This window comes from Cornus florida, unplaced genomic scaffold (genome assembly GCF_030987335.1).
Source record: "Cornus florida cultivar Cherokee Brave unplaced genomic scaffold, ASM3098733v1 CherokeeBrave_3.0.0_Hap2_Chr01, whole genome shotgun sequence".
NCBI lineage: Eukaryota > Viridiplantae > Streptophyta > Magnoliopsida > Cornales > Cornaceae > Cornus > Cornus florida.
This window is the reverse complement of record NW_026775571.1, coordinates 15,730,892-15,802,980: the sequence shown is the minus strand read 5'-3', so window position 1 is coordinate 15,802,980 and position 72,089 is coordinate 15,730,892. Positions and strand designations below refer to the sequence as shown.

Here is a 72,089-nt window from a genome sequence, read left to right as displayed (position 1 = left end):
TTCATGTAGATCGTGTTGTCCCCGACAAAACCCTTCAATTTTTGCGGATTCGGACCACTTTTTTTTCGGTGGGCCTTCGAGGTTTTCATCTCAAATTGGGGTAGGGGGTGTTATAATTTAAATTCTTGCTATATTACATGCTTATGATGCTTATATAACTTGATTACATGCTTGGATGTAAAATCTAGAGATTTTATTATTTATTTTTCTTGTGAATGATTTAATTTTCCTGGTTGTCCATAACTTTGTTTAATCATGTGGCATGATAGAATATTAACCCTTGATATGTAGATTGACATATATTAAATCTAGATTATTTGGATAAGAAATGAAGATTTTATTTAATATTTATCTTGAATAAAATATTAAATCATGTGGCCTTATCTATCTTTAAATCAACATGTGATAGCATATTATATTAGGCCCTAGCATGCTCTTCAATATAGATTAAATTGAGAGTAATCGGAGAAATTTTGAAATCTATTAATATTTAATTTATTAGATTAATTAATTTGCTCTAAGTGTACTATTCATCCCGTTAGATTTCCGACTTGAAATTCTTGATATGCATGCAATGTAGTTTCACATATATTAAATCTAGAATATTTGATTAGGTTTTGAAACCTTTCAATTATTATTTTTCTAGTATTAAAGTTTAATGCTCATGGCCATTCATTGCATGGAATTCTCTTGTGTCGTGTTTTTAAATCATGTCATGGTATGTTGTATAACATATTTAAATTTGAGATCATTTGGATGAATTTCAAAACTTAGAGATTTTAATTAAGTGTAATAATTAAAATCCATTCAATAGCTCAATGGTCCTGATTAAGTTTCTAACTTGGAATTCATGCTTTTCGTGACAAATTCCTTCACATGTATCAAATTGAGAATAATCGGATAAGTTTGAAACTTATATTCATTTACTTCCTTTGTATGGAACTTAATTCACATGGTTATGTCTTGCATGAAATGGACTTGTAACTTGACATTAAACTTGACCTTGAAATGATCCTTGACACACCTTGTTCATAGAACATTTGGACTTGCCTTGTAATCATGATAATTTAATCCCTTAGGTTGATTAAATTTTCCTTTCTATGCTTCCATCGTTTTAATCATGACCTCTTGTATCTAGGTTTCATTAATGTACTTAATGAACATGCACACTTGTCTTGGAATGATTTAATTACTCATATGTTGCTTAGAAAGTAATTGAATTATCTATCTTATACTTGTGGTATATTTACTTCAATGAACTTCATGTGCTATATATCTTGGATGTTGTCTATATAATTGCATACTATGATTTCTTGTCATCTCACATGCCATGATAGTTGATGAACTAGGGGCATGACTTGTGTGTTCTAAAATCTTGGTTGTGCATGATATGTGATTAATGCATTTCTTGTATTTTGATACAATCTTGACTTGCATAACTTGTTGATTTTGGGACTTGGGATATCAATCAAGAATTGACATGGCTAGGACTCGGTTCTAGTACGGGGGAATGTCCCTCTACACTATAGTGCGCACTAGGGGAAAGGTACCCATGGGTTAGTAGCCCTAAAGTGATCTCAAGAGTACGGTTTTAATCCGGGCGATATCCGAGTTTCCACATTGGTTGATTTCACTCTTTAAATTTTAAGTTGCTATTCCTTGAAGATTTAAACATGTCGTGTATGTGAAATGCTCCAAACTTGTCTCATCGCATAGATTTTATGATTCATTCGTGATTTACTTCCTTAAATTTCAAGTGTTGTATTCCTTGAAGATTTAAGACTCCTTTCGTGTTGTATGGAAGATTTTATCCTTATTAAATTGCATATATGTTATGCCTTGTTTTTGGTTTTATGTATAATTTCTTACTTTGTTAATTGGAATGCCCCAATCTTGTTTTATTGCATTGATACTATGTATTATCCATGATTCTATGTACTATTCTTGTCTTGTTAATTGGAATATCTAAACCTTGTTAAATTGCATAGATATTATGCCATTTTCTTGACTTCATGTATTAATCCTATCTTGTTAATTGGAATGCTCCAACCATGATAATTGCATTGAAAATGAAATCCTTGTATTGTAGTATCTTTTTTGTCGTATTGTATGGAATCATTCTTAATCTTGCTCAATTGTATTTGATAATGCAATTCATGTTAACCTATGTTCTAGTATTCTTCTTGTCATGATCTTGGATTATCCCAATTATGACTTGTTTTATGTGTGTACATATATCATGATTCTTGTTGCTATTACTCCATGGTAGCTTAAGATGATCCCTGAGTCTAATCTTTGACATAGACATTAGGTGGCATGATCCCTTTTGAATTATATCATGTTAGTCCTAAAAATCTCTAAAGAAATCGAGTCGATACATGCTCATCCCCTACGAATAAACTTGTTAGTCTTGTTTATTCACTCCGAAGTTATTGGGTGTTTTGCAGGTAAAGAAGCTTTGTTGTGGGATACACAACACTTTTAGACATGCTAGAAGTCTTGAAGTATTTTTGATGACATTGAATATGCACATGTTAGCATATCATGTTTGCTTTTGTTTATTTTGACAAAGCTTATATCTTTCGATTCCATGTATGTAATGTGTACCTAAGTACACTCTTTACAATGTATTTGTTATGTATGAGGTGAGGCTAGAGGCCATTGACATGTATATTGAATTCTCTGTATGTTCTAACTTTATGAAATATTATGAAAACATTGAAAAATGCTAAGTCATTGTCTCACCATGGTTGCATCGGGTGTGGGAATTTCATTTTTATTCTTTCATAGTGTCTTATAAATCATGTTTGAAGTGTGGCCAAGGGCCAAACGGTAATTTGAAATCATTTGTTAATTTTGGTTTTCAAATTTCCCTTTTCTTGTTCATTTTTGCCTTTTTACCCGTTGGGGGGTCGAATTTTGCATCGGTGGTATTTTTAAGCCATCGACCATTGTAGCACGTCCTAATAGGTAAGTTACGTTTGCGTGTATGGTTGTTTCCGGGCAAACCTTCTTCTTTGGTGAAATGAGTCTCCTATGGACTCATTTTGAAACTTTGTTGCATAAACTGATCTAGGGGCTTTCTAGACTTTTTAGATCAGTTTTATTTTCTTCTTTCGACTTTGTCGCTTAGAAAATGTGATTTTAGGGGTGGTTTCTTCTTCGTGATTTTTCAGAAAATGTCATCTTGATACCGGAAATCCATTACAAAGTTCAGCTTCCAGTTTTACATTTAGCAACTCTATGACCCTCATGACCAGATTTCATGGAGGGGCATTTTGGGCATTCTACATTGAGTTTTTTTTTTTTTTTTATTTCTCTACAAGTCACGTAGAAAACTCGATTTCGGGAGGGGTTTATTTTTCGTGTTTTTCCAGAAAAATTCATTTGATAGCCCATTTTTGCTCTCACTTGTGGACTGATCCTGAAGAAATTTATTGTAACAGCTTTTTGGGTCCCTCTTGACCTAAGCTGATCTAGGGGCATTTTAGAAATCTTACATCGTGTTTTTCTCCGTTCCTTTTGCTATGCCGGGTAGAAAATGTGATTTTAAGGGGGGTTTGTTCTTCGTGTTTTTCCAGAAAAGCTCGTTTAAGGGTCCGTTTTTAGCCTCAGTTCGGAGAAAAAAATCAAATATTGCTTGCTGTAAAAACACTATTCCTGCCCAGATTTCTTACCCGGAAAATAAGTTGATTTTTTTGAAACTTTGAAGCTTCATATCTTCTTCGTCCCAACTCCAAATCAAGTGATTTTTGAGTCTAAGTTTATTAGTTTTTGCTTGTCTATCCAACGGTATGCATGGTTGCATCCAATTCTATCTGAAAAGACTACTTTACCCCTTGTAAAGTACCCTTGCCGCACTGATTTTAAACTCAAAAGTTGGTTTTTTTGAAACTTTGACGTTTCATATCTTTTTCATTCGGACTCCGAATCAAGTGATTCTTGAGTCTAGATTTATTAATTTTTTTTAGTCTATCTATTAGTATGTTCAGTTGCATCCAGTTTTGTCTAAAAAGACCATTTTACCCCTTGTAAAGTACCCTTGCCGCATTGATTTTAAACCCAAAAGTTTGATTTTATGAAACTTTGGAGTTTCATATCTTCTTCATCCGGACTCCGAATCAAGTGATTCTTGAGTCCATCTTGATTAGTTTTTCGTTGTCCTTCCAGTGGTGTGCTCAGTGGCACCCGAGTCCACAGTTTCTAGAAATGACTATTTTGCCCCTGGGGGCTTATTTGTCATATTTTCGATCTTTGTTTCCGCATCAGTTCTCATTGAGTTCTACGACCTCATGGAAGGTCACTTTGACTTCTTAGAGTCTTATTTTCTATTTTCGCTTCCGCATATCGGATCCGTTATCGGGTCAATCTTCGGTTCATCACAGGACATGTTGGCCTAAAAACCAATGTCGTCACAAGCCCCTCTCATAGAACCTTCCTTTTATGAATTAAACTTTGATTTCCCTAAAATTTTTGCAATAGCAGTAGAATTGCCACCTTCAACCCCTTCTGTACTTATAGTTAGATCAACCTTTCTAGCCTCACACACAGATCCTTCTTCTGTCAAGTTCTCCTGCTGTGATTGAATAGCAGCAGTAATATTACCACAGACATCCCCTTCTACACTAGTAGTTAAACCATCTTTATCATCCCCACTCATAGATGCTTCTTTAATCTGCTGTATGCGAACTGAGTTAGGAATTGTCTCTAACTCTAATGTAGTCTCATCCCTATTTTCTAACTGTAGAACTTCAACTACTTCTTCTTGGATTGCCTCCATTTCCCTATTCTCTGGTAAAACCTCCACCAAGTCTTTTTCTTGTTCTAAAGTCTGCAATAGTTGGAAGGCATTCGTAGTAGGGAGTGGTTCAGCAATAACTTTATGAATCACCGGACCCTTTTGAGTCATTTCTTCAAACACCACAGCTTCATCATTGCTGACTAGTTTTCCTTATTGCTTTACAATCCATTTTTCCACCACTTCTTTAGGATTAGCTTGAATAACCTTTTGTGGACATTTTTCCTTCACATGATCCACTCTTTGACAGAGAGTACAGACCTGAGGCTTCCATTTATATTCTAACTCTAGAACACAGTCAACCCTATGTATATCTACCACCGTTGAATCTGGAAGTTCTTCCTTCACATCGACCTCAACCATTACACGTAGATACCTTCCTTTATCTATGTTTGATTATGTAACATCTATATATATCGGTTTAGCAAAGGAAGAACATATTATTGACACAACTTGTGCTTTCCTACAATGAACTGGTAGATTATATATTCTCTTCCACACCAGGACAGATTCCAAAACCTCTTTTACTAGGTTAACATTCTTACTCCATTCCTTAAGAATAATGGGTCTTCCCTCAAATGTATGTATACCAGATAGCACTTTCATAACATCTGAGGCATCATAAAAATGAACCAAGAAGAAACCATCCTTCAAGTAAACCAAAGTGAAATTCTTAGACCATCGCTTCTCAACAAATGACTTAAAATAGTGATAATACGGTTTCTTTCCCATCACATAACCTACAACAGAGGAAGACCAGAACTTGATTTCATCAGCAACATCGTCTTCAGAGATAGAAATTTTCTTCCCACATACATTACTATGAAACTTTAAGTTCTTGAAGTCGGATGTCGTTCAGTAAAGAAACGACACCAAGAGGTGATAGGGTTTATAGTCCAGTTTGGAAAACCCACCGGCAGAAAAGGGGAGGAGGTCTGGCCCTCCTCCATCCCTGTGATGAACGCCCTTGCCACCTAGGTTGAAAAACCCTAAATCGATTTATTTTTTATTTATTTTTTATTTAGAGAGAATAAGGGCCAAAAAAAATAAGAAGGTTGGGATGGTTGATGAGAAAGAAATTGAGATTCTCCTCCATAATAATTAGAACGTAGTTCTGACTGTGAAGAAATATTGATATTGTCTTCGGGAAATGACAAAAACTCATCGTTTGATGGGTTGAATTAAGTGTTGTAATAAAATGGATGTTGAGGATCTATGGAATCAAAATGAGTTTGAAAATAATAGCTGAGATTGAGAAAATAGAGGAAAAAATAAGTTGAATGATAGATAATAGAGATGGGTTAGATGTGACGAATGATAGTTGGAGTTGGGGTATTTATAGAAGAGAAGTGATTTTAAAATTTTTAATTTAATTTTTTTTTTTTGAATAAAGTTAAAAAAATTTAAATTTTAAAACATTTTTTTAAAAATTATAGCCGTTAAGGCACTGTTTGTGTCAGTTAAATAGTGTCTTTACGGCCAAATACACTATTTGTGGTATACATTTAAAAAAAAAAAAAAATTAACGGGAGTAAAAAGGTTTTTTAATTTATTTTGGGCCAAATAATATATTTTTTTTTGGACAAACATGCCTAAATAATATATTTTTTATTTAATGAATTTTATTTAGCTCAAAATAACTTATTTTAAGGTTTTTTTCTTAAAAAAAAACCATTCTGACCGTTTGAAAAAAAAAAAAAAAAAAAAAGAAAAGTTCACCATTTTTGTCAAGATAAAAACAAAAAGAAAATACAGCCATTGGGCTCGGCCTCGCGATATTCCGCGAGCCTATGGCCTAAGAGGAATCTACTTTTTCACTAATGGACTCACTTTTTGACTCTTCCTGTAGCGTCCCTTATTGTTCCAAATTTTTCGCCCATTTTATCACTAAATCAAACATACCCATAATTTTCGCAGGTTTCTAAAGTATTTTAATACTTTAACTGGTCTTTAGAAGTAGGATTTCCTTGGCAGGAAGGAGAGCCACCATATGTCTTTCGTACAAATGATAATGATTTTTCTGTTCAAGAACAAGTAAAATTAGTCCCATTCTTCAATTTTATTTATTTTATTTTGAACTATGGTGGCGTCGAACATTTTAAACAAGCATAAATTCTACTACAATAGTGTTCTATTTTCTCCGTAAATATCATTTCTACACTGTCATAGTGTTCACTTTATTCCAATTCTTTTTCCATAATCATAAAATCCCAAGCTAAATATCATGGTCAGTGTATATAGTTTAAATTTTGTTTCAATTTTATTCAATAACACCATCACATTCCAATTTTTTTAAACACAAAGCAACCACAAAGAGAAGTGTAAATTCTCAATCTTTCAACACACTTTATCTTTTTCACTTTCAATTTTCATTTATACATTTTTATGGAAAGTTGGAAGTGCTTTAGTGCTCAAGTACTGAAGCGGAGAGCAGTGGTAAATGATGAAAGGTCTGTGGCTTAGAAGAATAGTCAAATTATTCATCTTTTCTTTAAATGTCGCGTTTCTGAAATTGTTTGGATTCTCCTGGAAGCAGCTATGGAATTTTTTGGTTGGTTTGTGGGAAAAGGATGATAACACTGAGGACCTACGGAAAGAAAGGAATGTTAGTTGAAGCACTGAAGTTGATCGTTGGGTGAGTTCATACTAAATTGTGAATTGTTGGTTCCTACAATTATCAAGTTGAGATTATTCTTGAAGATGTTAAAGTTCTTGCTGGAATTCATGATGGACTTGTTCTATATGTAATGTAAACACTTTAAACGACTAGTTTTTGACAGTCCCCCATATATATATATACACACACACACATACATACATATGGTGTTTTTTTTTAATCGAGTAGTTACGCATGTATGTTATTTTCGGTCAAGATTTATGTATGTAAGCTGATAGTGTGATTATTCAACAAAACTTAATTTTTGCACTTGTACATGGGCTGACATATCTCAGCTAACATGTTACATATTCCAATACAGGAAAGAGGGCCCAAGAGACCCAAGATTAAAGCCTTCTGTGAAACCAATCTTCCACACAGGTAACTAACTAACTACCGTCAAGACACAGGTGGGAACATCAATATGGGGCTTCCAATAGAACAAACAGTCAAAAGGAGAAGAACAAATTCCTTGAGGCAAACAATATGCTTTAGTTTTTCTTTTCTTTTATTTTTTTCGTTTCTTTCTTAGTGACCAATGTAACTCAATATACAACAACTTTTATTACTTAAAAAGGGTAACAAAATACAAAAGAAAAACAAAATCATTAATCCTACAAAAAATAAAATAAAAGCGAATATTATGTCCAGTGATGATAGTAATGATCTCAACTTTACAAGGACTCTTTTCTGTCTCTCTCACAGTTTCTCTCTCTCTCTCTCTCTCTAGAAAATCTCCATCCCACATACCATTCAGGAAAGTTCCAACCCAAACTTTGGGGATGTGTGCTATTTTACAATAATTGCCACTCTGATTGTCTCGATTCAAAGTCATAATCAATTTATCTGACATACAATTGAGCTCAAGGACTTAAGGTTGGTTAGATGTTCAATGCCTGTGGGTACCTCTTCCAACGACTTACAGTCCACAAAATGCAACATATCGAGATGAGGCATTGATCCCTTCGCCACTCTCACCCACCTCAATCCATCTAGTTGTGCAAGACTAAATACCTTAAGCTTCGGAAACCCTGTCGCATTGATACACAATTCCTCCCCTTCATATGCCTGACGAAGTGAAATTTGTACCAGATTGGGTAAATCTTGAAGACACTGCAATGGATCATCCCTTAACTTGCTAAGCGAAAGCCGTACTTTCACCAGGTTATGAAGAGAAGTTATCCAGTGCGGTACCGTTTCTAAACGTCCCTTCAAATAGAGCCGTTGAAGAAACCGAGGAGGAGAAGACAAGTGTTGAACATCAACAATCTCGTCCTCATCTACAGCACGTAAAGACAATGAGAGAAGGTTGCTCAGCTTTTGAAGAGAGGAGCACAAACGCATCCCATCTTCCCTCCTCAACTTAGCAATCCCCAATCTTCTCAGTTGGGTGAGTCTCCCTATCTCTCCCACTACAATCCTACCATTGTCATTGTTCACTTCTATAAAACAAAGTTTTTGTAGGGAAGACAAACCTTCTATTCCCGTTATTGCTCTAAAACCATATAAATTGTAAATGGGATAAATTTTAGTATGCCGATACACCAAGAGATGGCGAAGTCTTTGGAGCTTTAGGATCTCAACAGGCAGCTCAGTTACATGAGTATCTTTTAGATCCAAAGTTTCAAGGTTTTCAAGCTTACCTATGGATTTTGGAAGCATTTTAATCTTTGTTTCCCTCAAGCTTAAATACCTTAGATGAAATAGTTTGACAACGTCATCTGGTAGTGTCTCTAAAGAAGAACCTTTCAGGTCCAAAACCTTCAACAACCTCCCCCCGCCATTGAATATAGGTATCAATGACTTGGATATAGGTTCTGCCACCGAGAACATGAGCAATGAACGAAGTTGAAAAAACAATTTGTTTGTTGCAAGTTTCCCAAGGTACAGTGGATTGATAAGCGGCGAACTTTTTCTGGCCACCTTGTGTTTCCTTTGCTAACTATTGCTGCAATGTTTTGTTCTCTTGACTTTGAAGTAATTATTTCATGGAAAAGGTCATGGATACGACACTCTCTAAGCCTTCCAGCATCATCTATCTTTGCCACTTGGACCAAGCTTCTGTTAAGCTCATTGAGGTAACCTTCAGCAACTTCTTCCATTGTCATTCCCTCTCTCACTTCTGCAAATCCTTCGACGGTCCACAGTCGAATCAGGCTGATGCGCTCAATCTTGTGATCCTCGGGGAATATACCCAAGTACAAGAAACATATTTTCAGATAGTAAGGCAAATCGTAATAACTAAGAGAGAGTATTTTTTTCATACTCTCGAGTTTGTCATTGCCTTCTAAGTGAGCACCAAGGCTACGGTGAACTAATTCCCATTCATGCAATAGACTTTTGTCTTTTGTAGCCAAAACACCACTAATTGCCACAATTGCAAGTGGCAAGCCCTCACACTTTTCTAAGATAATTCGTGAGAGTTCCTCTAAATGTGGAGGGCAGTAGTTGTCTGGGAATGTCTTCCTACAGAATAGAGGAATAGAGTCCAAGACTTCCGGGGACAGTGGTTCCATAGTATAGATGTTACCACGGCATTCTACACAAGACATAGAAGCTACACTACCAATACGGGAAGTGAGCAGTATTCAGCTGCCACTATTGTTGTCAGGCAATGCATGTTTTAAAGCATCCCATGCATTTATACTCCAAACATCATCTAGAACAAGCACGTACCTTCGCTGTTGGAGGAAATCTTTGATTTGTGCTTTCAAGTTGTTGTGGTCAGCAGTTTCCAATCTTTGAGGAGGCGGTTGCTTGACTTCATCAAAAACTTGTAGAATCAAGTCTTTGAGAAGCTCCTTGAGCTCAAAGATTTGAGAAACAATGATCCAAGCATGGCATTGAAAATGTTTCTTCACCTCCACATCATCATAAACCTTCTTTACCAGAGTGGTTTTCCCCATGCCCGCCATCCCTACCACCGAAATAACTTTGAGTTTTGGAGTGTCCTCCACAAGCCACCCAATCAGCTGCTTCTTGGGACCATCCATGCCCACAAGCTCAGCTTCTTCCAGTAGAAGTGCATCACCTCGGCTATCATACCATGTGTTGTTGACGACAGTGGAGCTTGATCCATACTCTGAGATACTAAATCTATCGCGATATCTTTGATGTATATTTTCGACTCTGGACTTTATTCTACGTATCTCAGAAGCAATTCGATGGCGAGCTTTCAAGTTCTTAATAGAACAAGAAATCTTACGAAGAAAACCACAAAATCCATCCCCATGATGATGAGCAAGGCGAAGGATGAATTCATCAAGAAGATCTTCAGTATCATAAGCAACTTCCCTCGCTTGCTTAACCCATACTTGAAGCTCTGGGTCAAGCTCTTCCTTTGCATCAGCAACTCTCAGGAAAGCTCTCATCTACTCCAACTCATTTCTGATGAACTCAACTTCTTCCCGAATTCCTCCCAGAAGTTTGGCCTCTTCTTGAAGGAGCGGTGTCAGCTGGTTGATCAGAAAGTTTACTGCACTCTCTGCCATTCTCTCTTCTCTTTCTTTCTCTCAGATGACAATAAAGACAGTGGGTTTAGATGGCTTGTCTGCCCAATCTCTGTATGAATTTCAATAAATAGAAGTCATTCTTGGTTACTTTGGATTCTATTTTATCAGTGAATATAATTACGCTTTGATTTGCTTTGCTTTGAATATAATTATGCTTTGCTTTGGTTCATCACTTCATGTTGTGTTATGTAAAAAGCCAAAGAACCCTATTCTTATTGTCAATCAAAGTGGATCCTCTCTTTTGACAGTGAACCCAATTCTTATTGTCAATCAAAGATTTTAAGAGAAAAGGAAAACAAGAAAGTTAAACTATTTTATTTTTTCTTGAGAAAAGTTATTCTTGTCTTTCAAAAAGTTAAACAGGTAAACCATGTAATTTGTTCAGATTATTTCCTAACATGTTTGAGTTGGAAGCATATGCTTCATGTTTGGATTATTCTCTTTTACTCCAATTTTCTCATGAATTTCAAACGCTTCAATTTCACACAATTCAAAACCTGAACTTATGAATTTTTTAGCTATATTTTCTATTTTAGATTTTTTAGATAATTTGACATTTTATTGACTCCAAGTTTCCTTTTGTTTTTCATTATTTTTTTAAAGCAAAATCTTAATTATAATTATACTTAGTTTAGTCTTTCAAAAGTTTCAACCTCAAAAGACAGCTCTAATTTGATTTAGTAGTATTATCATTTTATGAAACTTGATCCTTTCTTCATTTGATTTTGAACAAACACAAAACAAAAACAGAACAGCAAATCAAATAAAAATAACAAAACAGAACACGGGAACAGATAGATCTATATGAGTCTATAACAAATTATATTGATTCCTTCCTCCTGATGCAGAAAGTGATTGTTGATTGGGAAAATAGGTGGGAAGTTAAAGAGGAATTAAGAAAAAGTGAAAACGAAGCGGGGAACCAAATTAAGGAAATAGGAGCTTGATTAATGGGCCAAAAGCATGTTAATAGATAGCTTATTGAAAGAGTAAAGAAGAAGCATGAGTAAATCCATTATTTGCATCAGCTTCAAGCTTCCTAAAGATAAAGATGGAAACAGTAAAGAAGAGAAAAGTTGAATTTGGAAATAAAAGAATAAGAATACAGCATAATTATCTATGAACCCTACTTGCAGCATCAACTTTTGGGCCCTACACTACACTACAATGGTACAATGAAGTGACAATATAGGAATACAGAAGAAAGGTAAAATGTAAAGAATAGTTTGGCTTGTGTAGGGGTTCTTTGCTGTAACAGAATAGAATATAATAATAATAATAATAATAATAATAATAATAATAATAATAGAGATATTTTCAACACACAAATGCAAGGGACCCTGAGATGGAGATTGAATGAAGGAGAAAGAGTAGACTAGCCAAATTAAGGATATTAATGATGGACATAGGAATATTTGCCTTTCACTTAGACAATACCTCCTGTTCTTTCTTTCATGGCAGTTCAAAGTAGATTTATGTGGTTTGGAAGTATCATCCTCATAAATAGTCTCTTGCGTGGATGAAAGACGAAAGATAATTTCTCTCCTTCAACTTTGAGAATGATTATCTGAATTGATGAGGTTTTGTCATAGGGCTCACACAAAACTCACTTCGTCCAACAGATGATGCCAAGTCTATCCAGAGCATTTCATTTAAGAGACATTCTAACTTTAGGTTCCCTCACTACAACCCCTTGTTATTTGCAGAGCTGAATTCTCCCATCCCATGAGGCTAAGAATAATGTGCAAAGGACTGCACCTATAACTGACATACTTTTGTTCTTTAGAGTTTGTGACTCTGTGTTGATTGGTGTATGGAAAAGCTGTGCTCCAGTAGGTAACAATTGAAATATACAAAATAAAATCGATTTTGAATTATAACACAAAAATTAGACATCTCATTGCATAAAACCCCCTTAAACTACAAAAATTAACATTAAGAAACCACCCTGAAGTATCAAAATTTTTGTGCAAGAGATCTCATTTTGTCCAATTAACGTCATGAAACATATGGTCCAAGAACTGGGACTCAGAGAATATAAAAGAATTTCATGTTACCCTCTGTTCCAGGGTTAACGTGCAGATTTCTTATAGCTCTGGGAGATTTTGTGCAATCAACTTTAAGAACAATTTAGTAATTTTCAAGTCATCTTTAATAGCCACCTAATGTCAGAGAAGTTGTTGGTCTTCGTTTGGAAACATGGGTTACTATTATTCTAGCTAAGAGGGAATGGTCAATTTTTTTGTAATTAAGGGAATTTTGTGCAATTAACCCAAAACCTAAAACAAAAGCAGGTCATATGTAGAGAAATGTAAACCAAATTTGCATACAATGAACAAGACGTTTATACTAGAAAGTCAATTAAGCTAAAACAGAACAGATGATCATACTTGTTAGGCAAGCTCCATTGTCTTTGACATATTTTTGCTTCTCCAAATATGCACAATATATGGAACGCCAAAGACCAGAGTCATGCCTGACCACAGAAACAAGAAAAAGCAATCCCCACACATTACATGATTGAAATGGTCATACTACAGCAATTAGTAGACAATGGGCAATGACAATACCTGACCCAGTTGAGGCAATCCCAAAGATCGAGAATTTCAGTTGGTTCTACAGCTATGTGTCACTGTTTAATTACTCTGTGATGCCATACCATCACTACATTAAAATTAACCTAAACCCTAATGAACGCCTAAGGCCAAGTGTTTTCAAATTATTGCAGCAATTCTATTACTCTCTCTCTCCTCCCCATTAACGATATCTTGTTTTCATCGCATTTCTGAACTGTTAAGTCAAGGGTTTCTCTTATTTTTCACGGCTCATATTCCATGTATGTATGTTTGTTTACGACCCGTTTGGCCACTGTAGCCCCCGTTGCGATTGGGTTATCCTGTCTATCCTGGTGGGGTTCTCTTGAACCCCTTCTCTGGCTCTGATATTAACTGTGATGGGTGGACGCTTGCGCATTTACTCAAAAACTTAATCTATGGATCTGTAATACTACATACCATATCCATTTCACTTTCCATTCAGATCCGATGTTGAACAAGTACTCTTTATAATATATAACTAATATACCTCAATATCATGATTCTAGGTTATCCGTGGTTCACCCAAACCATCTTCTTTTACTACAAATTGTACTTGCAACAATCATCTCCTACCTTGTTTTCCAGTATTTTCCTGATGTTACCCACTCAAGTGACAAGAATTGATCAATGGTTCAATACAAGGTTTTGGACAACAATTGTCGTCTAAAACAGGTTATGATTTGACTATTTGGTGTATAATAAGGATAATGCCCTATTTTCAAGCTATACAAATTAATGCCTGTTTCATATTTAAGAGAACAATTTTTGTTTTAAGATAATTTATACAAAAAAAACTGCTTTTGTGCTCAAGTTTTCGGAAAGTCAATTAAAAAAATGTCTAAGAGAATTATAATATAATTTGAAGACAATTGTGACACAATGCTCACATGATAGTCACGTGAGCACCATGTAACTGCTTAAGTGGTTAGTTGGAAGAACAAAGAGTTGTCTCAAAAAAGAAACATGCAATTGAGGGTACTTGACTTTCCAACTACTTATATTTATATTTCTTGATATTTTGAATCTTTTAAGTTGTGTTTAATTTAAAGTTGTCAACCTTGAATATTATATATCCTTGTAATGTTTTCGTTTTTTTATCATTTTTCATTTTCTGTGATTTTCTATTTTGGCAAGGGTATTTTTGTCTTTCCACATTTTATGTACCGGACACCGTGGAGTGTGCCGGGTGTGTCCGAGAGTTGGTTGGGACATTTCCTTAAGTTTAGGACTCTTGAAAATGCAACAGTGACAATTTTGACATTTTTCTATTTTTTGGGCCAGGCGGTCCCGTGTGATATCCGCTACCGAAATTATTGCATACAAGAATTTTAGTTGGGTCCATTTACATCGATGTATTTTATTTAATGTATTTTATGTGGGTTTTATATAGCTGTATATATATATGTGTGTGGTGGTAATTAAAGAGAAAAGAAAGAAAAGTAAAATTTTAATTAAAAGTGGTGGGACCCACCACTTATATAAATTGTGGCCAAAAGCCTTAGGCCTTCATCAGACCATCATTCTCTCTCCCCCTCACACAGCTTTCCTCTCTTTCCCTTCCATTTTCTTTTTCTTTTTCATTTTGCTTCAAATCTTGATTTATCTCAAATCGTTGAGAAATTTTTGATGCCGTTTACGGCAAATTGAAGAGCTCGAAGAGATTTACGATTTGATCAGAGCCAAGCCCCGTTTGGTGCACCTTGGAATTTTGAATCATAAGGTTTGGATTTAGGAATTTTGGAGTTTTCTACATCAATTTGAGGTAGACTTGTTTAATTGTCAATTTCCTTTGATTTAGTAGCTAGTTTGATGTTTTTTCCCTCCTTTGGCATGTCAATTTGTTTGTTAATTGAATAATGAAATTTCTAGGGCTTTGGTTTATGCTTGAGTTTAACCCAATTGATGGTTTTGATGGAATTAATATTTATTTTGTGTGTGAATTTCTAATGACATGCTAAGAAATGACTATGTGTTGGATTATATATGTTATTCCTAGTACAGTTGTTTGGTGTATATTGAAGCATGCTAAAGTTGTTTAATAAACTTGATATGGCCATAAAATTGTTTATTTCATAATGAAGGAAATATTGCAAATTGAATGATTGAAATTAAAATGCCCTATATGCATAAGGGTATTGATGGGCCCAAGAGAGGTAAGGGTGTAGATGAGGTGCGTAGATGTGTGGGCGTGGGAAAAAGAGGTGTGGTTACACGGTGGTATGGACGGGGTGCGTGAATAACCGAGGGTATGGTGTGAAGTGTGGTTGCATTGATATTTTATGCATTGCATTGTATGTGATGGTAATGACTATTATTTGAAAACTTAAGTGCCATATGTAAAATCCCTCGCATGATCCCACCCCTTTTCCCTATTCATTGTGTGTAAAACATTGTATTATTTACTTTGTTTGAGGAGCTGCCACTTAAGAAACCTCTACTGAGCTGTCGTGCTCACTCCTCTATATTTTTCAGGACTCGAGAAAGAACCGGCGGAGACGGATTACTAAAATTTTAGTTCGGAGATTTAGAGTTCATTTTGCTTGCTTTTGTATTCCAGAAACTTGCTCCTTTGTAAGTGTTACCTTGAAAATGTATTTTCTTCTATAAAGTATGACCGTGTACTGTAATTATAATACTAGATAGTATTTTGATGTAAATTGACCATATAGATATTTCATATAGAATGGGGATGTGATACTATACGTTGAGAAATTATGAATGCTTTTAAATGCATTATGTTGTGTGTTGTTGTCGTAAATTCGAAAATTTGGGTCGTTACAAAATTGGTATCAGATCTTTAGGTTCGAAAACCTAAGGGCGACGGGTAGGGTTGACCCAGGTTAAGTTAAAATTGAGTTTGATGTGATTGCATGCTTATGTTGTTGTTGTTTGTTCAGTTTGTTTAGTTCAAAAGCATGATTAATTGTTATATACTTGTATACGAGTTGATTTTATAATTTCTGAAGTCACAAACGAAATAAAGCATGCTAAATGATAAGGTGTTTATTGTTATTAATTTATTGATTGATTAATTTGAAAGCACCTCTATTTGCTAAATGTTTACGTGTTTATTGCTTGTTGAGTTTATTGATTATCGAATATAAAAAGCATGACCAACTATTTAATGTTAAATGGTTGTGTGCAACTACTTACATGAATAAATTTGTTTAAAGCATGTCTAATTTGCTACATGTTTAATTGTTAATTGTTTACCATTGATGAAAGCATGCTTAGTTGACTACGTGTTTAATTGTTAAGTTTTTAGATTATTAAAAGCATGTTATACAAGTTCTTATTACAAGTAGTTGAGCATGATAGATATGATTCTGTTTTGGAAAGTAGTTGCATGTTAGGGTTTACATAGTGGTTGTTCATCCACTAGGGAGTGGATGTAGGTATAGTTTGTTGGTTTTATTATTGACGGGTTTGAGTGTTTGGGATAGTGTAGTGTGTTGGGTTATGAAGGGTTCCAACCCACGTATATGGGGAGCTTAGTCATTTTTATGTTTCTAAACGTTTTAGCTCTTATCGAACGGCTAGTGTGAGCACCGTAGCTTGTGGATTGAGCTACTTTATGTATTCTTGTTTTGATTGTTTAGTTGTCCTTGTAGAATCGTGTTGAGTACAACGTAGAAAGATGGATCTGAATGAAGTTAGACAGCGAGCAGGTGAAGGGCCATCCCAACCAGACAGGGTTTCAATGGGACAGGGTCCAGATAGAGAGGTAGATGAGGATTTACAAGTACCGGAGGACAAAGTTCTAGTAGCAAGGGCTGTAGCCTCAGCCTTTCAGAATTTAGCAAGTACCATAGCTCCTCAAGTGGTACCGCAACTGGCTTTTCAGCCACAAGAGACAGAGATGGAGCATAACCTTAGGTACCTACTCCAGTTCAACAAACTCATGAAAGTAACATTTGAGGGAGGTCTAGACCCGTTGGTAGTGGATGATTGGTTGGATGAAGTTGAAAAGCATTTCAGGGTAATAGTAGTGCCCAATGATCGGTTGAAGATCACCTTAGCTACATACAAGTTTGTTAGCGGTGCGGCGGTATGGTGGAAGACCATGATTAGCGCGCATGATGTTAACAGTATGAGTTGGGATGCATTTAAGAGTCTTTTCTTTGATAAATATTTTCTGCAAACTAAGAAATGAGAATTGACGATGCATTTTGACAGGCTTGAACAACGTGACATGTTAGTGATAGAGTATAAGAATAAGTTCACTTCTATTTTACGTTTCGCTACGGACGTGTTAGGGAACGAGGAGGAGAAGACATGGCATTTTGTGTATGGCCTGAATCGTTCTATTAGTCCGGGGGTGACACTTTTGGAATTAAAGAATTATTCAGAAGCGATTATGAGAGCACTGATGGCAGAGGCAGAAGCCAAAGATTGGCAAGAAAGGAGTGGTATTATGGGTTCTCAGGGATGAGGTACAAGTGTGAGTACTTCTTCCGAGAGCTAGGGAGTATAAAAAAGTACAGAAGTGTTTCGTTGTTTTCTCAGGAGCAGCAGACGGCAGGTGCTACTCCTATTGTTGGTGTTTCTTCAGGGTCCTCTAGGACGAGTTTAGTGTGTTATCACTGTAAGCAGCCAGGACACCGCAAGGTGGAGTGTCCTTTTGATAAGCCTAGTTCCGGAGTTTGTTTTCGGTGTGGTCAGTTGGGCTACATGAAGAGGGATTGTCTACAGAGGAGATGAGATATTACTGTGATTGATTTTTATGTAACGGGGGATACCCATGAGATTAGGCAGTTGCCTGTGCACAGTTGTACTGGATGTAACGGGGGCTACCTGTGAGTTTTGTAACAGGGGTTACCTGTGACTGTGTTGTATTAGGGGTTACCTGTGAGTCGTGTCAATTGTAACGGGGGACACCTGTGAGCCGGCTAGTGTTGTAATGGGGGATACCTGTGAGTCGTGTCGTGTTGTAACGGGGGCTACTTGTGAGTCATGTCGTATTGTAACGGGGGACACCTGTGAGTCATAATGTATTGTTGTCTGTGAGTCGTGATGCATTATTATCTATGAGTCGTGTCGTATGGTAGTTTGTCAGTTATGTTACATAGTTATTTGGGAGTCATGTTGCATTATCATATGTGTGTCTTGTCATGTTGTTGTCAGTGCATACTGTCATGTTGTAATGGGGGATACCTGTGAGTTTGGTACAGTAACGGGGGTTACCTATGGCTGTGTAGTAGGGGATACCTGCAAGTTTTGTAGCTGGGGATACCTGCGAGTTTTGTAGTGAGGGATACCTATGAGTTTGGGTGTGACAAGAGGTATTTGCACACAGTTGTTCTGGTAATGGGGGCTACCCGTGAGTTTGGACAGGTGCCTGTGCACTTTATGCAGTGTCGGGTTCATTTATGCTAGGATAGTGGACATATCCTATAGTGTGGTACCGGACTGGACAATGTTGATGATGCTTAGTGTGAGCCTTAGGGAAGGATATAGTTTGAGATATTTTGTATGAGTTCTTCAGTTGTAATGACATACCAGTTGTGACTATTACGTATTAAGGCAATAATGTATTTATAAGATTATATGAGTATTTCATACAGTTTTATTGGATAACGATATCTATTTCATAAGCAGTTGAGCTTCTACGTGTTGGTTTTATTGATAGATTGATGACAAAAGAATTTTTAACCATGTTACTTTAAAGGTTATTGAGGTAGTGGTCAACATTACCTAGTTGTTTCTACGAATGAAAGGTTTAGAATTTCACTTGTTAAGGTTCTTCTTTGGCAGAATGAGACGCGATGTCTTAGAATTCATTGTCTACCCCTAGCGTTTCGGGAAGGGGCACTGTTCTATTTTGCATATGGATGTTAAGTGTACAAGTTTTGGATCGAGTTGTTTCATCTCCGTTTAGTTCTTTTTTCTTGGCATAGCTTATGCAAGGTATCGATAAGTGCATGTTCTGTTCTGTTGCGGTAGATGGACTTGATCTTCCTTCTTCTTGTGTTGGTCCTGGCAAGGACTTTGTTGTCTTTGAGTTTTGTATCTCAACAAAAAAGTTGTGCGTGTCAGCAAGCGAAAGAACTTTTTAGAGTTCTCACTTTTATTAGGGATCCCAAGTGAGGGTTTGATTTTGATCGTTTGACTTACCTCTACAATAGGAGGTGAAGTCCTTGGTTTTGTAGGATTCGTTCCGAAAGGTTATGATCGAAATGGCATGAGACGCGACTTGTTTACCGGTGTATACATTTTCTTAAGGTCTCAGAACTAGCAGTGGTATCTAGTGGTTATGATGTGACTTGTGTATTGAGGATGGTTAAACCGGGTGTTGTAAGTCGTGTGTCTAGAGTAGGCGTAGAGATTTGTATATATGTATGCTTGAGGATTAGACCTGAAGACAAGAATGATGTTAGTGTTGAGGTCAGATCGACAATGGGAATGGCCTGGCCAACCATTTCTCTTAGTCAGTCTTTCCTTAACACAATGTTGGGTCAAAGGTCAATGATCATCGATTTTAGTATTCTTAATGACAGTCGAAGTACGGTGTTGTGCGTTGCGTACGTTTAACAGTACAATCCCATTTTAGAGTGAGTCTCGCTTGGGGTTGATGGTATTCTTTGTACATGTTCAAGTAACTTTTTGTGGATGGTGGCGTACGTACTTGATACAGGACTACGTGTCCAAGGAGTTTCAATTGTTGGATCAGTTGATTCTTGAGCTATGCTGATGGGTGTCTTTGGGATAACGAGTTGAGCTCGTGTGATGGTTCGTTAAGCGGTTTCGTAACCACAGGTTTGTGGGCCTTAGGGCGTTTGGTGCAGATTGTGTGAAATGCGGCTGGTTGTGGGACCCGCCACCGGAATTGTTGCATACAAGGATTTTAATTGGGTTCATTTACATTCCATGCATTTTATTTAATGTGCTTTATGTGGGTTTTATATAGCTGTATATATATGTGTGTGTGGTGGTAATTAAAGAGAAAAGAAAGAAAAGTAAAATTTTAATTAAAAGTGGTGGGACCCACCACTTATATAAATTGTGGCCAAAAGGCCTTAGGCCTCCATCAGACCATCATTCTCTCTCTCTCCCTCACGCAGCTTTCCTCTCTTTCCCTTCCATTTTCTTTTTCTTTTTCATTTTGCTTCAAATCTTGATTCCTCTCAAACCGTTGAGAGATTTTTGATGCTGTTTGCGACAAATTGAAGAGCTCGAAGAGATTTATGATTTGATCGGAGCCAAGCCCCGTTTGGTGCACCTTGGAATTTTGAATCATAGGGTTTGGATTTAGGAATTTTTGAGTTTTCTACATCAATTTGAGGTAGAGTTGTCTAATTGTCAAATTCCTTAGATTTAGTAGCTAGTTTGATGTTTTTCCCATCCTTCGGCATGTCAATTTGTTTATTAATTGAATAATGAATGTTCTAGGGCTTTGGTTTATGCTTGAGTTTAACCCAATTGATGGTTTTGAAGGAATTAAATGTTTATTTTGTGTGTGACTTTCTAATTGTTGGGAAACGTGCAAGTTTTTAAAACTTTTTGAGGGATTTTGATTCATAGATCTCGATTCATCACATAGAGAGAAGTTTTATGTAAAAATAAAATATGATGTATCATTCAAATAACAGATTGAATAGTTACGTCAAAGGTCTGTGTAAACCTTTAAATCTTTCCTTTAAAGTGAATGTTCTCACTTATTGTAGATCCCTTAGCGAGATGCCTTCTCCTCGAATCTCCATCTTCTTGGTAAATGTTTTGCCTTTAGAAATCACTCATAAGCCTCCATGAATGACCTTGGAAAACTAGGCTTGTGGGAGCCTCCATTAGATGAGAACATAAACCCTAATTTTCTAGAGAGAGAAAATATATTTCTTTTTCCTTCTACTAAAATCACCCTTAAAATATACATAAACCATGTATATTTATAGGCAACTTAAAGGTAAAGAAAAGGAAACACCTAATCATTCTCAATCTCTAATTCACAGGTCTCAAATCTAATATGATTCCAATATCAAGTTGGGCTATGAGTGAGAATCCATTGGGCATATTATTTTATTGGTTACAATGAATTAATAATTGGCCCGGTCTATGGATCCAATTCAATTAATTCATAAATTAATTTCTACTCCACTAAAAGAAATTAATTGAACTCCAATTAAATTATAAATAACCTCTAAGTCAATATTGTACTTTGACCCCTCTATGCATAATTAGTTATCGGATAAATAAAACCATCAATCTGACTACTTAATTAATATATTTATTTTGATACCTTTGATTATTTCTGGCTCGATCACAATAAAACATTTGTTTGACAAAAATAATAATTTAAATAAATAAATATATAATAAATTATTTTGTCTAAAAACACACGAAGGTCTTCGAATTTACTTTGTGATCAACCATAATCAATACAAAATAAATACAAGTAGCAATGATGCAAATATTGAAAATATAACCCTTTAACTATTAATTACATAATTACCCAAAGTGTCCGTCTAAGGATCCCGAAAAATCCGTCAAACAAATCAAAGTAATTATTAATTAATAAAAGAGTCTATACTTTTCTCATTCTTAAGAGTCAAATGCCATGACGGTGATAGGGAGCAATTGCATACGACGGCTCTCATAATATATCTCAACCTAACGCGGATTCAGTTCAAGTCTTAATTAATTTTGAGTCCATCCATAATTACCGACTATAAACCATTTATGATTACTATTTATATTCATGTATTGATCGCCATCACATACATATATAAATATCTCTTGTAATCAAGTGGACACTATCAATTCTATAATGAATCGAAACATAATATATTGAATTCACCAATTGTATAAAACATAAATATTTTAGAAACATCAGGAACGTATGTCACTTTAATCCAAATAGGAATTTGCTATGCCAAGGTATATAAATCCCAACAGTTCCCACCTGCCCTCATAGCCAATTCAAATTGCATCTAACTCCAATGTTATCCAGATGACGATCAAAATTATTAATCAATAACAGCTTTGTTAATAGATCAACAAAGTTGTGTTCCAATGCAATGTTCTAGCCACAAGTATATTTTCTTGCCGGACAATATCATGTAGAACATGATACTTCCTCTCAGTGTATCTTGTTCCTCTATGGAACCTTGGGTCATTGGTTTGGACTACTTCTGCACTATTGTCGCAATATAGCTCGATAGGCAGACTAGTATGCTCCACAATCTCTAAATCAGTGAGATCAAACCAAAAAGGCTTCCATTGCCACCTTTAAGGCTGCAATGTACTCCACCTTCAGGTTTAAGTCAGCAGTTGAAATCTGCTTAACAATCTACTAACTGATTTCCCTTCCATTGAGTGAACATACACTAAGTCATGAACCTCATAATATCTACTTCTGATTGAAAATCAGAACTAGCATACTTGACTAGAACCATATCATCACATCCATAAATGAGTATGATATCATTGATTCTCCTTAAGTACTTAATAATATTTTTCACAACAGACCAGTTATCAAGTCCAGGATTGGATTGATATCATCTAACTATCCCTACAATGTAGTGGATGTCCTGTTTGGTATAGACCATGGCATATATGAGACTCCCATATGCCAAATCATATAGTTCCAGTCTCATTTGCTCAATCTCCTCTGCTAGTCTTGGAAAACTACTTACTAGAGAGAGCAATCCATATCAATAAAGTAAGAACTCATTCTTTGAGTTATGCATACCAAACTTGGTCAAAACTTTATCAATGTAAGATTATTAAGATAAGCCTATTTTCCTTTTAACCTAATCTTACAAAAGCTTGATCCTAGGAATATAACTTACATTTTGAAAATCCTTCATTTAAAAGTAATTGAACAACTACCTCTTTATTGATGATAAAACTTCCATATCATCCTAAATGAGTAGGATGTCATCAATATATATAGAATCAAAAAAATAATGACATTCCCTTGTACACTCATGATTTATTCACTAAGAAATCTTCTAGTGTCTTTTTGTAGATTAACTTGCCTTCCATAGGTATCACCTTACTAGAAAGTTCTACAAGATCACAGAATTTATTAGAATACATAGATTCCAACTCTGATTTCATAGTAACTCACCAAAATGATCTGTATCCATATCAGTTCACGCTTCCGTATAGCTTACTGGGTCCAACTCATGTTTAACAGGGATGTCCATAACGGTCTCACCTAAAAACATGATTCTGTCAGATTGGATGATAATCCTCCCACTACATCAATGTACCAATGCAGGAATCTGTGTACTAGATGATGCTGACGCATCACTAAGGAATTCATATATTATTCTCAATCTCTATAATAAGTGTGTTCACATGTGGTACATATGGTACTCATACCATATTCTCTAACATTATGTTACTTGGTATGTGATTCATAATATGATTCTCCTATAGATAAACAGTGAGTGTAAATAATCAACTTTTATCTTTGAGATCATAAAATAATACATCCTAGTGACTTTAGAGTAGCTATCAAATCTAGCATGCCTATGATCTGTTTCCAACTTATTTGTCCATATCAAGCGCATATGTGCAAAACTACCCCATATGTGCATGTGATTCAAAATAATATTTAGTAAAAAACAACTCAAACGGTATCCTTGAGACAGACTAAGATGGAATGCAGTTCATAATGCGCATCGATATCATTAACGCTAAACTCTTAAATGAAAGAGATAATGTAGCATAACTGTTCATAGATCTAACCATGAGTAATCTTGCTTGGATGTTCATAAGACCACATGTGTCTGTGTGTACTGACTCCAATTGTCCTTTATGTCATTTCATCTGGCTGATTAAGCCCTTAGAATTATCTATCCTTCAAAACAAGATTCACAAGTTTGGTTTAGGCTCCTCTGCCTCACTAGGTAATAAACCTTCTTTGACCAATCTTTGAATCTCATTTTAACTGATTATAACCCAAAAATAGACACTAAAAATACAATGAGTCAGGAATAACAATTTTTCTCTTAACATTCAATCTAGAAGATGCAACATTAATTTCTACATCCTCCAAATCTTAAAAGTTTGTGATTATAGTATATTAACCATCTTTCAATGCACCAGAAGCAATCACATATCTATTCAATTTTATAAAACCAGTTTTACAAAATAACAATTCAGTTTTTATAAACCACAAGTGAAACAAGAATTAGATAGCGTCTAACTTCTGTGCATAAAGATAGTTCTCTAATACTAATATCATCATACTCTCTAATTTCAGATGTAATACTCCCACTGATTTAGCTACAACCTCGACATCAGGTCAAAAGATAAATGTATATCTATATCATCGAGGCTTCTGGATTCCTGAAATCCTTGCAACAAATTGCAAACATGTTTAGTGGCTCCAGAATCTATCCATCAGGAATTAATAGATACAACCACATAACATGGCTCCATGATTAAATATATATTTTCCTATGCCACGTTATTGCTTAGACAGTTCGTCCTTTAGTGTCTTAGTTAGCGGCAAAAGAAACAATTTCCTTCACCCTCAACATATACTGTTTTATTCCCTTTAACCTTTTGGATACCCATGTTTTATGCTAGCCTAATCCTATTATCATCCTTCTTCTTTGCTTTGCCCTTCCACTTGGGCCTAGAAGAAGATGGTATAGACTAGGTTAGATTGATAGGAATGCCTATACTTTTGATTATCCCTTCATCTGTTACTAATTCTATAAGAATATCAGTGAGTGTGAACTCAAACTGATTCCTTATTTAGTTTACTCTAAAAGAACCGAGGCAGTTTGGTAACAAGGCAATAATTATGTTAACTTGAAACTTACCACCCAAGTCAACCCTATTGATCTCCAGCTAATTTTTAAATAATAAACAATCATTTTCAAAATACAATTTCGTACTGGAGTTCCTTAGGCTATCTTGATGATGTTCAAGTCTGACATAGTATGTAGGCATACGCCCTATCTAATCTCACTAAAACATCTCATTAAGTATCTTAAAGTAAAGGAATTAGGTATAGGAGTATTAAATACATTTTGTACCCTTACGTTGTGAATAAAATATCTAAGTTCCTTTTCCAGTCATTATAAATGAGGTCCACATCCATTGAATATGTTAGTAAGCAGATAACATGGATTAGACATAATTAATCTAAATATAAATGCATTCATACAATATGCAAGGTGAATTATTAATACTATCATGCATATTTATAATTAAAATGAGTTTGTTAACCACATAATATAATAAATCTAAAATAAAAGATCATTATCATTATTGGTGAAGCAATCCCTTTTAATTAATGCGGGTCCCTCAACTTCGTAGCATAATAAATCAACCAATCAATATGTCAATAACTTATCCTGATGGAGGAGTTCATTATTACTATTGGTGGGATTCATTTGCTATTAGGTGAGCAGTTCCATTAAAATAATAATGTGTGGGTCCCTTAACCACTGCATGAAAAAATCGGATAACCAATACGCCAATAACTTATTCGGTTGGCGAAGTTCATTATTGCTATTGGCGGGCAAATCCCATCATTTCCATATTCTTAAGACAATGCCTTGTCTATCTATATGAGATGATTCCCAATTTGGTTTAGCCTTTCTAAAATCACCTAGTGTAGACTACTTCGTTGGGGAGCTAACAATATTGATTTTAGATTAAGTGTGTAACGTTATTAATGCTCTAATGAAAAATAAAACATTAAATATCTTGCCATTATAATCTAGACTCTTTAAATCATGCGTAAGGCCTTATTTTTAAAGATCTAATTACAATAAACATTTAATATTTTAATTTTCATGAGACAACCATTCTTGTAATATTAAGACTCTTCAAATCATGCGTGGGGTCTTATTTTTGAATATCTAATTACAATGGTTTTAATAATGAAGGTCATGGGGCAATGTATAAAAATCCCCGCTCCCCCTCAATTTTTAATCATTTATAATTAGGGTTTTCATTTTATTCATTTACATGATATAATGCATGCAAAACATCTTGATTTTAATCCAATTAAATTTAGAAAATATTTGGACTTTAAACGATTCACTAATATTTAATTTAAGGCACACTTTAAAAATAATTTACAAAAATAATTTTTCGTTTCCTAATAAGTACCCTCAAATTAATTAGTATTTAAATTCAATTAATTTTCATAATTTAATTAATATAAATCAAGTCATTTCATTAAATATCATGGATCCAATGCATGAATAATAATTAATAAACAATTATCTATTTTATGCATCACATACATCAATTAATGACAGATCAAGCAAATAAAAATGTCAATGGATTTAGCTTTTAACATTTAAATACTATTTAAGTTGTTCTGGCGACCACCAATGACTTATAAACACTTGTAGGAAGCTGGTACGTGCTAGGAGAAGTAAAACGACACTCGGAATGCGCCCGAAGGACCCCACACGCGCTTTCAAGCGCCTAGGGAAGCTCCTGCGCATTCCCACGCGCTGGGAATAGGAATAGGCGCATGGCATGCGCCTTCACGCGCTGCCACGCGCCGGTGGCAACAACAGGCGCGTGGCACACGCTGCCACGCGCGTTGAACAATTAGCACGTGCTGGCACGTGTTCCACACGCCCCAGCTGCATTCAAAAGTGCTGATTGCACCACTTCTTCGCCACGTGTGATTAAACCTCTCTCCTGCATGATTAGGATCCATGGTTGCTGGTGCGGGTACAATGAATTATCTTAAACCGCGGCACACCAGATTGGACAGCCAACTTCCGGCGCCAACCTTGCCGCCGGCGAAGCTCCAGTCGCCAGAAAATTGCTAAAAAATCCAGGAAAAATTTAAAAAAATTCCCAGAAAATTAAATTAAGCTTCAAAAAATTCCAAAAAAATTATGAAAAATTCGAAAAAATTCTAGAAAATTACTGAAGCAAAATTTAACCCTTTCGGACCTTCTTGAAGCTTCATAGACTCTTTCGATGAATATTACATGGCTTTAATAAATACTTACAATTTGAAATACAATGGAAAAAACATCATTGAATTTTCAAACGGCTAAATCAAAGCCTTAATTACATTCATCTAAAGATAAAATTACATTCAACGAAACTATAAGCTTCATCCATGGCTCAAATACACATCATCATCCATTCACAATTATACATACATCATCATGTATCAATATATTAAATCATACATCAATATATATATATAATTTGGATCCATGATGATAATTTTGATAAAAATATGATCTCTAGTAATGAATCAAACCATGCTCTGATACCACTATTGGGAAACGTGCAAGTTTTAAAAACTTTTTGAGGGATTTTGATTCATAGATCTTGATTCATCACATAGAGACAAGTTTTATGTAAAAATAAAATATGATGTATCATTTAAGTAACAGATTGAATACTTACATCAAAAGTCTGTGTAAACCTTTAAATCTTTCCTCTAAAGTGAATGTTCTCACTTATTGTAGATCCCTTAGCAAGATGCCTTCTCCTCGAATCTCCATCTTCTTGGTAATTATTTTGCCTTTAGGAATCACTCATAAGCCTCCATGAATGACCTTGGAAACTAGGCTTGTGGGAGCTTCCATTAGATGAGAACATAAACCCTAATTTTCTAGAGAGAGAAAATATATTTCTTTTTTCCTTCTACTAAAAATCACCCCTAAAATATACATAGACCATGTATATTTATAGGCAACTTAAAGGTAAAGAAAAGGAAACAACTAATCCTTCTCAATCTCTAATTCACATGTCTCAAATCTAATATGATTCCAATATCAAGTTGGGTTATGAGTGAGAATCCATTGGACCTATTATTTTATTTGCTACAATGAATTAATAATTGGCCCAGTCCATGGACCCAATTCAATTAATTCATAAATTAATTTCTACTCCACTAAAAGAAATTAATTGAACTCCAATTAAATAATAAATAACCTCTAAGTCAATATCACACTTTGACCCCTCTATGCATAATTAGTTATCGGATAAATAAAACCATCAATCCGACTACTTAATTAATATATTTATTTTGGTGCCTTTGATTATTTCTGACTCGATCACAATAAAACATTTGTTTGACAAAAATAATAATTTAAATAAATAAATATATAATAAATCATTTTGTCTAAAAACACAAGAAGGCCTTCGAATTTATTTTGTGATTAACCATAATCAATACAAAATAAATACAAGTAGCAATGATACCAATATTGAAAATGTAACCCTCTAACTATTAATTACATAATTACCCAAAGTGTCGGTCTAAAGATCCCAAAGAATCCGCCGAACAAGTCAAAGTAATTATTAATTAATAAAAGAGTCTATACTTTTCTCATGTTTAAGAGTCAAATGCCATGACGGTGATAGGGAGCAATTGCATACGACGGCTCTCACAATATATCTCAATCTAACGCGGATCCAGTTCAAGTCTTAATTAATTAAGAGTCCATTCATAATTACCGACTATGAACTATTTATGATTACTATTTATATTCATGTATTGATCGCCATCACATACATATATAAATATCTCTTGTAATCAAGTGGACACTATCAATTCTATAATGAATTGAAACATAATACATTGAATTCACCAATTGTATAAAACATAAATATTTCAGAAACGTTATGAACTTATGTCACTTTAATCCAAATAGGAATTTGCTATGCCAGGGTATATAAATCCCAACACTAATGACATGCTAAGAAATGACTACGTGTTGGATTATATATGTTATTCCTAGTATGGTTGTTTGGTGTATGTTGAAGCATGCTAAAGTCGTTTAATAAACTTGATATGGCCATGAAATTGTTTATTGCATAATGAAGGAAATGTTGAAAATTGAATGATTGAAATTAAAATACCCCATATGCATAACATAAGGGTATTGATAGGCCCAAGAGAGGTGAGGGTGTAGATGAGGTGCGTAGATGTGTGGGCGTGGGAAAAAGAGGTATGGTTACACGGTGGTATGGACGGGGTGTGTGAATAACTGAGGGTATGGTGTGAAGTGCGGTTGCATTGAAATTTTATGCATTGCATTGTATGTGATGGTAATGACTATTATTTGAAAACTTAAGTGCCGTACGTGAAATCCCTCGCATGATCCCCACCCCTTTTCCCTATTTATTGTGTGTAAAGTATTGGATTATTTACTTTGTTTGAGGAGGTGCCACTTAGGCAATCTCTACTGAGTCGTTATACTCACTCCTCTACATTTTTCAGGACTCGAGAAAGAACCGGCGGAGGACGGATTACTAAAATTTTAGTTCGGAGATTCGGAGTTCATTTTGCTTACTTTTGTATTTAAGAAACTCGTTCCTTTGTAAAGTGTTACCTTGAAAATGTATTTTCTTTTGTAAAGTATGATCGTGTATTGTAATTATGATACTAGATAGTATTTTGATGTAAATTGACCATATAGATATTTCATATGGAATGGGGATGTGATACTATACTTTGAGAAATTATGAATGCTTTTAAATGCATTATGTTGTGTATTGTTGTCGTAAATTCGGAAATTTGAGTCGTTACAATCCAAAATTTTTATTTTTTTTTGTTTTACAAAACCATAAAATTTTAACATTGCCCTTACTGAAATTACAGCAAAAATCCCACTATACAAATTTGTTCCCCTTCACATAATTTTTAGGTCCATGACTGTGACTGCTCACGCCTCCAAACTTAATTTGTGTTGATGTTGTGATTAGTAATTATTTGTCTCGTTTCAAATAATTATTAAAGATGAAGTCATTGATATCATATAATATAAAGGAAATAATCAATTATAAATTCAAATTCAATATAGGGTTAAGTACAAAAAAAACCCCTTAAAGTATTGGCCTATTGCAACAAACCCCCCCTGAACTAGAAAAAAAACCCTTGAACTATTAATTTGTTGCAGTTAAGGACATTCCGGCAGATGGGTTGATTGGAAAAATTAAAAGATAAATATGCCCTTATGAAAATGACGTAGTTTTGGGAGTCTTTAGGCCTGTTTGGTATATGCTTTGCTTGTGTAGGCCTGCTACAGTAGTAATTTTTTAGCCCAAAACTGTAATGACCCGGTCATTTTCTTCCTTTTTCCCTTTTTCCTCAAATTTTAAGGATAAATTTTTTCCGTTGTCTTTTCTTTTTTGTGGATGGTTTTTCGTCCCTTAGTGTCATCTCGAGTACTCAGAATTGGTTTCTGAGACTCTTTCATGTGAATTGACAACTTCCTTTGAGGACCGAGTCATTTTCGCATTTTTCGTTTTTGGACACTACGCGCTATTTCGTCTTTTCCCTATTTTGTCTTATCTCCCCGTTTGTCAGTTTTTGGCACAACCTCACTTCTTGTGCTCGGAGTTGGTTTTTGACTCCACGTATCCTTATTGTGAGTGGGTTCTATGAAATACTTATCTTTACTTTTGTAAGAAAATACTCTGGTTGCTCCCGTTGCCCATAGAGGCATGGATGCAAGAATCTTTGGAATTAATTTTATTTCTTAGGGTGTTTTTCATAAAAAATTTTTGAAGATATTTTATTTCAGGGGTATATAAGAAAATATCTTTTGGAAGATATTTTCATTTTGGGGCAGTTTTGCAGTTAACCCTTTTTGTAGGGGTCATTGTGTAATTAATGAAAGTTATTGCAAAATATCTCGTCTGGAGCCTGGATCCTCGTACATGATTCATTTTCACTTTTTGTTGACTTGTAAATTCATAGAATTCCGTTCTAGTCGTTTTTCTCTAGTTTCTGGACCCAGTTGCCGCCGAACTTGTTCAGGGCATATCTCTCTGCTCGGAATTCAGTTTTTGACGCCGTTTCTTCCGTTGTTCATATTTTCTCATTTTGAATCTTTTTGGTTCACGGTGTTTTTCTGTTTGAGCATGTTTCTAAAATTTTCACTATTCAAGGCGTTTTGGGGCCTTTTTGCAATTTTGTAAAGTTTTGGGGTAATTTCGCGATTATTGAAAAATTGGGAATTATAAATAGGACAAAAATTAGAAAATTTTCTAATTTTTCAGAATGCTTCCTCTTCAGCCGTGGGTTCTCTTCCTCTCCCAAAATCATTTCATTTTATTTCTTTTTTTTGCCTTCAAGCTTCCCTTCCATTTTCCGGCGATCGGCTGGTCTTCTGGACTTGGTTCCTTGATGGAAAACGTTCCCCTCACTGCTCTCTACATCATACTCAAAGGCCTTAATTTTTGGAGGTATATAGAATATTTTACGAAATTTTGAAGGTTTGACTCTAGGAAATTCAATGAGGGTTTTGAACCATTTGTAGCCGGATTCCGGAGTGGGTCCTTCAGGGCAAAATGATCTCCTCAGCGTTGGCCACATTCCCACTGAACAGTTTTCTATTCCGTCGCTGTTGACCGGAGTTGACCGGTGTTGACCGGAGTTGACCGGCGTTGACTTTTCGGCCGGGAATGAATTTGGAGGTAGGAGATGTTTATAGGCTTATGTGCTATGTGATTTATCATTTTTGATGTGTATACCATGTTTTTGTATGGAATTTAGAATTTTATTTAATTATTCATTAGTTAAAAATTAATTCACATGGTTGTATATGATGAAGAATTAATTAAGGACTTGATATTTGATTAGGCCTTGTCTTAATCTATGTTATATATTAATTTAGGAACTTTTAGAGTTGTTTTGAAATCTAGAGAATTATTTAAATTTTATGTAATTAAATTCTATTTAATTACTCCATAGATGTAATTAAGCTTTTGACTTGATATTAGTAATTATCATGAATTAATCTTTGTTATATATTAAATTTGGGACATTTTAATGAATGTTGAAATCTAGGGATTTAATTATTTATATTTAATTAAATTTTATTTTACTATTCATGGCTTAAATTAAAGTATTGATATGACATATGTAATGACCACAATGTGATCTTTGACGTGTATTAATTTGAAGCCATTTGGAATTGAATTGAAATCTAGAGAATTTAATTATTTTTATTTAATTAAATTCTATATAATTGTTCTATGGATTTAATTATATTTTGGAAGTTGTTCCTAAGTTTAAATTATGGATTTGGACTTGTTGTGTATTCACATTGTTATAGTTTAAGCATTGAACTAGACTGTTGTTATGTTAGATTCATGAGTTTATGTTTTCAACGTTGAAATATATTGTTATAGCGTGTAACGAGTCGCACACTGAAGATTCGACATTTGTCATGCCATAGTAGATGTAGATTTAGAGCATGTATTGTATGTGTTTCCAAATTTTTATTGTGCTTGGTAAATAGTTGATATCTTGTATATACAGTTGAGATATATACATTGTTGCACAATTTTTTGATTTTGGAAACTTGGGGATGTCGTTGTTTGGCTACGGCTAGGACTTCGTTCTAGTACGGGGGATTGTCCCTCTATATAGTCTAGTGCGCACATAGGGACGTTACCCGTGGGCTAGTAACCCTAAAGTAACTATGGTGTCGGTCTGATCCGACGTGACGTCCAAGTATCCACTTTGGTTGATTTCACATTTCGTTTGAAGTTGATAACTATATGATGTTATAACTTACTGTTTCTTATTTGATTCTCCATATTTCATTGCAAGATGTTAACCTTGTGAAATCATGCTTTATGCGTTGTATCGGAAGTTCCAATGTTGGTTAAATTGTATTGATATCATGATTTTTGTTTTGGTGTTCAAATGTGGCTCAGGAATAACCCTATAAATTCATTTGGAACATAGACGTTAGGTGGCATGACCCATTTTGGTAGTTCTTGTGTTTTAAATTTCAAGTCGATAACCTTGAGAATCTATATGTTGTTGCTTTGTGTAAGCATGCTCCTATGTTGTTGCTTTGTGTAAGCATGACCCTATGTTGTTACTTTGTGTAAGCATGACCCTATGTTGCTATAATTGCATGAATGAGGTGATTGATGCTAGAAATGATCTTAGGTATCTAGGATGCTCCTTGAGTCTCACATTTGACATAGACGTTAGGTGGAATGAACCACAATAATTAAATCATGCAAACTTGTAAAACATAGGTCGATGCATGCTCATTTCCTACGAGTAGCTTTATGTTACTCACCCATACGAAACTGGGGCATATTTCAGGTACAAGAATCAAAGTTGAGGCCTTCATTATGCTTGGATGGTTTGTGGACTTGGAGACTTCCATTTTTGTGAAGGTTAGCTTGGAATACCAATTGTAGTCTTATATGTCAACATGTGTATAGTTGATTCCTTATATGTAATGTGTACATGAGTACACTCTTTATAATGTATTTGACATGTATGAGATAAGGCCGGAGGCCAATGACATGTAATTTGTATTTTATGTAAATTTTGACTTCATGGAATGTTATGAAAGTGTTGAAAAATATTGAGTTTTTGCTTCACCATGTTTGCATTGGGTGTGGGAATTCCATTTTGATTCTTCCATTAGCATTCATTCACCATGTATGAAGTGTGGCCAAGGGCCAAGCGGCATTTTGAAACCATCTCATGATTTTGAATTCCAAGTTTTTATTCCAAATTACATTTTTGGCATTTTGGCCGTTCGGGGGTCATATTTTGCATCGGCCATATTTTTGGGCCATGGACCATTATAGCACATCTTACTAGGTAAGTTACATTTGCGTGCATAGTCGTTTTCGGGTAAAGCTTCTTCTTTGGTGAAATGAGCCTCCTACGGACTCATTTTACACTTTTGTTGCATAACCTGACCTAAGGGTATTTTGGGAATTTTCTTTGGGAAATAAATTCTGTTCTTCACATGATTGAATAGGAAACATGTTTTTAGGGGGGGCTTCTTTTTCGTGTTTCTCTGGAAAATGTCGTCTTGGCATCGGAAATCACATCCGAAGTTCAGCTCTCAGTTTTTAAATTTAGTAGCTTTTTGGACCCTCTGGACCAGTTTTCTTGGGAGGGCATTTTGGGCATTTCACAGTGATTTTTTTTCGATTTTTCAAGTTTTTTATGTAGAAAACTCGATTTTGAGGGGGGTTTCTTCTTTGAGTTTTTCCCGAAAATGCCATCTTGGCCTTCAAATTTCCATTTTTCCCTAAAAAGCCCCTGCTGCCAGGTTTTTGGGTCGCACCCTCACTGCCCCTTCACATCTAAATGTTTAGATGGGGCTTCGTAACCGGTTACATGTGCATGGGCAGTGTTTTGGTCAAATTTTTTGGCCTTCTAACTGGTTAGAAGGATCTCCTAACCGGTTATATGCTCTTGGGTTGGTATTTTTTGACCGTTTTGCCCCTGTTTCTTCTGTTAGCTATATCTTCTTCATCCGGACTCCGAATCAAGCGAATTTTGAGTCTAAGTTTATTAATTTTTTGTTATCTTTCCAATGGTGTGCTCGGTGGCACCCACTTTTAAGCTAGAAATGACAATTTTACCCCTAGGTTCATTCTTGTCCCTTTTTGAAACGTTGCTTCCACAATTGTTTCCTTTGGGTTCCGTGACCTCATTGAGTGTCACATTGGTGTCTTAGAGATGCGTGGTATCTCTAGAGATCATGTTTCATCTTTTGTTTTCGCATTCTGGATCCAGTTCGGGTCATCACGGGACACACTGGGTTGAAAAATCCAAGGTCGTCACAAAAACATGTTTGGTTCGGCCTGCTTAACAGATTCAATTTTTGGGCCAAAAAGTGAAACACTAAAGTGGTGTTTTACTTTGTTTCAGTACTGTTTAGCCCAATGCAATCACTGTAGCAGAAGAAATAACTTAGGCCAATTACTGTAGAGGAGGAAAGAACTTAATCGACGTATAAAAGCTGACTTGCAACATTCTGCTTCATTTTTACCCAAAATTTTCTCTTTCCTCTGAAACCCTAGGTCAGGCAATGTTGGAGGTGACCCAAACGTACCTGCTGCAATATTGAAGAATGAGGTCATTTGATAATAGTGTAAGTCCTTTGAAGCCTCAAAACACTTGATTTAGTGTGATTACAAGTGTTCTTCAGTTCTGAGTTGTTCGATTTTGTTGGATTTTGTCTTCAAAAATAGGATTAGGTCGAATTTTTCTCTTCCATTTCTTCTAGTCTAGTTGAGATCTGATTGTAAGGCTTCTACACGATCGATTTGGTCTACAAAAACGTTTCCATGACCCTAGTTCTAGTGATTTATGTCTTTTTGTTTGTATTTAAATTTTATACATGTATATTCATTTTGTATGTCAATATATATATATGTGTATTCTAATTTGAGATTTTGTTCCCCTCTCAAGAGGGTTTGCTCCTGTGGTGTTTCCTGTCTCTATGTCTTTAAATTTCAGAATATTCGATCAAAAATTTAACATTCGACAAATCAATTAATTAAGTAAATGAAATTACAATTTTATTTATAAAAGAATTACAAATCAGACAAAACTTCTTTTTATAATATTGGATTTTTATAATATTGGATGTTTCAACCATTTTTATACTTCTAAGAGTACTCTTTAAACAATAAGATTTATGCCTGAAATAACATATTGGCCATTCAAGTTAAATTCATGAATTTGCAATTGCAATTGGATGCTCTAGTATGTGTGATTTCACTTTGGCCTTGTGATGACCCAAATTTTAGGATTTTAATTTAAATTATTTTATGATTTATAGTTTTCAACAGATTGAAATTTTTTAGAGAGTAGAAAGTGAAATTGGTGGTATGGTGCGGGTCCACAAAATATTAATGATGAGTAATGGTTTGATTTTTATTATATATATATATATATATTGTCAGATTGAGATAGAGGCATAAAGGAAGCATGATGACAGCCAAAGTGGAAGGGGAAAAGATTGAAATGGATTTTGATTTTTGTTTTGTTATATATATATATATATAAACCAAACCCATTAACCATTTCCCATGGACCCACAACCATATCTCCATTAAATTGACTTGCTCTCTTTTTTCTTACTCCATTATATATATATTTAATGCATGTGATGATGGAAGGGTGATGCTACCAGCCAAAAGTAATGGAGTATGAAAAAAGAGAGCAAGTCAATTTAATGGAGATATGGTTGCGGGTCCATGGGAAATGGTTAATGGGTTTGGTTTATATATATATATATATTCTGTATTTATGTTTTGTTTGCTGAAGAGTTGGAATGGGTGGCTGAAATTTGAAAAGAAAAGAAGAAAGGAAAAGGTGGTGATGGTGGGTCCCATTTGCTGCCAAAAGCCTTTGGTTTCACGTGGGCTTAGTGAGTTCCTTGTTCTGTGAAATGAAAAGAATTGAAACAGGTGAGAGGCGATTGTGATGTGCACGCGGGTCCACTTGGAGGGTTGTGATCACAATTCACTTAGGTTGGCTGAATTCTTCACGTGGGCTGATTTGTTGCGGTAATGATGAAGATAGAAATGATAGGTTTTGGCAGACCACTTTTTGACTTGGGCTTGTTTTATGCACGTGGGTTTTGTTTGTTTGGTGAGTTGAAAGTGGGATTGAGTCGGTGTAATTGGTCTATAAATTGAGTGTGTTGCGTGCATTGCTAAGTAGGAAAGTCGAGGCAGAGAAGAGAAAAATTAGAGAGAGTTTAGGGGCAGAGAGGTCCGAGAGTCTGCAGAGGTGGTCTTGGAGTTTGAAGCACTGATAATCCAGTGAGGAAAATCTTTTTCAGGGTAGGGTTCTCTATACCTTGAATGGCATGGGATGGTTTTGCCTCAAATGATTTTATCAAATATTTTAATTAAATGTATATTTATTTTGTCTATATACTCACATGATTATGTATGTTTTGTGAAGCTGTTTTGTTAAACCTCCATGAAATTCTTGTTATGGTTTTTCGTACTAGGACTTTTTGTCTCACCACCCTCTAGTTTCAGGCACCAAAGATGAACAGAGATTGCTAGATACGGGCTTAGGGTGAAGAGTTGGCGTTGTAGGATTTTATTTATTTATTTTGGAGAATTTTTGTGCATATTTGAGGGAATTGACTTTGTATAAAAGTGGACATTTTTTTTGAGATCCTGGTGTATTTTGATGTATTTGAATTCGAATAAATTGAGAATTTTATTAGAAAATTCGTTGCATGACAAAATGGTATCAGAGCTGTACCTAGCCGGAGTGTGAGTGTAGTGATGATGTAGACGGGTGTGAGTGGGCGAGTGTGTAGTACTGGTCAGCTACCACTCGTAGCCAAGTGTGTGTGGGCGAGTGTGTAGTACTGGTCAGCTACCACTCGTAGCCAAGTGTGTGTGGGCGGATAGCGTTCACCGGCAATTACTGGAATGGTTGGTTAGTGTGGTTGGACAGGTAGCCCATATTTGATATTGTTTGTGTTTTTTTTAGTGGGTGGGTGATGCATAGACTAGCTACCACAACGGTTATGGAGTGTGTGGGCGGGTGACTAGTACTGACAGCTACCACAACGTCCTACATATCACTGTATCTCACATCGCCTAGGGTAAGGATTTGGATTTTGGTTTTGTGGTTATTAGTGTTTTTGGGTATACGGAATGTAGGATTTGAATTTCGAGGACGAAATTCTTTTTAAGTAGTGGAGATTGTGATGACCCGAATTTTAGGATTTTAATTTAATTTATTTTTTGATTTATAGTTTTCAAGATTGAAATTTTGTAGAGAGTTGAAAGTGAAATTGGTGGTATGGTGCGGGTAATGGTTTGATTTTTTTTGTATGTATATATATATATATAATGCATGTGATGATGGAAGGGTGATGCTACCAACCAAAATTAATGGAGTAAGAAAAAAGAGAACAGGTCAGTTTAATGAAGATATGGTTGCGGGTCCATTGGAAATGGTTAATGGGTTTGAAGAGTTGGAATGGGTGGCTGAAATTTGAAAAGAAAAGAAGAAAGGAAAAAGTGGTGATGGCGGGTCCCATTTGTTGCCAAAAGTCTTTGGCTTCACGTGGGCTTAGTGAGTTCCTTGTTCTAAGAAATGAAAAAAATTGAAAAGGGTGAGAGATGATCGTGATGTGCATGCGGGTCCACTAGGAGGGGTCACAATTCACTTGGGTTGGCTGAATTCTTCACGTGGGCTGATTTGTTGCTGTAATGATGAAGATAGAAATGATAGGTTTTGGCAAACCACTTTTTGACTTAGGCTTAATTTATGCACGTGGGTTTTGTTTGTTTGGTGAGCTGAAAGTAGGATTGAGTCGATGCAATTGGTCAATAAATTGATTGTGTTGCGTGCATTGCTAAGTAGGAAAGATAAGGCAGAGAAGAGAAAAATTAGAGAGAGACAGAGAGAGTTTGGGGGCAGAGAGGTTCGAGAGTCTGTAGAGGTGATCTTGGAGTTTGAAGCTTTGATGATCTAGTGAGGAAATCTTTTTCAGGGTAGGGTTCTCTATACCTTGAATGGCATGGGATGGTTTTGCCTCATATGATTTTATCAAATGTTTTGATTAAATGTATATTTATTTTGTCTATATACTCATATGATTATGTATATTTTGTGAAGTTGTTTTGTTAAACCTCCATGAAATTCTTGTTATGGTTTTTCCTACTAGGACTTTTTGTCTCACCATCCTCCAATTTCAGGTACCGAAGATGAACGGAGATTACTAGATACGGGCTTAGGGTGGAGAGTTGGCGTTATAGGATTGTATTTTTTTTATTTTGGAGAATTTTTGTGTATATTTGAGGAAATTGACTTTGTATAAAAGAGGACATTTTTTTTTGAGACCCTTGTGTATTTTGATGTATTTGAATTCGAATAAATTGAGAATTTTATTAGAAAATTTGGGGCGTGACAAAATAGTATCAGAGCTGTACCCAACCGGAAGTGTGAGTGTAGTGATGATGTAGACGGGTGTGAGTGGACGAGTGTGTAGTAATGGTCAGCTACCACTCGTAGCCAAGTGTGTGTGGGCAGATGGCGTTCACCGGCAGTTACTGGGATGGTTGGTTTGTGTGGTTGGGTAGGTGGCCCTGATTTGATATTGTTTGTATTTTTTTTAGTGGGTGGGTGACGCATTGACTAGCTACCATAATGGTTACAGAGTGTGTGGGTGGGTGACTAGCACTGGCAGCTACCACAACGTCCTACTTATCATTGTATCTCACATCGCCTGGGGTAAGGATTTGAGTTTTAGTTTTGTGGTTATTGGTGTTTTCGGGTATACGGACTGTTGGATTTGAATTTCGAGGACGAAATTCTTTTTACGTGGTGGAGATTTTGATAACCTGAATTTTAGGATTTTAATTTAATTTATTTTATGATTTATATTTTTCAAGATTGAAATTTTTTAGAGAGTAGAAAGTGAAATTGGTGTTATTGTGCGGGTCCACAAAATATTAATGATGAGTAATGGTTTGATTTTTATTGTATATATATATATTGTCAGATTGAGATTGAAACATAAAGGAAGCATAAATGTAGCCGAAGTGGAAAAGGGAAAGAGTGAAATGGATTTTGATTTTTGTTTTGTTATATATATATATATGTATATTTAATGCATGTGATGATGGAAGGGTGATGCTACCAGCCAAAAGTAATGGAGAAAGAAAAAAAAGAGCAGGTCAGCTTAACGGAGATATGGTTTCAGGTCCATTGGAAATGGTTAATGGGTTTGGTTTAGTTTTATATCTATATATATATATATATATATGTATCTATGTTTTGTTTGCTGGGGAGTTGGAATGGGTGGCTGAAATTTGAAAAGAAAAGAAGAAAGGAAAAGGTGGTGATGGCGGGTCCCATTTGTTGCCGAAAGTCTTTGGTTTCACGTGGGCTTAGTGAGTTCCTTGTTCTGTGAAATGAAAAGAATTGAAAAGGGTGAGAGATGATTGTGATGTGCATGGGGGTCCACTAGGAGGGTTGTGGTTGTGGTCACAATTCACTTGGGTTGGCTGAATTTTTCACGTGGGCTAATTTGTTGCGGTAATGATGAAGATAGAAATGATAGGTTTTGGCAGACCACTTTTTGACTTGGGCTTGATTTCTGCACGTGGGTTTTGTTTGTTTGGTGAGCTAAAAGTGGGATTGAGTCGGTGCAATTGGTTTATAAATTGAGTGTGTTGCGTGCATTGCTTAGTAGGAAAGTCGAGGCAAAGAAGAGAAAAATTAGAGAGAGACAGAGAGAGTTTGGGGACAGTGAGGTTCGAGAGTCTGCATAGGTGGCCTTGGAGTTTGAAGCTTTGATGATCCAGTGAGGAACATCTTTTTTAGGGTAGGGTTCTCTATACCTTGAATGGCATGGGATGGTTTTGTCTCAAATGATTTTATCAAATGTTTTGATTAAATGTATATTTATTTTGTCTATATACTCACATGATTATGTATGTTTTGTGAAGCTGTTTTGTTAAACCTCCATGAAATTCTTGTTATGGTTTTTCCTACTAGGACTTTTTGTCTTACCACCCTCCAGTTTCAGGTACCGAACATGAACAGAGATTGCTAGATACCGGCTTTGGGTGAAGAGTTGGCGTTGCAGGATTTTATTTATTTATTTTGGAGAATTTTTGTGTATATTTGAGGAAATTGACTTTGTATAAAAGTGGACATTTTTTTTGAGATCCTGATGTATTTTGATATATTTGAATTTGAATAAATTGAGAATTTTATTAGAAAATTCAGGCGTGACAAAATGGTATCAGAGCTGTACCCAGCCGGAAGTGTGAGTGTAGTGATGCTGTAGACGGGTGTGAGTGGGCGAGTGTATATCACTGGTCAGCTACCACTCGTGGTCGGGTGTGTGTGGGTGGATGACGTTCACTGGTAGTTACTGGAATGGTTGGTTAGTGTGGTTGGGCAGGTCGCCCAGATTTGATATTGTTTGTGTTTTTTTTACTAGACGGGTGACGCATCGACTAGCTACTACAACGGTTACGGAATGTGTGGGCAGGTGACTAGCACTGGTAGCTACCACAAGGTCCTACATATCACTGTATCTCACATCGCCTGGGGTAAGGATTTTGATTTTGGTTTTGTGGTTATTGGTGTTTTCGGGTACACAGACTGTTGGATTTGAATTTTGAGGACGAAATTCTTTTTAAGTGGTAGAGATTGTGATGACCCGAATTTTAGGATTTTTATTTAATTTATTTTATGATTTATAGTTTTTAAGAGAGTAGAAAGTGAAATTGGTGGTATGGTGCGGGTCCACAAAATATTAATGATGAGTAATGGTTTGATTTTTATTGTATATATATATATATATATATATATATATTTATATTTATATATATTTTCAGATTGAGATAGAAGCATAAAGGAAGTATGATGGCAGCCGAAGTGGAAGGGGGAAAGATTGAAATGGATTTTGATTTTTGTTTTGTTATATATATATATATATATATATATATATATATATATATATATATATATATATAATGCATGTGATGATGGAAGGGTGATGCTAACAACCAAAAGCAATGGAGTAAGAAAAAAGAGAACAAGTCAGTTTAATGGAGATAATGTTGCGGGTCCATTGGAAATGGTTAATGGGTTTGGTTTAGTTATATATATATATATATATTATATGAATTTATGTTTTGTTTGCTAAAGAGTTGGAATGGGTGGCTAAAATTTGAAAAGAAAAGAAGAAAGGAAAAGGTGGTGATGGCGGGTCCCATTTGTTGCCAAAAGTCTTTGGCTTCACGTGGGCTTAGTGAGGTCCTTGTTCTGTGAAATGAAAAGAATTGAAAAGGGTGAGAGATGATTGTGATGTGCACGCGGGTCCACTAGGAGGGTTGTGGTCACAATTCACTTGGGTTGGCTGAATTCTTCATGTGGGCTGATTTGTTGTGGTAATGATGAAGATAGAAATGATATGTTTTGGCAGACCACTTTTTGACTTGGGCTTGATTTTTGCACGTGGGTTTTGTTTGTTTGGTGAGCTGAAAGTGGGATTGAGTCGGTGCAATTGGTCTATAAATTGAGTGTGCTGCGTGCATTGCTAAGTAGGAAAGACGAGGCAGAGAAGAGAAAAATTAGAGAGAAACAGAGAGAGTTTGGGGACAAAGAGGTCCGAGAGTCTGCAGAGACGGTCTTGGAGTTTGAAGCTTTGATGATCCAGTGAGGAAAATCTTTTTCAGGGTAGGGTTCTTTATACCTTGAATGGCATGGGATGGTTTTGCCTCAAATGATTTTATCAAATGTTTTGATTAAATGTATATTTATTTTGTCTATATACTCACATGATTATGTATGTTTTGTGAAACTTTTTTGTTAAACCTTCATGAAATTCTTGTTATGGTTTTTCCTACGAACTTTTTGTCTCACCACCCTCCAGTTTCAGGTACCAAACATGAACGGAGATTGCTGGATACGGGTTTAGGGTGGAGAGTTGGCGTTACAGGATTTTAGTTATTTATTTATTTGGAGAATTTTTGTGTATATTTGAGGAAATTGACTTTGTATAAAAGATGATATTTTTTTTTTTGAGATCCTGATGTATTTGAATTCGAACAATTTGAGGATTTTATTAGAAAATTCGGGGCACGACAGGCATGTTATCTAACTAAAATAATTATTCATTTTAAGCTAATAATTAATAAAGTAGTGAATGACTCTTTGATGGTTGTTTGGTGGATAATTTTTTTTTTTTTTTTTTTTTTTTTTTTTTTTTTTTTTTCTGATGAAGCCTACTTATTAGCTATTACTACCAAATGAAGTTTGTGTGTGTGTGTGTGTGTGCCGGGTCAGTACTAAAAGGACTTATCCTCTCAACACTTCTACAAATATAATCAAAAATGACAAAGATGTTATGCTATGTGATTCTTGATTCTTGAAATTAATCCAAAATAATTCTTAAAATTTGTTCAAGAGAGTTGAAATTATTGTTTAAGTGCTAGAAAATTCTTCTATTTGGTGGCACTCAAATTTTGTTTTTGGTGGCAATTTAAAGAAAATTGTAATATTTGCTACCATATATTATTTACATTTTGTCGCTTGTGATAAATAATACAATTGAAGAGGTGTATTGAGATTCAAAACAGATTTATGTCCACTGAAAGGATAGCGTTATTTTTTTTTATAGAGATATTAGTTGCATTTATCACTAGAGTGTCTACTCTTGCTTTGATTATGATATATTGAACTGGAGTGTCTACTTCTATAATTTATATTTATTGATTATCAGAGGAAAGAATTGTATAAAGGATCATATTTCTATAGTTTTGTTTAAATATTAATTGTTCCACTGAAAGGATAGCTTTATTTTATTTTACAAAAATATTACTTGCATCTATCACTGGAGTGTCTACCAACTGCTTGTGCATTAGATGTTATGAAGCCTATAATTTTGTTTGAGAGACCTTTGACTTCTTGGTGTGGATTGCATTGAGTTGCTTTTTAGTAATAGGCCATTGTAAAAAATGGCTAAAGGGTCAATTGATTATTTATTTTTATTTTATTTTTCATGCTGAGTTACATGCAGCATATCGGTTGGACACCCATATCATTGCCCCTCCCGATTTTTCTGTGATTCCAAATAACATTGTTTTGAAGTTTTATCTTAGATGATTGTGGAGTTTGGGATGGTATATGCGAGATATAAATTTTATAATTGGCTAATTTCGTTGTCAAAACAAGTCCGATCAAGTTGTAATTTTTAAGTTCTAAAAAATTCAAGATTGAAGATCGGAAGCGGATTTGAAGAAGTTCAAGTGTTCATGGGTTGCTACACTTAAAGATGATAAGAACAATGCTTTAGGAAGATATGTGAGTGAGTAAGAACACTTAGAGAGTTTAGAAGGTTGAAGGAAACAAAGATTTCAATTCTGCCTCTTGGGAACCGGAAGGAGAACCCTTGAACCGGTAGCAAACCTTAGTCTACAGCAAGTTTGGTCACTGCCAATCTTGAACCGGTACCACAGGTGGGAACTAGTAGCCAAAGTGCGTCGGAAACCATTTTGACCTTTGGGAACCGGTACTAAGATTTGGGAACCGGTTCTAGGTATCCTGATAGCATTAGGTTTTCAGTTACGTTGTTCTGTTGTTTCTTTTTTAATCCTAACTTATTTCCAAGTCCTATGCACAAAAATTTTCATATTTTCAGAGGGACTAGGATATTCTAAACTTTATATAAACCTTGTCATACACATAGGTTTATTTTATGACTTTAGGGAACATTAATTCTATATTTTGAGAAAGCCTTTTAGAGAGAGAAAATTTTAAAATTCAAATCTGATTATTCTGAATTTATTTTTGAGAGCACACATATATATTCATGAATGATTTAGTTGTGTTGTTCTTTATCTCATCGGAATTGGAGCTATATTGAAGATTCAGATATTCTATATGAATAACAGGATTTAATTATTCTACAATCGAGTTCAAATGTTGAAGAATAGAAGTAAAAGCGATCACACTTTGAAAGGGTTAGAGCATTCGAGGAGTGTTGTCTGATCTACCTGCTAATCTTCTATAAATATCAAGCATAAGTCTGAGGTCAAGTTGCTGTTGGACGAGGAGTCGTAAAACCAGATGATTATTAGCAAATGGTGTTTGGTAGAATGATAGGGTGTGAGCCAAAGTCAAAGTTCGGTGTACTTTGTTTCAAATATAGTGGATCAGTTTACTTTAGACTAAATAGTCCACGAGGTTTTTCCCATACAAATAGTTGACGTATTTTATCAACTGAGGTTTCCTTGCTAAAAATCTTGGTACAATCTTTCTAACTCTAACTTGATTTACTTTGCATATATTTGTAATTGTGGTTGTTTAAATTGATCATATAATTTAATCAATTATAAATTGAGCAAGTTGACATAATAATCAAATCTAGGTCGTTAAAGGAGTTAATCACAATTAAAATCAACTAACTGTTTCCGCACCCTGCGTAACTTTTGTTTTAACAATTTGGTATCAGAGCGGGTTACTCGATATACAGAGTAGATCATATTTGTTGATTAATTGTTGATTTTTGGATCATGTCTGAAAATTCTTCTATTGATGTGTTGCCTTTACCTCTTGTTTTTGATTCTGTCATGAGCATGCAAATTGAGTGGTCCAAGTTTAAAAAGGATTTTGAAAATTTGTTAGATAAATTGAATCTTGCAGAACTTGATAGAGATATTTATAAGTTAGAAGTTTCTGTCTCTAATAAAAATTTGGAAGAAATAGGCCATAAGAATTTGAATCTTCTTCATAAAATTGATTTTCTGGAAAATGAGCTTAAGAAGGTAAATTTATTTAATAAATCACTGGAACTTAAAATTGATAATTTGAGTAGTGAATTTGTTAAATCAAAACAGTCTTTTCAGAAAGTTGATATTGACACTTGCAAAATTGATAAGTTGAAAAAAGTGGTTGAAAATGTTATGAGTAACAAAGATTTGGCATTAACTTCAAAGGATTTGTATTTACAAAAATCTAAAGATTTTTTTGTGAAAGTTGAAACCAAGCCTTGTGTTATTTTTAATTCTTCCAAACTTATTTCAACATGTCATTTTTTAAGTGAAAAAGAGCATATATGGTATAAGTGTCTAGAAAAGAAAAATTGAACTAGGAAAGAAATTGAAAAATCTAGATAGTTCAAACTTGAGGAAGAAAAGGATTAGGACTATCGAGCCTTGTGACACTTTGTCTGGAACAATAGGGAAATCATTACATAATGAATCTAAAATTGTTTGGGTAAAGAAAGAAAATTTTAAATGCTTTGCCATGCACACAGCACTTAGAGCACTTGGTCCATGTGGTTGGTATTTTGATAGTGGTTGCTCTAGGCATATGACAAGGGATAGAACGTTGTTTACCATTTTTAAGGAATGTTCAGTTGGTACTATTACTTTTGGTGACGGTAAAGCTTCCACTATAAGTGGTAAAGGTAAGATTAAATTTTCAGAAATTGAGGAGTTGAAAAATGTTCTATATGTTAAAGGTTTAGCTACTAATTTGTTAAGTATTAATCAAATTTGTGATGGGGAGTTTTAAGTCAATTTTACTTCACAAGGGTGTTTTGTAACTAATAAAAAAGGTGAATGTATCTTGAAAGGAACTAGAACTTCTGATAATTGTTATGTTGTGCTTTCAAATCCTTCACTGATGTGTTTTTCTGTAGTTACTGATGAGACTGTTTTATAGCATAAAAGACTTGGACATATGAATTTTAATGATTTAGTGAATTTATCTAATAATGATCTTGTTCGAGGTTTGCCTAATTGAAGATGCCTAATAATGAAATATGTAGTCCATGTCAATTAGGAAAACAAACTAGAGTGTCACATAAGAGACTTATTCATAAAGTCACTTTTCGACCTTTAAAATTGATTCATATGGATTTAATGGGTTGCATAACACCTGATAGCATTGGAAGAAAAAGATATATGCTTGTTATGGTCGATGATTTTTCTAGATTTACATTTGTTGCATATTTGAGAGAAAAAAATCTGATATTTTTGTGAATTTCAGGTCTATTTGCTAACTTATTCAAAATAAGAAGAGATATCGAATTAATGGAATTAGGAGCGACAATGGAGGTGAATTCGCACGTAAGGAGTTTATTGAATATTGTGATAAGAATGGCATTTTAGCATGAATTAATTTTCAGTACCTAAAACACCACAACAGAATGGTGTAGAGGAAAGGAAAAATAGGACAATATGAGAATAAGATTGCTATTCACTTTTAGGCTGAATCGGTACGTACTGCTTGTCATATCCTAAATAGAGTTTATCTTAAGCCTGAAACTAAAAAGACTTCATATGAATTGTGGTATGATAGAAAGCCCACTGTTAAATACTTTAGAGTCTTTGGAAATAAATGTTATATCCTTAGAGATAAGGAACACTTGGGAAAATTGGACTCTAGATGTGATGAAGGTGTATTTTTGGGTTATTCACAAATAAGTCGGGCTTATAGGGTTTTTAATCTTAGAACCAAAGTGGTCACGGAGTCTATAAATATTGTATTTGATGATACAAAATCTAAGATAACATCTTCTTAACTTGATGAAGAAAAAACTAATTTTGAATTTGCAGGAGAAAGAAAGAACCTACAATTTATGAGGAAGAAAGAGTTGAGAATTTAGGTAGAGAAGGTGAAGAGGTTAAAGAAGATGAAGATGAGGAGTTCGAGGATACCACTGATTAACCAATAGGAATTCTTGCACCATCTCTAGATATTTCTACATCTAGCAGTTCTAGAGTTAGATTGAGTCATCCAATTGAAAATGTAATAGGTCTATGGGATAAGCATAGTACTAGGAGTACAGTCCGTGATGATGTAGAAAACTCATGCATTATAGATGACATAGGACATTCATGTCACATGACTCAGTTTGAACTTAAAAATATTGATGAAGCTCTTCAAAATTCTGATTGGCTTATGGCTATGCTAGAAGAATTGTTTCAATTTATTAAGAATGATGTTTAGGAATTAGTGCCTCGACCTACTAATGTTAATGTCATTGGGACCAAATAGATTTTTAAAAATAAACTTGATGAATATGGTCTTGTGATGAGAAATAAAGCTAGATTAGTTGTATAAGGATACACTCAAGTTGAAGGAATTGATTTTGATGGGACTTTTGCACCTACTGCTAGACTTGAGTCTATTCAACTTCTTTTTCCTCTTGCATGTCACTTTGAATTCAAATTGTTTCAAATGGATGTGAAAAGTGCTTTTCTAAATGGTATTTTGCAGGAAGAAGTTTATGTAGCACAATCAAAAGGTTTTATTGAACCACATAATCTTGATTTTGTGTTTCATCTTAAAAAGACATTTTATGGTTTAAAGCAAACACGTAGAACATGGTATGAGAAGTTAACTTCTTATTTAATGCACAAGGGCTTTAAAAGAGGAAGAGCAGATAAAACATTGTTTATTTTCAGGAAAGGAAAATATTTTTCTATTGCTCAAATATATATGGATGATATTGTTTTTGGTGCTACATATGATAACCTTGTTCATACTTTTTCTAACGATATGAGTAAAATTTTTGAAATGAGCATGGTTGGTGAATTGACTTTCTTTCTAGGTCTCCAAGTGAAACAACTTGATGATGAGATTTTCATATCTCAATCAAAATATGCAAAGGAGCTAGTTAAGAAATTTGGTATAAAAGATTCAAAGCATTTTCAAACTTTTATAAGTACCCTATCCAAATTGGATAAAGACTCTGATCCTAACAAGGTTGATCATTTCTTGTATAGGAGTATGATTGGTAGCTTGTTGTATTTGGCAGTAACTAGGCCATATATTTTATTTAGTGTAGGTGTTTGTGCTAGGTATCAAGTTGATCCTAGATAACAATACATTCTTGCAGTTAAACGCATTATTCATTATGTCAATGGTACATTAAATTATGGATTGAGTTATTCTTCTGAGTCTAACTCTGAGATTGTAGGCTATACTGATGTTGATTGGGTTGATAACAAAGATGACAGAGAGAGTACTTCAGGTGGTTGTTTCTATATTGGTACTAATCTTGTTTCATTGTACAGCAAGAAGCAAAATTGCATATCTTTATTATCTTGTGAGGCTGAATACATTGCTACTGGAACTTGTTGCACACAATTGCTTTGGATGAAACAGATACTTCCGGATTATGGAGTTGATCAAGGTACTATTGCTATCTTTTGTGATAATACTAGTACAATTAATGTTTCAAAGAATCCAGTTTTGTATTCTAGGACTAAGCACATTGACATTCGACATTATTTTTTTAGGGAACTTGTTGAACAAAATGTCGTGCCTTTGGAAAAAGTGCATACTGATCATAATTTGGTTAATATTCTTAATAAACCATTAGATGCTCTTAAGTTTTCTCATTTTAGGAAATCTATTGGTGTCTGTTGTCTTGATTAGATGCATTGCAAAGACATAGTCTATAAAGGATTTTCATGCATATCTTGAGTGTCTAGATTATGTTTTTGGGAAGTTAAGTAAACCATATTGATTGAGTATGTTGAACACAAGGAGTTTAATGACACATGGATTATCTGTGGAAAGCATACAATGGCTATGAATTGATGAAATTGGTTTTGCTTACTTATTTTGTTTAGTAAATGAATCATTGATAATATATTTACTGGAGATATCATTATTTTGGTTAAAGATAATATTGATATGATTGATCATTGTCTTGGAATTTAAACTTGCCTTATGTGTTTTAGACCAAAAGAGTGAAAAGCAAGAAAAAAATTGAAAAACAACGTGAAATGAAAATTCTTTTTTTTTTTTTTTTTTTTTTTTAAACAAAGAAAAATATTTACTGTTTTGAAAAAGGTGAGATGGAAAAGGCTACCTTTGGGATTTGTCCAAAAGCAACTTGACTAAAAACAAGTGGGAATAAAGGAAAGAGCTCGCTGCTTATAAGCATGAAAGCCGCCAATGTGCAAAAAGAAAAATGTAGCACAAAGAGAGAAAAAAAAATTGTCTTTTGCACAAGTTGATTGTTTGATTTCTAAGGATATGTGATATCATTAATTTATTATCTGAAATCTGAACAATTGATAGATCATATGTTTTTGGAACTTGGTGGTGATTTTACTATACTTACTAAGTTTGTGGAACTTAAAAGAACTGATCTTGGTTATTTTTGTTGATACATATAATCTTGTAGAGTCTACATTCTCATTGGTTCAATTTACAAGATTTATGTAGTTGGTTGCTTCCTACTTCCTTAAGACCTTTGTTAATTTGTGACGAAAAGGGGGAGAGAGTTGAGATACTTATCATTCAGGGGGAGAGATACTTTTTGCATTAAGGGGGAAAACTTTTTGCTTTGAGGGGGAGAACCATTGTTCATTGCATCACATTGCATTGATATTCAAGCATTATTAGCATGACTGTTTTATGCTCGTGTTTATTTTCTTGATTAAGCTTCACGGGTAGTTGTGTTTGAGCTAATGTGCAAATTACAGGTTACTACATGTGTTGAAGCTTCATGAGGTTTAAGAAAATTTCTACGGTTTTATTACCTTTAACAATCATTGTAATTTACTTTCCTATATGGGTAGATTGCTGAATTGTTTTTAGAGTTTTGTCACAAAATTACCAAAGGGGGAGATTGTGAGATATAAATTTTATAATTGGTTAATTTTGTTGTCAAAACAAGTCTGATTGAGTTGTAATTTTTAAGTTCTAAAAAATTCAAAATTGAAGATCAGAAGCGGATTTGAAGAAGTTCAAGTGTTTATGGGTTGCTACACTCAAAGATGATGAGAACAATGCTTTAGGAAGATACGTGAGTGAGTAAGAACACTTAGGGAGTTTAGAAGGTTGAAGTAAACAAAGCTTTCAATTCTGCCTCTTGGGAACCGGTAGGAGAATCCTTGAACCGGTAACCAAACTTGGTCTACAGCAGGTTTGGTCACTGCCAATCTTGAACCAGTACCACAGGTAGAAACCGTTAGCCAAAGTGCATCGGAAACCATTCTGTCCTTTGGGAACCGGTTCCAGGTGTCCTGACAGCATTAGGCTTTCAGTTACCCTGTTCTGTTGTTTCCTTTCTTATCCCAATTTCTTTCCAAGTCCTATGCACGAAATTTTTCATATTTTCAGAAGGATTAGGATAGTCTAAACTCTATATAAACCTTATCATACACATAGGTTTATTTTATGGCTTTAGGGAACATTAATTCTATATTTTGAGAAAGCTTTTTAGAGAGAGAAAATTCAGAAAATCAAATCTGATTATTTTGAATTTATTTTTGAGAGCACACATATATAATCATGAGTGATTTAGTTGTGTTGTTCTCTATCTCATCGGAATTGGAGCTATATTGAATTTTTAGATAATATGTGAAGAGCATGATTTAATTCTTCTACAATCGAGTTCAAATCTTGAAGAATAGAAGTAGAAACGATCACACTTTCAAAGGGTTAGAGCATTCGAGGAGTATTGTCTGATCTACTTGCTACTCTTCTACAAATATCAAGTATAAGTCTGAGGTCAAGTTGCTGTTGGACAGGGAGTCGTAAAGCCAGAGGATTGTCAGCAATTGGTGTTTGGTAGAACGATAGGGTGTGAGGCAGAGTCAAAGTTTGACGTACTTTGTTTCAAACATAGTTGATCGGTTTACTTTGGACTAAATAGTCCATGAGGTTTTTCCCATACAAATAGTTGACGTATTTTAATCAGCTGGGGTTTCCTCGCTAAAAATCCTGGTGCAATCTCTCTAACTCTAACTTGTTTTACTTTACATATATTTTTTATTGTGGTTGTTTAAATTGATCATATAATTTAATAGATCATAAATTGAGCAAGTTGACCTAATAATCAGATTTAGGTCATTAAAGGAGTTAATCACAATTAAAATCAACTAACTGTTTCTGCACCCCACGTAACACTTGGTTTCACAATATAGTGTATTGTGGAGTTTGGGCTGGTATGGTGTGTGGAGTTTGGGCATTGAATATGTGGGTAATGGATGATGTTGTTGCTCTATAGTTTTGAAGTTGCTGTGTTCAACTTAAAGAACACTGTCTGAATTATTTTTTTTGCTGAGTTGCTATGTTTTTTTTTTTTTTTTTTTTTTGCTGTGTTGATAGCACTTTTCAACTTAAATGCTACCATTGCAGATATGAAGTGTGTTGATGCTCTTTTGAAGGTGATGTACATGTGATGTTATGAAGATGATGTGTGTTGATGCTCTCTTGAAGGGTCATATGCAAATAACAAGCTTTCACTCTATTCATGTAAAGAAGAGTAGTACTCCAATGCCATTGCCATTGTCAATCAGTTTGGCCATTGTCTGTCCCTAACATTTAGTTTTCCAATGTCGTTGCCATTGTCATCACTTTATGAACATATTGTCAATTTTTAGTGAGAATTATGTATTGTTAATGGTTTGTTCCAAACATTTTATATAGAACTTAAACTTGTTTAATAAATTTGTTGGTTGAATATTTAAGCACTTGTAAATGGTGTACCATCTATTCCACTTATGCTTGCAGTTGGGTTTGTTTTTATTTTTAATATTGTGTTGGACTATACAGGTAACCGAATAACAAAATTGAAGCAGGTTTGTAAATAGGTTATTACAAAAAAAAAAAAATTAGGGCTTCTATAGCCACTTATTATATAGTTATATATGAAAAAATATTGATAATATTTGAATTATTAAAATGTAATTTTTAGACATTTTTGTAAATAAATTATAAAACATGTTTTATTTATTTTTTTGGCAACAGTTGGAGTAACCAAACATGTTTTGTTTTCAAAAATTTTGAAACGCATGACCTACCAAACATGTTTTGCATGTTTCTGTTTCCGACATTTCCACAACAAAACATTGTTCCTAAACGTGCTTCCGATTTTTTTTATCCAAAACACTCCTATAACAAAAACATTATTTCTGTTTTAGCCAAAAACAAAATGTCTAAAACAAAGCGCATGCCAAACGGGCCTTTAAGCAAAATGATTCAAAAGACCAAATATGCCCTTATTAAGTTATATTTGTCACCCATTAACATGGCCTGACTCCGCCTACAAGCCCGACACTAAGCTTGGTCCACGTATTGGGTTGGGCTTCAAAAACTATTTTAAAATCTGCATGGTAGGGTGAGTTAGTACTCGAAGGATGCATACCTCAACCTTGCAATGGCCGTTGAGCTCATCACGACTCATGTTGTGATGCTAAGAGCCCTTTGGGGCTGCTGTTGGAATAAAAAAAAGTATTTTTATCAATAGTGCTAACAAAAAATTGCGGCCAATAAAAAAACATATTTGGTGTTTGGTGACACGATATAATAAATACTTTTTCTAACTAAATTATTTTTTAAATTTATTTAGTAACAATTTTTTAAAATACTTCTATTGCTAATTTTACACAAATTCTAACTTCATTCAAATACTCTATTGAAGTAAATTTGGTAACCATTTAAAGCGCTTCTAATGGTTACAAAACACATCCAAACGCAATTTTTTTTTTATTATAAATAAAAGCACTTTTAAGCCGTAGATAAGTAATCACAAACGGGCTCTAAGTATTATTTTTTATTTTTCTAATTTTATAATTAAACACGCATTCATTTGTTACTACTAATTTTACATTAACGTTCGTGATGGATTACATTCTCACCCCATAATTCTTCTAAATGGGTGTTACAATTCGCTTTAAATGTAAATTTGCGCTTTCATGCTCACGCTTCTGCTCTCTCTTTTTTTTTTTTTTAGTTTAATGATGGAGAAATTTTCAATATTTCATCATGTTTTTTAAGTGGAAATTTTGGTTCAAGTAGCACTGAAACACCAATGTAATTATGCACATCCTTCGCTCACACGCTCTTTGGATGCTCGATCCCGTTCTTATTATGCATGGCTTATATTTTGCTCACTCTCGTTCTTACTCTACGTGATATAACTCCTAAATATATTTTTTTTTATGAAACAACTCTGTTAACTTTTTTTCCTCTTTTTTTGTAACTAAATGTATTAAAAAAGGAATACCGTAAAAAAGGAGGGGCAAAGGCCCAATGACCGAGAGGCCCAAAACCAATTATAAAAGGGGCTCAATAAGCCCACCAGAAGCCCTCCTGACCCACTAAACGTCACTCCCCAAAAGCACCAGCAGAGCTCAGTGAAGCAAAAAAAAAACACTCGAGCAGCTACAAAACTATGGAAGTTTGGCAGTTGGCAGTTGGCACTTATCACCGAGCTTGAAAGGCTCCAATCAGCAGTGACAAGGCTTGAAATAGTACAATTAGAGAGCCGAGCAACATAAAGTTTGCACCTAATACAATCCTCTATTTGTTTGCAGAGATCCTCTAAAGTCAAATGCTTCCCCTAAAATGTTGGGTTGTTTCTTACCCTTCGGAGGTAATAACAACCCTAACAAAACACAATTTCTAGGCCATTGCCTTGCAAAATTTGGAGTTAGGATTCCAAAGATTGGTTATCCAATTAGTCATGGCAACTATTGCAACTGCACAAAGTCAGCTGTTGGATCTTGTGAGTTCCACAATAATACTGTGCGGTTCAAATACATTTGAACTGCAGACTTCTTTTTAAACTTTGAAAAACCTTCTCACACTATAAATTGTACTTGCAAGTTGCACAAATCAACTGCTTACTCTTAAGAAATATGATTGAATGCCAAACAAACTATGCTCTTATTTTTCACAATCAAAATTCCAAATTAATGCTTGTTTTAATTGCCTAGAATTCCAAAGTGAGTTAAAATTTATAGAACAAAAACTGAGAGATGTGACCTCTAATAGTAAGTTATTGTCAAGTACAGATAGTTCGATAGTTCAGTGCGTTAGTACCTTGGTGGATTTAGGAGTGTCAAGTTTCGACTTTCTGTATCTATTAATCTAACTTCAAATCCTTCTTGTCTTGTAAAAAAATAAAAAATTATCAAGTTCAAGCAAATACAGTTAGACTAATACCGACCGGTGAATTGGACAATAAATTCTACCTAAAAAAAAGAAGTTATTATTTGCATATTTGGTTCGTAATAATGATAATACCCTGTTTTGAAGTTACACAAATTATTTCACTTCTGCTCATGCATTTTCTTACAAATATTTCTCTACCAACTCTGCATGTGTTAAACATATGATTCTATGCACTTTTTCTACTTATTTTGTGTCTGTGTAACATCACTGGGAAAAAAATTTGTGGAGTAATCAAACATTACAAACACTGGAATGACTTATTGAACTAACTTGTCTGAAAATGTTTAGCCTATTATGTTCTATCTTTTTGCCCATCACTTGTTCAGATGTGTTGCCACTTGCCAGGATGTGGTCCTTAAATTAAATGATGAATTCACTAGCTGTGAAACTATATGTATATATATACACACGCTCGCACAATCTTGACTTCTCACAAATAGCGTTCCAAAGTTCAATTTAGATTACATTGGGTCCAAACCTCCTCCACTCCACACCCTCCTCCCCTCATCTTCGACCAGCCACCCTAGTGATGCCATGTGGCATTGCAAATATCCAAACTGCAACAAATAACCACCAAGCTTCTCCATCCCCTATGTTTTACTCATTAACAATTCCATCAAAAACATTTCCATTTCAAAGATAAGTACTTTAAATGACAAACATACCCTCGCCCCACAGAACTAAATCCAACCATGTCCTCCCATTCTCAACCTTGAAAACACCTCCAAATTTGTCCAAACTAAGAGGGTGTCACATAAACCCATAATCATTGACACATCAGCCTCCCCTCATCAAGTCCAACAACTTCCTATCCTTCAAAATTGCCTTCTCTTTAACAATAACCACTTCTTTCATTTTTTTTTTAATAAAAAAAAAATTAAAAAAAATAATTCCTAAGTAGCAAAAGAAAAGAAAAGAAAAAAAAGAAAAAAAAAATCAAAATCAAAAGCCTATTTCATGTGACCTCATGGCGGGTGTCTGCACAGTCTACACGATCCAATCCCTCAATTCCATAGCTTCAATCACTTCGGCGGACGCAAACACGGTAGTGATAGGTTTGGCGGCAGACTCTAGATGTGGGAAGAGCACCTTCATGAGGAGGCTGACAAGTGTGTTTGGCGGCAGACTCTGGATGTGGGAAAAGCACCTTCATGAGGAGGCTGACGAGTGTGTTTGGAGGGGCGGCTGAGCCACCCAAAGGTGGCAACCCCGACTCCAACACACTCATCAGTGACACCACCACTGTGATATGTTTGGATGACTATCATTCTCTTGATCGGACTGGGAAGAAAGAAGGGTGTGACTGCTCTTGACCCTAGAGCCAACAACTTTGATCTCATGCATGTATGAGCAGGTCAAGGCTCTCGAGTTTGGGACTGCTGTTGAGAAGCCTATTTATAAACATTTTAGTGGCCTCTTGGACCCTCTTGAGCTCATCAAGCCCCCTAAGATTCTGGTTATCGAAGGGTTGCATCCAATGTAAGTTTTATAATATCATGATTCAATAGCTATGATTCAATATGGAATTTCGCTTCTTATTTTTGTTTTATTTTTTTTCCTGAAAATTCCTGTTAATTCTTTTGCAAAAGAATTTCTGTGAAACTTATTGCGGTATTAATATATATGGATTCTTGTGTGATTAGATTTTTTTTTTTAAAAAAATTATCATTTAGTTTGTGGCTATATAATGCTCTTTGTTGATAAAGGTTCCACGACACCCACTTGCGTGGCACCATTTTTGGAAAAATGATACACATGGCCAGTATCTGTCCGTTGCGTCTCTTAAAGGACCAAGTGATCTCGAGCTACTTATTCTATAACTGAACTTGCTGAATGAGGAAGGGGTCGCTACCATTCGCTCCTCTGTGGACGTGCCCCTCTCCAGTCGGATGGGTTCCTCCTCCTCTATCCTTTTCAAGGTTCCCTCTTACAGACAAAACCTCGGACATTTATGCTTTCACCTCAATCCCCCTCCCTGAACGAAAGGGGTCTCGAGGGCCACGATTGGAATAGGGTCTCGCGGTGCCAAGAAGGCGGTACCCCGAGAGGACTCCTTCCCCCATCTCCAGGCGTGGGAATCTGAGTATCAGTGGTTAGGTGCCTGAGTTCTAAAGATTTGCCTTACCTCGAGGTTTACACAAGGGGGAGAGAATGTTTAATACCCAATAGCTGAGCTCGAGTAATAAAGACCATAATATATATATATATATATATCTCACAGAATGACCATTGGATAAAAACTGAGCTACCCTAGTTACCAATGGTCCTTACCTAGATAAAGCGACCATTGGATAAAGAGTGAGTTGGCTTTTATGACCAAAGGTCCTTACCCAAATGAAAGTAGTATAAATATGACTAAACTCTCATCATTTATGGAGGTTGGAATACATATACACCACCACTACCATAATCACAGAGAATGGTTTTCTAGAGCTCTCTCTCAATCTCTTCTATGGAGAATTTCTTGTACTAGCTTGGAGCTCCAATCAGCCTCTGATCTCAGCATTCTCGACAGACATAGAATAATCTCCTCACATCATCAAGAACAACTATCAACACTCTTCAAGTACTCTCTCACTCTCTATATATATGTATATGAAATACATATGAATTTTTTTTTTCTTTGGGAAATTTATATGCGAAAAATTTGTTCAATTAATAATATTTTTATGTTTTAATTTCATTTTTCAATCTCAATAAAATGAATGTAGAGTTGTGGATGCTAATAAACATACTGTTTATCAGGGCACTCCTCGCCGCTTCTTCTTGCTGGGCCTTATATCATGCTTTGCGCCCATTTTCTCCTAATAAATTTATAATTAATAGAGAGAGAGAGTTTAACCATATTAACCTCCTTTATTTTTTCTTTATTTTATTTTTATTTTATATTAACCCCCTTATCATCCTAAACATTTGAGACAATTAATTACCGAAAAAAAAAAACATTTGATACAATTGAGTTAAACCCTATCAGATAAGGTCATTAATATCATCATCCTGATAAAATAAAATAAAATATATATATATATATATATATATATATATATATATATATATATATATTTAGTTAATAATGTAAAAATTACTTGTCAAGTTAAACCCTCTCTAACTTAAACTTCTTAGACAAGTGATTGTTTAATAATTATATGAACCTCAGAATTATAAATATAAATGATATACATATTTAGTCATAATTTATCTAACAAATTTGGAAATCAAAAGAAAAATTATTATGCTGTGTTTGACAGCGTGGAAATGGAGTCTTGAAATTGAAATTGGTGGAATTGAAGAAATTTTGGCTCAATTTTCTGAGTTATTTTTCTCCAATTCAACCAATTTCAGTTTCAATTACAAAGCTCCAATTCTATGTCTGCCAAACATAGTATTTCCATTTTTTCCTATCCAAGGCCATATTTTTTAGTGTAACATTTTTTATATTTCTTTTTTTGCCCTTCACATATAATGCTTATATGTATTCTTTTCAGTCATTTTTTTGTTATTTGGTGGATACGCAATTCACTTGCATTTCCAATTCCAAACCTCATTTAATCAACTAACTTTGCAAAATGTAGGTATGATCAGCTTCTGAGGGACCTCTTGGACTTCAGTATCGACTTGGATATCAGCAATGAAGTTAAATTTTCCTGGAAAATTCAGGTAATCCATTTTCTTATATGTTCTGCAAATATGTAAATATTGTTTTTCCATTTTCTTGAATTTAATCATGTTTCAAAAAACTGCAGAGACATGGTAGAGCAAGGACACAGTCTCGAGAGCATCAAAGCCACCATTGAAGCCCGAAAACCAGATTTCGACGCTTACATTGGTAATTTTTCTTTAGCCCTACCTTAACCAACCCCACCTTAAGGCCATTAAGGTACTTGCAGAAGGACCTGTGTAGAAAAAAAATAATAATAGGAGGAGAAACTAAAAAGAAAAATTAGGAAGGATTGAATGGGATAGTTACAACAGGGAGGAAAGAATCACAATCCAAGGGGCCTTTATGGTTTAGTTTTCTATTTTTTGGTAATTGAAAACTGTACAAATATTTGCTTAGTTAGAACTATTTTCGAAACTCAGTTAAAAAAAGGGGTTTTTTCAAATAATTATCTTTTATAGTTCTCTAAAAATAGTTTTTTATTTTTTTAGTTCTGGAGAACTGCTTTGTAACAAACCAAGAGGTTTTGTTAGGCCTCAACCTGTTCGATCCAACTTCCTGCCTACAATGCTTATTTAACTTGAATTGTGTATTTGGATCTCATTTTCTACCATATATGAAGTGTTTGCTTGTTCATAGTACTAATACAATCCATTTTCATGTCCTTTTCTTGCTGCAGATCCACATAAGCAATATGCTGATGCAGTTATTAAGGTGTTGCCAACGCAACTCATTTTATCGTGAGATTTATATGTATCACTCGCAAGTACACGAATCTTTACAGATAGGGCTTACTTATAAGGGTGTCGTACCCAAGGGACTTGTGTAAATTAAGTTTGTCAACAGATTTATTAAATTCCAAATTAACTTGAAAGTAGGATAATTAAATTGTGATTTATTAAATTTCAAATTAACTTGAAAGTAGGATAATTAAATTGTGATGATTTATTCTAAATTAATTAAGTAGAAAAATAAAATGAGAACAATGATTAAATAAAATGTATAAAATAGAAAGAAAGAATTAAGGGCATGACTTCACCACTAACGTCACACCACCAGTTAATTGCTTCAATTTATTGGATATCTATATATATATATATATATATATATATATATATAACATGCATAGGGAATTAATCATAGCTACAAGTGCATATTAATTCAACTAGAATATAATATAATTTAAAGCTAAGCATGGACTATGTTCGATTGGTATAAACCATCTACCTAACTACTTTACTCTAGGGTGTAGTATAGTCTATCTTTTCTAGGCATAATCTATCAACTCTCTAATATTATATTCAAAGAAAAACCATTGTGTAATCATCTCATTCACAGCTACAAGAAGTGAATGAGTTGTGTTCAATCACAAGATTCAAAGATCTAAGATAAGATAGAAAAATATTTCTTATTGAATTAAAACTTTAAAACCGATTCTTATTGAAAAGTTAATTAGAAATCCTATAGATTGCACAATCATACATGATAATAATTGTTCTCCAATAAATAAATACAATCAAACTAGTGGTGCTAAGCTAGGGCTACATCACAACCTTAGCAAAGCGTTTAGACAAGCATGACTGGAATGGAATTTTCATGGATGAGGAACACATCTTCACTGCCTCGAATTGATCCCTTCTTGCTTCTGAATGCCTCTCTTCTGTTCTCAGCCTCCAGCTCATCTGTATGATGCCCTAATGATGCAGAGAACTCCCTTTAAATAAGAGAATATCAGCCCCAAAGTTCCCTTTTTCACATAGAAGACGTATATGGAAATTCTGCCAAACAAAGACTTCAAAATTCGTACAGACTTCCAACCTAGTTTTAATAAGGTAAACAGCTATTTTATGAAATCCTCTTGAAATACAAAATTATAACTCTTCGAATTTCCTTTCAACATATGACAATTTATCTGTTTTGACACTCGAGAAAAGAGACATAGACAGATTACCAAAACGGGTTCAAATTACTAACTTTCGAGAAAGTTTCCTTATTGGAGAAGGATTTTTCATTTTTTTCTTCTTTCCATTCTTATCAACTTGTGGCTTCTCTTGAACTCTTTTCTTAATCTAATTAGACTTGGATCTTTAACATTACTGGGTCTCACGGAATGTCATCTTTTAAAGCTTTAGAATCACTAGTCTAGATTGATTTTATAATTAAAGTCCTAAAATAAAGAAAAAACAATAAAATAATGTAAAATCACAAATAAACTACAATTAAGAGAATAAAGTATGCAATTTAAGGGGCTAAAATGTATAACTTTCAGCTCCTAATATCATTCCTGGCGATAACGAGGGGAAGGTACTGAGAGTAAAGTTGATAATGAAATGAGTGAAGTACTTCAACCCAGTTTACCTGTTTGATGAAGGTTCCACCATCTCTTGGATACCTTGTGGGAGCGAGCAGACTTGTTCTTACCTTAGCATCAAATCCTCCTACGGCCCTGACACTTACTTTGGCCAAGAGGTATATATCCAAACTTTCAATCTTCAAAACAGTCATTTTCTTAATCAACATTATAAAAAACCTCAAGCACAATCTGCAAGTGAATGTGATGTAGGGCAGTTTTATTGACATTTTCCCGGTCTAGTCTCATTAGGTCGTTTCAACATAAGAATACTCGTTCCCAATCGGAAACGACCTGATAAATTAAACCTAAACCCATCAATGTCATTATTCATCTAAATTCAATCATTTAGGACCATTAAATTGTGTTCTTTAGTCTATATAAGATTACTGAATATTTTAGAATTTTTGTTAAAGGTCTAAAAGAATTACTCTATTTTTTTATATTTAGTATACTTTAGTGATAAGGTTTCTTATTCTATGTTTTCGTAATTTTTATAGAAATTTGAATTTTGGGCAGTATCTTTATACTGCTGTTCTCCGCACGTACTGTAAGAGCAGAGTTATTTATTTAATCATCGATAACGTATCAAAGTTCTCTTTTCCTATACTTTGTGGACTCAAAGTTGTTCTCGTTTATAGCTTTTGCTTCGTCAGAATGTTTATACTGTGATTATTGAGATTTAGTACCACTATTTCTGTTTGTCTTAGGTGTCTGTGTTGGAGATGGATGGGCAATTTGACGGATTAGATGAACTGATCTACGTCAAAAGCCATTTGAGCAACCTCTCCACCAAGTTCTATGGTGAAGTCACCCAACAAATGTTGAAGCACGCTGACTTCCAGGGTAGTAACAATGGTACTGGTCTCTTCCAGACCATCGTCGGATTAAAGATTAGAGACCTTTACGAGCAGCTTATGGCCAGTAAGGCCGCGGCTCTAGTGGAAGCCACGAAAGCCTAAAATATGTTAAGCAAAGGACTACCAAGTCATATAAAATTGTCCTTTCATCCAGAATTTTTCCTTAGATTTTATTTTCACCTCCCTGTTTATTGTTTCAGTTTGAGTGTTAGGATATTCCTTGTGAGAGAGAATGAGAAACACTCCATATGTATGTAATTTCAGTTGCAACTCTGAGGAGACTTTGTCATATGTAGTATATAGAATCAAAAGCAGAAAAAAAAAAATCAGTTTAGAAGATAAAGGCAGAGGTCAGGAAGTATTATTTACTTTCCTCCTTGCAAAGGTGCCGCGTTGTATTGCAAAGGAAAGTATACAATATTCCTTTAATAGTTAAGAGGACGACCTGCTAGAGGCAGAGGTCAGGGAGGCGTCGGCTATGGTGGTGTTGAACATGACAATGCTCAGCTGGAGGATGCACTTCATGCAGCGAATCTTATGATTGGATTTATCAGAGATATACACAAATTGGAAGCTGTTGAATTTGTCAGACCTACTGATCCACTTGATACCGAGAAGTGGATTGAAGATATGGAGAAATATTTTGAGATGATGGACTGCATTGAGGTATAGAAGATGAAGATTTGTGTTTTTTTCTTCTCTGGTGAGGTGCGCCAGTGGTGGCAATCAGATACCAGGATTGTTGGGGACATTACAGCTATGACATGGGACGATTTTAAAACTTGGTTCAACGACAAATACTTTCCACTAGCGGTAAAGGATAAGAAGGAAACTGAGATCATGCAGCTGGAGCAGAATAGTAATATGTCAGTCAGTGAGTAAGAGAGGAAGTTTACAGAGCTATCCCGATTCACTCCTCATATTGTTATGAATGAGTTACACAAGGTTAGAAAGTTTGAAAGAGGGTTGATCTCTCATGTGAAGAAGTTTATGGTTGGTTATCATTATGACACATATGCTAAAGTTGTGGAATGTGCCATGGCGATAGAGGAGAATAACAACATTATCTTTCAGAAATAGAAGGAACATAAGGCGGAATAGAAAAGTAAGGGGGCTAATAGCTCTCAACAGAATCAGAGGGGTTGTAACGACCCGAATTTTTTAACCCGGTGCGTTAGCGATGACCTGAAAGTTGACCAGGTAACGGATCCAAAATGCGGAAGCAAAAGGTAAACCAAGGCCTCTAGAGATATAAATCATCCCTAGGACACCAATGTGACCTTCCATGAAGTCACGAACTTAAAGAAAGCAGAAGGAGCAAATGAGAGTAAAAAATGAGCAAAATTCGCTAATTAAGGGCAAAATGGTCAATTTGCATCTAAGATGGGGAAATTTGACTCCAACCAAGTCAAATAAGGTCTACACAACCTATACTAATAATTTTACAACATTCCAAGAGGTTTTAAGAACATTGGACAAGAATCCCACAAAACGCCCTTTCTCGGTTAAAGCAAAAACTGACACCCTCTCACTAAAATCTAAATAACTCCCACTGTGATTTTAATCTGAGAATGGAATTTGTACCATTGGAAAGCTAACTCAAAATCCATGAATTTAGGCTTAAGAATCACCCCATTTGGGTTAGAAATGAAGAAGTTATGGCCATTTGAAGTTGGAAGATCAGTGCTGAAACTCAACAGAAGCTATGCTCGGGATCTACCTATTTCGGTTGACCGAAATGAGTCATCGGACGACCTAAATGAACAAAATTTGTGCTAAAAACATGTTTTTGAGGTGTGGTTACTTCAGTAGACTGAAGTGAACCATCGGTCGACCGAAATAAGCCATCGATCGACCGAAATGGCCCTGAACAATAGAAATGCCTACTGGAAATGGTTTTTTGAAGTCCCAACAATTACCAAAAGCTATCGGATGATCGAAATGAAGCTTCAGACGACTGAAATGACTCGAAAAAGCACAAAAACACTTGTTATAGACAAGAAATGTTGAAGCTTCACCCAAGCCTCAAACCCCAACATGAATATGGTTCAAAAACAAGATTTTAATCTATATAAGCATGCTCGCAAGTGTACTTTATATATTGAAACATGTTACAATGGCCCATGGCCTTATTACACAATATTTACAAAATTTGATATGCCAAACCTCCATAGTTAATAAAAATGCATTTCAAAGGCAAAACTTGAAGTTTGCATACATACACTTGAATTCAAATGATTGTAGTCCTTGACCTCATGTCAAACATATCTATTACATTACAAATGAGTGTACTTATGTACACATTACACATTTAAAACAAAAATACAAGTTTTGACATATAAACTATAAAAGGGCACTTCATGCTAACATTTGCATGAAGTGATACTTCAAGTCTACGAAACTTCCATGGCATAGTGTGCATCCCAAATCATGGTATTTGTACCTGAAAAATGTCTCCACTACGTGGGTGAGTAACATAAAGCTACTCGTAGCAGATGAGCATGCATCGATCTAACATTTTACAATTATATCACCTTAAGGTGAAACATGTCAAGGGGCTCATGCCACCTAACGTCAATGTCAAAGTGAGACTCAGGGAGCATCCTAAGCTACTCATGCAATTAAATTGAACAACGGCATACAAGTATACATACTCAAATACACTAAACCGTAATAAAACATGATACACGACATACAAGCATATATGTTCAAGTACTCTAATTCATGTTAAACAAGAAAAGTAAGATCCAACATACCTACACAAGTATTCGATATACGTATAGAGTACTCATAAATCAAGTATACAAACATGAGTATACTAAGCTAAACAATTATGCACAAGACAAGTATACATGGCACAAGTATACTAAAATGAAATCCGAATACACAAAACAAGCATACTAAGCGTAAGTATACTAAATAGAGTTTAGATACAGGATACAAGTTCAAGTATACTAAATGAGGTCTAAAAACACGAAGCAAGTATACAGTTTCAAGTATACTAAATGATATCCAAATACACAAGGCATACACCAATTCACAAGCTACAAGTAATCCATGATTAACAACTTGGAATGGAATGCGAAAACAAGGAGTGGAAAGACTAGGACATGCGGTCTCTAGACCAAGCAAGTGTTTTCGGGTAATTACGACCCACAAGGCACTACCTAGTGCGCACATGTATAAGTTATTTCGGGTAATTACGACCCACAAGGTACTACCTAGTGCGCACTTATGACTTAGAAGACTCTTGTCTCCGTACTAGAGTTAAACCCTAGCCATCATGTAAATTATGTCCTCACAAGCTTTCCAAAATCAATAAGTTCAAAACTTATACAAAAAATCAATAAGTTAGATCGAACTTATATTAAATCCAACAATGCATAAAACCATCTTCCTGCACAAATAAGGTTGAATCCACACAAACCATGTCCTAGAATTCAAGTCTAGATAGCATATGACATGTCAAGTCTCCAATATGCAATTTATACACAAAGTAAGAATATTTTACAACAATTAAACAACATTACCATCTTAAGCCACAAGTACTAAATAAGCTACAATTTAGTAACAAGCTTTCAAGGTAAGCAATTGTAATATTCAAAAAAGATATATACCTACACAAGATATATTTAAACAAGCTATTCAAGACAATGATATCACATATCGTGCTAAGTCAAATCACCATCTTTAGAGCCCACAAGTACTAATTCTACAACAAGTTAGTAGCATGCTCACAAGGTAAATAAACGGACTGCATTTCAAGGAATTATCAACCTATTACATCCAATATCAATTTAAGTGACTAACACACTTAAAATAAAATTAATTAAGCTAATTAATTAATTTTCCTCTAGATTTTCAAACGTATCCAAATGTACTCAATTTAATATATGTTAAAGAACTCACCAAGGTCTACTTTAACATCACATTACAAGTTGATTACATGCTTGTTTCAACTATGTGAATTAAACTTTCATAAAAGATAAATATTAAATAAGCTTTGCAATTCTTATTCAAATGTTCCAAATTTAATATATGTTACACGACTTACCAAGGCCTAATTTACTAGCATGCCACAATTTAATTCTAAACCATATACCATCATTAGAATTAAATCTTAATCATAGAAAATAATTAAATTAAATTCTAAAACTTGAACAAAGGCATGCTTACAAGTTGTATATACTCATATATCAATCAATACAACTCAAATATAAACCTATAACATCCCCTACCTCCATTTGAGATGAAATCTCAAACCCCCACCGAATTGAAACCACTCCGAATCTGACGAAACTTCTAGGTTTTGTCGGGGACAACACGGTAAACTAGAATCCCTAGGAAGCCCCATCAAAATCACAACTTGACTTCAAATCCAAACTCAAGAAATGACCAATAACGGATTCTAATAAGGGCAAAAGGTGCGCGCCGTCAAGACGAACAACAAACACTAAAACATTACTATGTTTTGACAAAGAAATGAAGCTCAAATGAGGAGAGAGAAGATGGAAGCCTCCCTTGGGCTGCCATGGAAGCTTCAGGTCGTGCATGGTGAGTGGGGAAGATGAAAAACAAAATATCTCATCTCCCATTTATAGAAAATCTCAAAAAGTGCCCCGAACGGGCCCTGCCGGGTCTAAAAAAGTGAAATTTGAACAGACGTGCTCAAATGGAAAATCTCCATGAACAAAAAAGATTCTAAATGAGAAAATAAGAATAATGGAAGAAACAGCGTCAAAAACTGAATCTCGAGCAGAAAGTTATGCCCAAACAAGTTTGGCGGCAACCGGGGCCAAAAACCCTGAAATTGAAGAAAAATGACCAGAAGGAAATTCTATGAGTACACGATTCAATGAAATGTGAAAATGAATCCCGTATGAGAATCTAGGCTCCAGATGAGGTATTTTGCAATAACTTCCGTTAATTGCACAATGGCTCCTCCAAAAAGGGTTAACTGCGAAACTGCCCCAGAATGAAAATATCTTCCAAAAGATATTTTCTTAGATACCCCTGAAATAAAATATTTTTAAAAGATATTTATGAGAAACACCTCAAGAAAAGAAAAAGATTCTGAAAAACTATGCATCCATGCCCCTATGGACACCGGGAGCAACCAGAGTACTTTTCTGCAAAAATAAAGATACATATTTCGTGGAACTCACTTAAGATGAAGATACGTGAGGTCAAAAACCAACTCCAAACACAAGGAGTGAGGTTATGCCAACCAAGTAACAAACGGGGAAAAAACAAAATAGGGAAGAGAACAAAACAGGGAAAAGGACGAAAAGTGAATAGTGTCGAAAAACGAAAAATGTAGAAATGATTCGGTCCTTAAAGGAAGTTGTCAATCCAAATAAAAGAGTCTTAGAAACCATTTCCAAGCACTCGAAACGACACTAAGCAATGACAAACTGAACTCATAAATGAAATTTTAACGAAAAAAATTCATCCGTGAAATTCTGAGGAAAAAGAAAAGGAAGGAAATGACTGGGTCATTACAACCTACCCTCCTTAAAGAGATTTTGTCCCTGAAATTAGGAACATTTCCAAAAGAACCGAAGAAGGACCGTACACAAGGTCACACCAAGGAATAGATCATAAGGTACCCAAGGACAACTCCAAAGGTCTCAAGATCAACGAATAGACACGAAACCACGAACCGTTAGACACCTCTCCAACGAATTGACATACTAACCCAATGTCAACCACCCAAAAGGAGATCAAGGCAACTACATAACTAAGCAAGGAATCACAACTAGAAGCAACATGGCAGCACGAATATGGACTAGAACCCGCCCACAATGTACCCAAGGTGCGGTAGCATCCACAGTGTCAAGTGCCCACCCACACTCACATTATTAGCTTGGTAATGTAAGGTAGCATCGACGGCAACTAGCACTGGCCCACACACAACCGGCATGGTAGCATGACAGTATAAAGCCCTAATTCGTCACCTGCCCCCAACAAGCTCACCTGTGAAACCTATCGATACAAATGACATTAATGTCAAAATGATCATTACCAAAAGCACCACGGAAACTAGGCATTCTGTGAGAGTTGCGATATGGTCCAAAACGTCCGGCTGGACCATTCTGGCTAATCCGAAACTCTAAAAACAATGTCATGGGCACCGCTACGCTCAAGGCCTTAAATCCTCAATACTAGAAAAAATGACAATCCCAAGTCTCAAAACTTCATTGTCACCCACATCAGTCACGAATCCAAAGCCTGACAAGTCTATCCCCTCAAGCCAATGGATCGGACTTTACAAAATCAAACAACATCATCATCGCCTTAGTCACAATGACTCCTAACAAGACAATGCACCCAAAATCCTCTACGTCATCCTAAAGCTGACCTACTACAAGGCTACGCCTAGGAATCAAGACATCGGATCAAGCTCACACACACAATCCCGACAACCAAAGTCATACAACCCCAAGCATAGTACGGAATGATAAAAGGGATGAACTAATAAATAATTAGTCATGAAACATATATACATATACAAGTATACATTCACAAGTATACTAAATAGTACTAAATCCAGGGTAAACAAGTATACAGGCTTAAGTATACTAAATCAAACCAAAATAAAATAAACAACATGCAAGCATACTAGGTACAAGTAACTAAACGTAACTGAAAAACTGTGCACCAAACAACTAAACACATAGTGTACAAGGGCAATCAAATATGCTACCTATCACTTAGGGGTCAAGCATCAGAGACATACTACACATCGCATATGACGCTAGCATGACAAACAGATATAGTAATTGAAAAACACATCATCTATATCATCACACAACTACCAAATAGTCACATCCCTTAACATGTTTCTAAGGCATGCTCAAAATAACAAGGCATATAAACATATAAGATTGACTATGTAAATAACAATCCCACAAAATCATAAGCAATAAGGGATGGAATGCCTCTTAGAAGGACAAACTCACTGAAAATGAATCCCAAAAACCTGGATGAGTCCAATCCCTCACCACAAGGAAGTGAATCATCTCCTAGAATGAACACTAAGGTTCCTAAAACAAGGATTCTACAAGTCTTTCCCAAGACTGGCTCAAACACAAGGTGGAATCCTAACGCCACTCAAAACAAACAATGATGTAATGGATAGTCCCAATACTAGCCATTTCAAGACACCAACAAGAGAACTCAACCCAAGATACCAATGAGTTTGGTGAGAACTCCACAGGATCCTATCGAAACCCTGAACACAAAATCCCAAGTCTTTAAGGATGAGGGAGAGTAATTAATTGCGCCAATGCAATTAATTACATGAAACCATTCACACCCCAACCTAAGCTCGTACGAGCTGTCCAAGGCAAAACAAGAAGAATCCTAGGTCACGCACCTATCAAATCTCCACCCATCACTATAAGAAGAAAGGACGTGAGGACCTCGCCATTGAGGCTCACGAAAATAAACCTCCCAATCCCCAAGGAAGGACTTGAGTCAATCCAACCTATCGTCCCATGACGCTAGAAATAAGACCCCAATGACGTCCTCACATCAAAGTCACTACAAAACCCCAAGAGATAATGCCCTAGCATCAATCTCAACCAACCGAGCTGGAGCAACTCACAATGCCTAAACAAGACATAAAAGTAAACAGTTGACACGTAAAATAGCAATAATTTACATATTTACACAAGTAGTAAGGTCACACAAGGCATGTCAATGTATGCATCATACAATCAGGCTAAAGATGACAAGCACATACAATACGCTAAGGCTTACAAGCATAACCCTAATGCTAAGTAGACAAGCGTAAATCAACATGCTGAAACAGACAAGCATATACAATGCACTCAGACAAACAAGCACATACAACATACTAAGACCCATAAATATATACAATGTACTAAAGTAATAAGTGTATATATCATGCTGAGACAGTTAAAGTAAACTTCTAAACATATGTCCACATAAGCACGTAAACATGTTATCAAGAAGCAACTAAACATATAGAGTATGGAAACACAAGCATGATATGCACCTAAAACCCATCGTCCTAAGGTTTCGAACCTAGGAGCTCTGATACCACTTGTAACGACCCAAATTTTTTAACCCGGTGCATTAGCGATGACCAGAAAGTTGACCCGGTAACGAATCCAAAATGCGGAAGCAAAAGGTAAACCAAGGCCTCTAGAGATATAAATCATCCCTAGGACACCAATGTGACCTTCCATGAAGTCATGAACTTAAAGAAAGCAAAAGGAGCAAATGAGAGTAAAAAACGAGCAGAATTCGCTAATTAAGGGCAAAATGGTCAATTTGCATCTAAGATGTGGAAATTTGACTCCAACCAAGTCAAATAAGGTCTACACAACCTATACTAATCATTTCACAACATTCCAAAAGGTTCTAAGAACTTTGGACAAGAATCCCACAAAACGCCCTTTCCCGGTTAAAGCAAAAACTGACACCCTCTCACTAAAACCTGAATAACTCCCACTGTGATTTTAATCTGAGAATGACATTGATACCATTGGAAATTTGACTCAAAATCCATGAATTTAGGCTCAAGAATCACCCCATTTGGGTTAGAAATGAAGAAGTTATGGCCGTTTGAAGTTGGAAGATAAGTGCTAAAACTCAACAGAAGCTATGCTCGGGATCTACCTATTTCGGTCGACCAAAATGAGTCATCGGATGATGGAAATGAACAAAATTTGTGCTAAAAACATGTTTTTGAGGTGTGGTTACTTCGGTAGACCGAAATGAACCATCAGTCGACCGAAATAAGCCATCGGTCGATCGAAATGGCCCTGAACAGTAGAAATGGCTACTGGAAATGGTTTTTTGAAGTCTCAACAATTACCAAAAGCTATCGGTCGACCGAAATGAAGCTTCGGACGACCAAAATGACTCGAAAAGGCACAACACACACTAATGCAAAACCAATTTGTGAGCCTGCACTTGTCACAAATCTAAGGCCCCTTCCTAGGCTTAATCTCAAGCCTACACTTGTCAACCATCTAAGCCAACAAGTACTCCAATCCTAGGCCAACAAGTGGGTGAATCTCCACCCTCCAAGTGTCAATAGATTATGCTTCCAAGTCTCCCCACCCAAATGCCAACAAGTGGCTCCATGAGAATATGACACTTATCACATTTTCCAAAAATTGCAAAAAGGTCCTTTTTAAAAATATCTTACAAATTAAATTACAAAATGGTCCCTAAGATGAAAAATAATTACTTTATGTAAATACACAAAACCCCGTAAATTAAGAATATTTACAAAAAGGTATGCATCCATGCCCTTTATGAAATAAGTAAGCAACTTACATGCTTTTCTACAAAAGTAAAAATACCAATGTCATGGAATTGAAATATCATGAATGCATGCAGAACCAGAATCAAATTTGAGTACAAAAAGTGACATTATACAAAGGAAAATGATAAACGGGAAAAAGATAAAAAGTGAATAGTGTCGAAAAAATAAAAACGTGGAATTGACGCGGTCCTCAACGGAAGTTGTCAATCCAAGGAAAAGAGTCTCGGAAACCATTCTAGACCACTCGAGATGACACTTAGTGACGTGAAACCGAACTCAGAAAGGAAAATATCAACAGAAAAAAAAAATATCCGTGAAAATTTGAGAGAATGAAAAGGAAATGAAATGACCGGGTCATTACAAGAAAGGTGGTCAGAGGGACTAGTTTTGCACCTTTTTTGAATTTTGTGGACTTGCATACACATTTTTAACTAGTAAAGACTAGTTTTGCACAAAGTCTATATATCAGGGGAGTTTTTTGCACTTAACCCTATATTGTAATCTAATGGTGGAAAGATGATGTAGCCAAAATTAAAGGGGAAAGAAAGATTTTGAAGATGTAGTCACTGGTCCTATTTCATTGATATTTAAGGAATTTATTTGTGTTCGGCTCCTAAAAACTGGGGTTCCACTTTCTAGGTGAGTGGAAAGTAGGAGTGGATGTCGGGCGTGCCAGGAACTACTATTATTCTAAAGTGGATATCCGAACAACTATCTAATAGAAGATTGCAAGGATCAGGCGATTGTATGAAGGATTGGAATTGCCACCTTCAAAGGTTCTTTTTGCCTTAAAAAAGGACTTTTAGACTGAACTATGACTAGTGGAAAGGAAAGCTGTATTGAAAGTGCTGGACTTTAAAGTAAAGTGTTGGAAAGTAATAAAGATAAGTGCAGGACTTGAATTAAACATAGTGAAATTGTATTACATAAATGTAAAAAGACACGAGTGTAAAGAAATTAAAGTGCTGTTGGGCTGTGTGATTTGAACAGGGCTTGCAAGTGAAGCATAAGTGCTCTATTTATAGAGCTTTCCATGCATGTAGCAGCTTGATGTGGTAGCTTCAGCAGCTTCCACGTGGCCAAATCTCAGACTGCCATGTGTTCCATGATCTTTCAACCTTCTCTAAATGTTGCCAAGTGTAAAACCATATTCTCCCATGACTTATAACTGATAGATGGTGGACTTGGTG

General features: G+C 35.2%; 1 protein-coding gene and 1 pseudogene across 2 annotated transcripts; one reads left to right on the top strand and one right to left on the bottom strand.

The window, feature by feature from the left end:
- Positions 1 to 7,995: 7,995 nt before the first annotated feature.
- LOC132293165 (disease resistance protein RPM1-like) lies at positions 7,996 to 13,764 on the bottom strand. 2 transcript variants are annotated; one of them, XM_059790518.1, is made up of 3 exons: positions 13,537 to 13,764; positions 13,357 to 13,442; positions 7,996 to 11,015 (listed from the first exon to the last, which is right to left on the bottom strand). In XM_059790518.1, the coding sequence occupies exon 3, from the start codon at positions 9,285 to 9,287 to the stop codon at positions 8,292 to 8,294; it is 996 nt and encodes a 331-aa protein (XP_059646501.1). In that variant the 5' UTR covers positions 9,288 to 11,015; positions 13,357 to 13,442; positions 13,537 to 13,764; the 3' UTR covers positions 7,996 to 8,291. Both variants share the same exon structure in this region, with proteins under 2 accessions (XP_059646501.1, XP_059646508.1).
- Positions 13,765 to 17,991: 4,227 nt separating this feature from the next.
- Positions 17,992 to 61,867, top strand: LOC132269580 (phosphoribulokinase, chloroplastic-like; annotated as a pseudogene).
- The last annotated feature ends 10,222 nt before the right edge of the window (positions 61,868 to 72,089 follow it).

Coding starts and splice junctions, on each gene's coding strand:
- LOC132293165 (XM_059790518.1), bottom strand. CDS start 9,287: ATGTTCTCGGTGGCAGAACCTATATCCAAGTCATTGATACCTATATTC.